The 70,204-nt window shown below is 45.6% G+C and overlaps 5 protein-coding genes, 1 long non-coding RNA gene and 1 pseudogene across 11 annotated transcripts; 3 read left to right on the top strand and 4 right to left on the bottom strand.

The window, feature by feature from the left end:
* Positions 1–481: 481 nt before the first annotated feature.
* LOC120973843 (uncharacterized) lies at positions 482–4,103 on the bottom strand. 5 transcript variants are annotated; one of them, XR_006670803.2, is made up of 10 exons: positions 3,643–4,103; positions 3,426–3,519; positions 3,143–3,310; positions 2,913–3,037; positions 2,757–2,816; positions 2,157–2,250; positions 1,956–2,077; positions 1,828–1,872; positions 1,357–1,417; positions 482–1,025 (listed from the first exon to the last, which is right to left on the bottom strand). It is a non-coding gene; the product is annotated as an uncharacterized lncRNA (long non-coding RNA). The 5 variants fall into 5 exon arrangements; XR_005769369.2 differs by having other exon boundaries at positions 2,655–2,816; positions 2,913–3,310; XR_005769368.2 differs by having other exon boundaries at positions 2,913–3,310.
* Positions 4,104–4,214: 111 nt separating this feature from the next.
* Positions 4,215–6,988, top strand: LOC109771150 (uncharacterized). Its single transcript, XM_020329850.3, has 3 exons — positions 4,215–4,437; positions 6,282–6,353; positions 6,560–6,988. Exons 1-3 carry the CDS (start codon positions 4,288–4,290, stop codon positions 6,731–6,733), a joined length of 396 nt encoding a protein of 131 aa, XP_020185439.1. The 5' UTR covers positions 4,215–4,287; the 3' UTR covers positions 6,734–6,988.
* A 2,360-nt stretch (positions 6,989–9,348) lies between these two features.
* Positions 9,349–12,714, bottom strand: LOC109771158 (receptor-like serine/threonine-protein kinase SD1-8). Of its 2 annotated transcripts, none has more exons than XR_005769365.3 (7): positions 11,225–12,638; positions 10,983–11,090; positions 10,724–10,902; positions 10,427–10,637; positions 10,103–10,333; positions 9,874–10,021; positions 9,349–9,794 (listed from the first exon to the last, which is right to left on the bottom strand). XR_005769365.3 is itself a non-coding variant. In XM_020329861.4 (7 exons), exons 1-7 carry the CDS (start codon positions 12,546–12,548, stop codon positions 9,492–9,494), a joined length of 2,511 nt encoding a protein of 836 aa, XP_020185450.1. In that variant the 5' UTR covers positions 12,549–12,714; the 3' UTR covers positions 9,349–9,491. The 2 variants fall into 2 exon arrangements, 1 of the variants encoding a protein (XP_020185450.1); XM_020329861.4 differs by having other exon boundaries at positions 10,096–10,333; positions 11,225–12,714.
* A 10,857-nt stretch (positions 12,715–23,571) lies between these two features.
* LOC109771163 (uncharacterized) lies at positions 23,572–24,552 on the top strand. Its single transcript, XM_020329864.4, has 2 exons — positions 23,572–24,154; positions 24,231–24,552. The coding sequence occupies exons 1-2, from the start codon at positions 23,681–23,683 to the stop codon at positions 24,369–24,371; spliced, it is 615 nt and encodes a 204-aa protein (XP_020185453.1). The 5' UTR covers positions 23,572–23,680; the 3' UTR covers positions 24,372–24,552.
* Positions 24,553–44,521: 19,969 nt separating this feature from the next.
* LOC109771164 (uncharacterized) lies at positions 44,522–45,772 on the top strand. Its single transcript, XM_020329865.4, has 2 exons — positions 44,522–45,103; positions 45,194–45,772. Exons 1-2 carry the CDS (start codon positions 44,636–44,638, stop codon positions 45,314–45,316), a joined length of 591 nt encoding a protein of 196 aa, XP_020185454.1. The 5' UTR covers positions 44,522–44,635; the 3' UTR covers positions 45,317–45,772.
* A 9,581-nt stretch (positions 45,773–55,353) lies between these two features.
* LOC109771159 (receptor-like serine/threonine-protein kinase SD1-8) lies at positions 55,354–56,642 on the bottom strand (annotated as a pseudogene).
* Positions 56,643–60,166: 3,524 nt separating this feature from the next.
* On the bottom strand, positions 60,167–66,274 carry LOC109771151 (receptor-like serine/threonine-protein kinase SD1-8). Its single transcript, XM_020329851.4, has 7 exons — positions 63,162–66,274; positions 62,394–62,522; positions 62,193–62,290; positions 61,847–62,060; positions 61,517–61,742; positions 61,243–61,375; positions 60,167–61,054 (listed from the first exon to the last, which is right to left on the bottom strand). Exons 1-7 carry the CDS (start codon positions 64,471–64,473, stop codon positions 60,788–60,790), a joined length of 2,379 nt encoding a protein of 792 aa, XP_020185440.1. The 5' UTR covers positions 64,474–66,274; the 3' UTR covers positions 60,167–60,787.
* Between the last annotated feature and the right edge of the window lie 3,930 nt (positions 66,275–70,204).

Genomic DNA, 70,204 nt, shown 5'->3' with positions numbered 1-70,204 from the left:
TACTATGACTTTGCTATGCTTAATGCTTGTTACTAGGGATCGAGTGCCATGATTTCATATCTGAACCTATTATGTTTTCATGAATATATGTGAGTTCTTGATCCTATCTTGCAAGTCATTAGTCACCTATTATGTGTTATGATCCGTTAACCCCGAAGTGACAATAATGAGGATACTTACTGGTGATGACCGTAGTTTTAGGAGTTCATGTATTCACTAAGTGTTAATGCTTTGGTCCGGTACTCTATTAAAAGGAGGCCTTAATATCCCTTGGTTTCCAATAGGACCCCGCTGCCACGGGAGGGTAGGACAAAAGATGTGATGCAAGTTCTTTTCCATAAGCACGTATGACTATATTCGGAATACATGCCTACGTTACATTGATGAACTGGAGCTCGTTCTGTGTCACCCTATGTTATAACTGTTGCATGAGGAATCGCATCCGACATAATTCTCCATCACCGATCCAATGCCTACGAGCTTTTCACATATTGATCTTTGCTTAGTTACTTTACCGTTGCCACTGTTACAATTACTACAAAACTGCTACTGTTACTTTTGTCACCGTTACCGTTACTTCCATACTACTTTTCTACTAAATACTTTGCTGCAGATATTAAGTTATCCAGGTGTGGTTGAATTTACAACTCAACTGCTAATACTTGAGAATATTCTTTGGCTCCCCTTGTGTCGAATCAATAAATTTGGGTTGAATACTCTACCCTCGAAAACTGTTGTGATCCCCTATACTTGTGGGTTATCACGCTCGCCTTCATCATCGCCTCCTTGAGAAGCTGTTCGTTGGCGCCATCATTGGCTCACCATCGTAGTACTCCTCGATGTAGACCACGTCCCTCTTGCAGGTGTCAAGAATGTTCTTCTGATGCTTGTTACGCAATGTCAAATAGAAAGATCAAGTATGGAGATAAGTCACCATCCACTAGCCCGGTCTTGTAAATTTTGTTGCCGCTGATGATTATTGATGTTTGAATGCATCAGAAACCAATTTTTTGCTCCAACAAAATCTAGAAAAGAAACAAAGACAATTGTGTAATAAAAAATTGCAAAACATATGTTTTAAGTGAAAAGAGGAGCATGAACTAATCATTACCATGCAGCAACATTACATAATATTCCCTTTGTGAACTAATATAAGATATTTTAGATCACTAAGACCTTATATTAGTTTACAAAGGGAGTACCATGCAGTGCAAGCCAAAATAAATAAAGTCTCATCTTGTCCAAACCGATGGTTTATTTCTATTATTTTCAAAATTAAATCACGGATCACAACCCTGATTCACTGTGTACAACGGAAAAAATTTATGGAGATGGGAGAGGCAGGGGGAAAATCACCATTTCAGGGCACCATTCTGAGCTCGGTAACGGCGTTGATTCCACATGCTTCTCATATGAACTGTCAACCAAATTAATTAAATGCTACATGTCACTGCACATAATCAAATTTAAGTGCCGAAGGACAATTGAAACCAGTTTAGAAACTATATATAAAAGGGAACTAATCAATTTAAACATGGAGTTTTGGGGTAGACGGGTTTTTGTGCCGTGCAAACAGGCTGCAGCTAACAACAAACAACTGTTTTAGTAAAAGTCAAAGAATTGCAGACCACATGCCAGTAGACCGGAATGTTTCTATTAGACTAACTAGCTACCATCCAGTGGTCATGGCATTGACGACACAAGACTAACACTACAGTCCATGATGTTTAAATACATTGTGTAGGAATTCATCAAGTGAACCAACATTTTTAAATGAGTAAATCAGTAAAGAAACCCATTCAACTTGTCACATAAGAATTTGCATACCTCTATACCATGAAGTAAGGCCTCACTAGAAAGAAAGCCTGGCATCTGGAAATATCAAATTGCAAATGGGTCAGGACAGATGGAAAGTCAAAATTGCAGAATGGAAGAAAGAAAAAGATAGTTCAGACCTCTTTCTCAATCATCATTATGATTGTTCTAAAGCTTCAGATATGTAAGGAAGGAGGGAATAACTCATGGAGTTTGGATGGACGGACTCCCAATCTATAGCTTGATGGTGGGAGAGTTGTAACTGAAATAGGCAACAAAGTAACTAAAAGGAAATGTGCATCATTACTCTAACTGACAAGACTTCAGTATACAATTAGTACCTCACAATTTTTGGCTGATAAAATCAGTGACACACTCTGCAGGGATAACAAAATTCCCTCCCCCCATCATAGTTGCTCTTCTTTTATATTTTCTCTGTTTTCAAAGTGTACTGATAATCCATAAGCTAACAGAAGGGGGAAACTGTCACCAAACTATAGTACGGATGCAAAAACTTTTGCTAAGCTCAAACTCTCCTTTCTATCAATGCATCAAGATGCAAGGCTTTTGTAGTTTCTCAAAAAATAGAAGTGCGGCAAACCAGCTAATATTGGAAAAGTAAAGGAATCAAACATTCTAGAAAGCAATTATGTCCAAGTGGATTGTTTTTTTCCAGTCAAGTGGTTGTCTTCTAGACAATATTGTACTGCTGACACCTTTGTCATAAAGTCATTTTAAGGCACACAATCCAGAGGGTCAATGTAGCCAATTGTTCATGATGATGGCAAAGCAATTACTTATTAAGCATTTCAGTTATCTAAGGGGCTTGTAACAAGTACCTAAAACTCTATGGCCGCAAGAGAACCATGGGATTGAAATGGTACAAATCATGAGATGATACAGTGACCACAAGAGCTGAGTTTGCCCACTTAGATGCTCACCCTGAGAATGACATACCATTGACACACAATTCCGATGGGTTTTGTGCTATTTAGAACAACCTGCAGGCATGTCATGGTATTTCAAGAACATGATTCCGATACTCAATATGTATTAAGGAAAGAAAGGTGAATTAAACAACAACAAAAATGACTGACCTGCCCTCCAAAACAGATGCAAAACGAATAACAACTGTGATTTTGATCTACTTTCTCTATATCATTCTTTACATCTCCTTCACTAATACAGTTCACTTCCGTACTTCAGCAGCCAATTTAGAATACTACAAAGGATGACAATGACACATATCACAAGATTGTTTGAATACAATGTGATTATGTGAAAACAATGTAAATACAGTATGATGCTACCCATACAAGCACAATACCCATTCATTAATATAGAATTTTTAAAACTGTACTGTAAGATCTTTCCGTCTTTTATGCGAAACCAAAACATCCATATCCGCTCTCATCTTAATATTTTTTGCCAAAATATAAGATGTGTTGTAATGGAAGTGGATGGACTGCTGCCATCAATTGCTTTTTTAGTGTAGCTGTATCAAGCCGGCAAATAAGCAAGTGTTAGGAAGTGAGTGTTACGAGTTACTACAATATCAATAGGTCCATACATAAATGGAAAAGGAAAATTAGGACTACATGGTGACCTACCTATAGAAGATGGACACCTTAAAGCAGTGTGTTGTTGGATTGGAATCACCCTTGCCTCACTGTAAGAAATATAGCCTAGTTCCACCGTGATTATCTAAAGCAAAGAGACATAAACCGGCTTAGATCGAAGGAACCCGTCTTGGGCATGAAGGGAGGGGAGAGGGATAGAGAGAGATGGATCTGGAGTGGAGGGGGAAGAAGGATTGGGAAAGCTGACCTTGGCATCGACCATATCTGGACGACTCCCCCCGACCAGTGCTCCTTTCGTGTCCCTCCCAGGCTTTCTTCGCCAGTGACTAGTGCTCCTACCTGGTCGGTTACTCGTCGGCGTCGCTCCTGTGCTCCAGATCCGGCGAGGAAATCGGCTGGCCCGGCCCCCTTTGACTCCTCTCGTGATGCAGGCGCAAGGCTCCCCGGAGGAAGACGCAGAGGAGAGAGACGAGGAGAGGAGGACGGATGGGAGGAAGGGGTGGGGGCAGGGGAGGTCGTTGGTGTGTCAACCTCCGCCGGGACTTGCCGGAATCGGCCGACATGCGTGGTGGCGGTGGCGGTGGCGGTGGCGGCGAGGAGTCGCGGGAGGAGAGAGAGATTGTAAGAGAGGAGACGAGGGGAGGCTTGCGTGCGAGAGCAAGGATCGAAGGGTCCACACTTTTTTATTTTTCCCCTTTGATACAGTAGGTTTGACTTGGTTATTGGACCTCGCCAATCTTTTGTGCCCACGTGGATGCAGCCAGGGGGCGTCCTTACGGTGACTGTTAATGGGTTTAATTCGTCCGCCTCAGCTTATTTTACTGCCAGACAGACACGTACTAGGGCCCACTTATTTCGCTTTGGACAACACAGTTGTTAGCGGGCCACCGCAATGGCAACGCCGCCGCCGCCGCCGCTGCCAGCGTTCGTGTACCGGATCAGCACGGGGGATGAGTGGGCGGAGCTCCAGCGCACCGGCGGCACCCTCGGCGGCGACCTCGACCGCTCCACCGGCTGCTTCCACCTCAGCGACCTCGCCCAGGTACCTCCACAATCTCTTCGATTCCTTCCGTCTCTTACCCCCCTCCTCTCCCCTCCAGGAGTCCGGATCTCTCAGCTCTGTCAGATGTGTACTCTGCTTCAGATTCTAGCGTAGATATATTGTTCCGTCAGTAGATCTTCCCTGTATTGCTTGATTTGGACTTGGGGATTGACCATGGACTCATGGGTGTATATGCTGCTGGGAGGTGCCATTTCCTGTATGATTTCGTTGCTTTTGTTGATCTGGAATTGCGAACCCTCCTTCTCTTGTTGATTTCCGTCGGCAGAGCTTCGGGTTCTTAGCCTCGTCCAGATCTGGGGCTTATTCCTGTGGTTATGCCAAATACAGTAGTCCATACTGTAGTGGATGTCTTTTCTGACTAAATCTTTCAGTTTGTTTAGGTTGGTTCTGCCAAGTAGTAATTTGCAATGGTCCGTAATACACTAGCAAGCAGTTGAAGAATGATTCATGGAACGAGATGTAGATCAATGCTGTTCAAAAGAACATTAACAATAGAGCATATTGTACCAAAATAACATAAAATTTCTTCTATTGAGAAATTAAATTGAAAATGATGTGTTCTTAGGCTTTTTTTTTTTTTAAAGATCGGGGATAAGAAGGTAGGCCTCATTCTACCTTATATATTCCAAACAGGCCGAAGTCTGGGGTTCAAAACAAGTTACAAAGCAACATAAATAAAACGAGGAAACAGAAAGGGGAAAATGGTAGGGCCGAACACTCTGCAGAAGAAACCAAGAAATCCTTCAGAGAATAGTTCTCAATTCTGTTGCTCCATAGCTTAGTCATGCTTGCAATTTGTTGCCGGGAGACAGCCCGAGGGATGAAAATATGATTAAAAATCTGTTTGTTGTGGACCTCCCGGAGTTGCACCGTGCAGGCTGCGAAGATTATATGCCAATGAGGGTCATCAGGCCTGGCAGTCTGCATAAAAGAAAGAATGGAGACCAAGGATTCAGCCAGAGGTAGGAGACCCAAATCTGCGCAAAGATCATGCGTCAGCTTGCATCACAGGATGATATGGTTAATTGACTCAACAGCGGGACAACAGTCACAGAAACAGTTCTGAATATTCCTCCAACACTTGTCATATTTTCATGCGTATTCAATCTTGCTCTGAAAGCAAGCCAAAGAAACACACGATATTTCTTTGGGATCACAAAGCACCAAATATATTTAGCAGGAGACCAAAAGACGGCACGTGTTGTGAGTAGCCTGTAGAAGAAAGCAGTACAGGGCAGTTTGCAATTTAACCATCCCAATCTCAGATCACTCTCGGAATTGTGGTCCACTACTTGTCACAAATAATTTGGTGCAGGCTATCTAGTTCAGCAGCAGCAGTTGTGGACAGGTTTGGGTGCAGCTTAAATGTCCTGATCCCCAATAAATTGTGAGGTGACCGAACAATGCAATTGATGGCAAAAGAAAAACCGGATGGAAACCACCCAGATGAAGTCCAGATCAGTCCGAAAGGAGATGTGCAGACCGTCTACCAATGAGCATGACCTAGCATCCTGGACCAACTGGATAAAAGGGCCGTCTACCATTCACTTTCTTGAATTGTCACATGTTCTGGTTTTGTAATATCTGTTGAGCACTGACGTATACTGTACCAGCTTCATTCTAATCAGTGTTATGCCTGTTCCAGGAGACTATATCAGTTTTTTTCACATATCATCCCTGTTATTTCAATGGTGTGATTTGATCTGGAGTCCTTTTTTTTCTTTCACAAAATATGAATCATATGCATCCATCCTTTTTGTGTGTGTGCTCGCGCGTTGGTCCTTCTCAAAAGCCAAGTTTATTTAATCCTTGACTTGGTGTAGGTGAAGATGACGCTAAAGAATTATTTCCGTGGGCAAAATGATCTATACCTGCTACAAATTGACACTGCCAAGGTATTAATCTTTAAACATCCATTTTTCTTCTTCTCGTATTAGTTTATTGTAGCTATTGAGGAAATTACCAATTTTTTGTATCTTTAGATCTATATTTACTATGGTTAGTGTACTTATCTATACGGGTGTTAGGACACGTGCATAAATTGCCACCTGTTGATGCAACGGCATTTACATGTACACCTTACTGTCCATGTGTATCTTAGATTGCAGATGGCTTAATTTATGAGGCAGCTGATGGCTGTAACTACTTTCCTCATTTCTATGGCCCTGATCGGAGCTTTGCACCCCTTCAACTAAGTGCTGTTGTCAAGGCAGACAAAATAGAGCTGGCGAACAATGATTTTACTTGCAGTCTACTTGATGGAGCGGCCATCTAATTCTAATGTGTAACTGTAAGGTCTCACCCTTGGCCCTTGTTTACATAATTTTCTTGTAAGTTCCCTGTCAAATTTATCAAAGACAGTCCACATGCTTATGATAGTTATGGAAAGTACACAAATTTAATGTCAACCTGGCCATGAAATGGTGGTTATGTAAGGAAACAGTGCGCATAGGCGGAGCAGAGCCTAGATGCACGACCGAACGCCGGATGCAGACCAAATAAGAAATTAAATGTCTGACCAATGTTTGTACTTTGTGTCTCTGTTGCTATCTACTCCCTCCGTCTCATAACGTAAGACGTTTTTTGATACTAGTGTAGTGTAAAAACATCTTACATTATGAACGGAGGGAGTAATTAGGTGTCTTTTCACTCTCTAGGCTACATGTAGACATGTCCTGTGCTGCTCTTAGACTTGAAGCCCCTTTACCCATCGTGGTGACCACAATGACATCCTGCCGGCCGCCGCCGCCTTCAGCGCCGGAGCGGGCCGGCATGGTCGATTGAACTGAGCGAGGCCGCACCTTTTCCATTCGATGTATTTGAGAGCGCTCAACGGGCCTCCCTTCGGCCGATTTTGGGCTTTTGCTACGTAAGCGCCCACGAGAGACCCCTAGGCAGGCAAACAAACATGGAGTTCTATATGAGCCGGCTCAAGAGTGTAGCCCACTAAGCTTAATTTTTCCAGAAGTTTTGTTAAAAAATATATTATCGAATATTGTTTTAAAATATTTTTAATATTTAAAGTTTTATATATTACGAATAAATTAAAAACTGAATGTAAATCTTCATATGTATATAAAAAATAACATGAGTTGGGCATTTTTAAATGTGAATGTAAATGTTCATCTCTAGTTTAAAAAGGTTTTATGTACAAAAATATTCATGTATTTAAAAAATATTGAGGCACCTACATGTAAGTGTTCATGCATATGGAAAATAAATGATAATCACATATTTGAAAATTTTCGTGTATACAAAAGTTGTTCATCGCACATCTAAACAGCATTCATCCGTACAAAAATTATATTAATATATTATAAAATTTCATCATTTTAATAAAATATACATGTATAAAAGGAGGTTTACATAAGTTTGGATAAAATCAAGGAGCAAAGTAAAAAAATTGTGGAACAATAATTTGGATAAAAAATTTGAATATAAAATGTAAGGGAAATGAAAAAGAAAGATAAAACTTCAAAAACGGAAGAAATCGAAATAAACCGAATGAAAACTGGAAGTCACCAAGCCAGAAAAAATCACAGAAAAACTGGAAGAACTGCATAAAGGAAAAAAAATGAAACAGGGTGACCTATCAGGCCACCCCCACCCCTCTCCCTTGCGTGTTGTCGACTATTTGACACTTTATTTGCCCTCGCCTACCCCCCCTTTCCCTCCACCCCTCAAGCGATGTTGAGCAAAATGTTAGCCCAATATGCAACGGACTAGGGATCCCACTTTCCTTTTTCCCTCTTGTTCCTTTCTTTCTTTCTTTCAAATCAAGAGTACATTGTCAAAACGGGAGTAAACAAAAATTCAACACGCATTAGTTCTTTGACAGTATTTTGCTAAATTCTCACAATTCGGTACCAATTTTGAGCTGAACAATTTCTATAGTAAGCGAACAAACTAATAGTATTCCCTCCATTCCAATGAATAATGTGTGCACACATTTCAAAGTCCAATTTCGAACCTAAATTAGACCATTAATATATATTTTTGACTTAAAAATTATACCATTGAAAACTTCTTTTGAATACGAATTCAGTGGTATAATTTTTGTCACATGAAACCCAAATTTGAGTTGTCTAAATTGTGGTCAAACATTAATATTGGGATATGTGCGTGTCTTATTGCTTGGGATGGAGAGAGTAGCACAAACAAAACAAATGATAGTATAAATAGTTCCATGTGTAGACACGTATGAACATTTTATTGATCAAGGTGAACAATATTTCTAATTTAGCAAACAAAAAATAAGCACCATAACACACACAAAAACTTGAGCTGCCGAAAGATCTCCCATGATGGTCATCCCATCTTTTCCTCAAGGTGGTCGTACCATAAGGCAGCGATGCCCATGATGTGGTATGATGCCAACAAGGCCTTTGTTGGACTCCTGTGTGCATTGGCCGAGGAAGAACATACTGTATCTGGTCAGCAAGGGTTGATGGTTGCTCTCACCGTCGAATGTGGGGAAATCTGTTTTCTAGAGTCGAGGGTTATAGATGGAGAGCGTGAGGTAGTAGTCATGGAGAAACGGAGTGCATAGTCGGTAGTTGCGTCAACCTACTGCCGTTAAAGGGTCGGAGCCAAGTACACGTTGGAGGAAAAGAAACAAATTCCAACTAAATTTGGATATAGCAGGAAAACATCTTCTGGGTCAAATATTTCCATATCCAAACTCTATTTCAAAATTAGTGTTGTACCAAATCTGAAATTCTAGGAGTTACTTTTGTGTCTATCATACCGCTTGCCTTGAGATCCCTGTGAATTATTGTTACTCCAGAACCTTGATGGAGACGAAGAAAGCATGAAGTGCTGGATGTCAAAGATTAACCGTGTGCAAAATTTTCAACTAAAAGCATTTTTCTGCCGGTATTGCAGCAAACGTAACCTTAGTAAGATTGCTTCAACCGAACAACCTCCTTTCTCTTATAATGTAAAATCTTACAGTTAAGTACATGACTGAAATGTTACAGTGAAGTACATGACTGAAAAAAGGGAAATGGTTTACACATTAAATTACGGAGTATCTACCGCCCTTCGAACATCGTGACACTCATGTTATTCATTGAGCTGCTGGTATTTTCCCCTGTTTCTTTTGCTTCAGAGTTCCTGTATGCAAAATACACGGGTTGTCTTGGTGTTGAAAGTTCTGTGGTTTCGTTCTCTAACATGAACACAACCGATGACATGAGTGGCCTATTGTAAGGATTATCTTGCACACATAAGAGCCCTATATGAATACACCGTAGAACTTCAGTTGGTGAACAGTTATCAGCAATGGAAGAGTCCACCATATCCATTGGCTTCCCATCATTCCATAAGTTCCATGCCTGAATCAATTGAATCAAATTCCTATAAATTACTAATTCCATCAGAAGTGTGCACAAATTCGCATTAAATTGTACTTACATAAGCTAAGAGGTTTGGAAATTCTGAGAGGTGAGGTAAGCTAATCTTCAGACCACTTATGATCTCCAAGAGTAGAACACCAAAGCTGTAAGTATCGGACTTGACAGAGAAGGCGCCATCCATCGCATATTCAGGAGACATGTAACCACTGCATCATAATTCAACAATAACTTAAGTAACAGAAAAATTGAACGAAATAAATGTCTTGCATGAATTACTCACTATGTACCAACAACTCGGTTAGTGTTTGCTTCTTGCTGGTCACGACCAAAGATTCTTGCCATACCAAAATCGGATATCTTTGGGCTCATATCCACATCTAACAAGATGTTGCTTGATTTAAGGTCTCTATGAATTATGGTCAGCCTTGAATCTTGGTGGAGATAAAGAAGTCCTCTGGCTACCCCTTTGATTATTTGAAACCTTGTTGGCCAATCAAGGACATACTTACTTGCAGCGTCTAGCAAAAGAGTACGCAACGTTGTTATAAGTATGCAGCTAAGCTCTGTTAAATAATGTGTTAGCTTTTATCAACACGGAAATCTGAACGTACCAAAAATGAAGACATCCAAGCTTTTCTTTGGTAAGTACTCGTAAATCAGCAGCCTCTCATCTTCATGAATACAATAACCAAGAAGCCTGACAAGGTTCCTATGCTGCAACTTGGCAATTAGAACAACTTCATTTCTGAATTCCTCCGCTCCTTGTCCAGAACTCTTACTGAGCCTTTTGATAGCAACTTCTTTGTCGTCTTCCAGTATTCCCTGCAGAACATCTCATCATTCTTAAGCTGGGCAAGATTGCTGTCATGTGCATCTTATACACCTACTTGGTGAGATTATTTTGTTACCTTATAAACCTTCCCAAAGCCTCCTTGTCCGAGCATGTTCTCGTTAGAGAAATCGTTTGTGGCGGCAACAATGTCTTTGAAGCTCACCAATGGAAGCTCGATATTTTCATCACCAATTAGTTGGTTTGATGCGCCCCGTAGAATCGACTTTGCCTGGTTATCCCTGTTTCGACGGTTGCCTAGCAGGAAGAGTTGAAATATTGTTTGTTATTAGTAGTTCGGAGAAGTGCTACAACAATACTGCATTCTGAAATTCTACCTCTGAACTTGCATATCCAAACAAGGAATATGCTGCACATCAGTACAAGCAGACATGCAGTAACTGGTAGCAAAATCTTCAACATACTCCCCCTCTTCTTATTAGCAGCTGAAGATATAAATTTCGCAAAGAATACAAACAGTTATACATGACCAAATAAATTTCACGAAGAGACATCACAGATTAATTGTTGGTTAATTCTGTGGGCAAGATGATCCATCCAAAGTCCAAGCTGCACGTACCTGCTAGTTCAGATTTTGCCAGCCTCACGTAGAGATCCTGGCCTTTGTCGACGTACCGGACGTCGACGATGTCACCGGCCCAGATGACGCAGCCACTGCCTCCGCCGCCTCCTCTGATGTCGGCGGCGGCGAAGGCCACGCAGGAGCAGGTGGCCAGGCACCTCGCCCTGCACGCCTCCAGCGTCGCGCCCACGTCCACCGTCGCGTTGTCGGTGTCAGGGAGCTTCACGCCGGACACCACGGCGAAGCCGTCCGTGGTGGCGCCGCCGTCGCGGCAGTCCAGCGGCGTGCTCCTCCGGCAGCCGGCGGCGGCCTCCCTCATGGACCAGTGCGCGGGGGACACGGGCACGTACCCCTGCACGCACCCGCAGAAGAGCGTGGCCGCCGTGTTGACGTTGCACAGCCCGAAGGCGCTGCACTTGGCGTAGTCGTCGCACACGTCCCGCGGCGCCTGCGCGAACACGTTCCACACCCGGCTGCCGCCGTCCCACGCCAGCCGCTGGATCACGCCGGCCTCGCTCAGCACCAGCCGCGAGAAGGGCGCCGCCGCCGTCGCGTTGAACACGTAGGCCACCTCGTCGGGCCGGACCACCACCTGGTTCGTGAACATGTCCGAGTAGGACGCCATCTCCGGGACGCCACTGAACCACAGCCCGTTCCACGGCCCCGTGCGGTACTTCTTGGCGTCGCCGCGCCACGACACGCAGTCCGGCAGCCCCCTCGTGTTCATGGCGCGCCGGCAGTCCCCCGTCGCCGGGTTGTCCGGGGAGCGCCAAGACCTGAGGGACCACTCGGCGCCCGTCTGCGGGTTCCTGCCCAGCCGCATGCCGGCGATCAGGGTGTTGGACGGGTGGTCAAACGACTGCCACAGCACGGCGCCGTTGCTCTCATCATCGTCGCGCACCACCACTAGGTTACCGGACTCGAGCAGCTGCGCGGCCGCGGAGGAAGGAGTCCCACTCCCGCCTGTCGTCGTGTTCGAGGACCACACGGTCAGGCCGGAGCCGTCGAGCAGGAATAGGCGGCCGGCACCGTCAATCTCCAGCACACCGGCGGTGTCGTTGAGCGGGCTGTCGCGGTTGGCCACCCAGACCACGGCGTCCATGGATGCCGAGAACCATATCCCGACGTACCTCCTGTTCAGCTCGCCCGGCGAGAAGAACCCCAGGGTGAAGGAGCCACCGGCCGAGACAAGCATCTGGCCGTCGGTGATGTTGCGCCGACCATCGTTCAGGGTGTCCAGAGATGCAACTCCCCTGGCCGAGGTGCTTCCGAGAGAAAGAAAGAGCACGGAGACGAGCATGAGACGAAGGTTGAGGAACATGGTTGCAGTTCGCAGCCTCGCCTAACACTACAGCGGAAGAAGCTGCTGCTATATGTTTCTGGGAAAGGAGAGTAGGCTGTTATTGAGAACTTGAGATGAGGATGCATGTGATCACTTTGCCGGCCTAGCTACGTACGTGCACGGGAATAGCTAGCTAGTGCATGCGTACAACTTGCATGGTCGGTCGTCTATGGCCGACTAGATCGACTCCGTTCAACAAGGGCAAGCATGCTTGCATACCACGACGGCGCAAAGAAGTCTGATGAAGTCATGGATTGTACGTGACTGCTGCTAGTTTGTCAAGGGAAGTCACGTGACTCGCATCCACTAGCCATGCCCTTTTTTCCAAGGCTAATGGTGTCCTTGAATTCTTTGACCCCAAGAGCTGGAAATTATACAGTACAGTAGTAGAGGACTGATCATTAGTTCCTTATACTTGTCCAGTTGGTTAGTTAACATGTGGACCATGTATATGCAAGATGAGAAAAGGCACTATACCAATTGCCTCACAAGATTTAGCCTCAGCTTTCAACCTATTGCTTTGGATCCAGTGGCCGAAGACGATAAAATTTGAGGTGAGGCGGACTCTAAAGGATATAAAAGATGTACTATGATGCAATACCAAAGTAGTTCATACCTACGAAGCACCGATACCGCGACATGGATACCGTGATATGGATACGGGGACACGGGGATAAAGCAATTTATAGAAACAACCATACAACAATACAACAACTATACATAAAAAATTAATAAAATGCTATGTAGTAAAGACAAAGAATAATTTTGAGGTGTGAGATGATATCAAAATCGAAGCTGCCCCATTTGTTGTCTCCATGCCTCTTTTCAAGTTCTCATCAATTGTTGAATGGTCATCAATTTCCTTAATCCTCGTGGTACTTGCGAAATAAATCATATTCTAGTATTAGATTTTGAAATAGACACAACACATAAGCATGATAAGGTGATAACATCACTAGCCACTGATAGACTTTCAACATAAATACACAATCGAACCATTGAAAAATTCTACACCACAAATACGAACGAATTCAAGCAAGATTTGGGTAGAATATGGTGTAGTAAACTTTTGAAAAGATTTAGGAGAAAAGGCATCTCTACAATTTCATAGGAAAAAGCCAACTAAGGACTTCATGGTCCGATTGAGACTAGAGTAGCGATTGGGGAATGAATTTACCTTACTCTACTCCAGGCGACGGCGGCAGCGACGGCGCGAGGCGATTCCAGGCTGCGGCGAGCAACTCCAGGCGGTGGCGTGCTCGTCCGCCTGCCCGCCGCCGCCGCTCACTGGCGCTAGCCGCTAGGGTTCTGTGTGCGTCGGTGCGTGACTGCGTGCGTGAGTTCGCTTGAGCGCTTTTTCTTTTTTCTTTTTTGAGAACTACGTTCGCTTGAGTGCTTGACCGAGTCACTTCTTCTTAGCGAACGATGGCCAACAACGAGTGTTCGTGGGCTCATGGCGCAAATAACGCGACTAGCCCTTCTCTCTCTCCTTTCCCTTTTGCTAAAAAAAAGTCTCTCTCCTTTCCCTCGAAAAAATCCGTCTCTCTCCTTTTCTTTTTCCCTGGCGACAATAGACAATTCTTTTCACCCAGCCAGCCAACCATGCGAGCTTGCTCCGCGCACGCATCGGGCGCTCCCTGGTGCACGACCCCGCCTCCTCGCTCCCACTCCCGAGCGCTGCCGCCGCCACGGAGCTCCACTCCACCAACACCGACTGCCGCTGTTGTTCAGCGACCGGAGCGCCGCCACCATGCGCCTTCCCTCCTTTTATCTCTTCTGGCCAAGTAGGGGCGCTAACGCGGACGAGCATCTCTCCACCACCGGAGCATGGTGGCCCACTTTTACTGTTATGGGAGCGTGGTGGCCTGCACCGCTCCTGGCTGCCGCCGACAAGCACCTCTCCACCGGAGCTCCCGTCCTCTGCGTGACCGGTTGAAGCGATGGGGAGGAAGAAGGCAATGGATGGATGACAGGTGGGACCTAGGTCCATCTCAGCAAAATTTCCACATAGGCATTGCCACGTCCGCCTTACATGTGGGTCCAACCAGTCAGTTTGACTGTTTTCGTGAGGTTATCCGACTATCAGTGCTCCGTGTTACATATTAGGCACATTTTCAATGGTTTTTTATGCCCTGCCTTCAATATGTGGTACCAAGTTGTTACCCTAGCCTCAAGTGTGATGGTTTTTAGGGTTAATAGTAATGCACAAAGATCTCAAGGCAAGCGGTATGATGGAAACAAAAGTGACTCCCAAAAATTCAGATTTGGAATAACAGTAATTTTGAATTAGATTTTGTATATAGAAATATTCAACCCAGAGAAGTTTTCCGTGCTATATACAAATTTAGTTAGATTTTGCTTCTTTTCCTCCAACTTTTACTTGGCTCTAGCACTGTCCAAGCATTAGATCGGCCCAGCTACCAACAAGTGTCCTCCATTTATATAGGACTACTACCTCTCACATCCAACCTTCACCCTCCCGACCATCAAGTCCTTAACAACTTGGTATCATCTTCATTGATCTTTGCCGCCTCCGACACCATAAGCACACCGCCAAGATATATCTATAATTATTTTGTATGTTTGTGTTACTTTTATATCATTATATTGCATAGTTTTGACATAATTTTATATTGATTTATTGGTGATTTATTGGTAATTTATTGGACTAATATATTAATCTGTCTCCGTTCTTTGTTGTGAGTCTACTCTTCGCTACAAGTGAAGAACAGAATATCCGCAAAACATACGTAGATTACTTGATGTGAAGAGAACCGAGGAAATAAGTTTGATGCATCACACAGAAAAGAAAAGGACGAGAGTTCCATGGCCTCTACCTAACCCTTGCCACTGCCACGAGTCTCCACATTGCCACATTGATCCTCTTGCCCTCCCCTGTTCGGCTGCCTTGTCGTGGTTAAGAGGAGTAAGGACCCATCCATTTCGTTTTCTTTCCCTTATGTTTTGTCGTGGCGGCGGCCAAGGCGTGTGAGAATAAGGTCTGTCTTGTCTCTACCTACCTTGATTATGTCAGATCCGGCGGCGATGAAGGGCTTGTGAGAGTTTTTGTCACTAAATCTGTTGGTTCTCTTTGAATCTTGTCAGCCGGTGTGTTTATCAACGAGTACGATTGGCTCGCTATTGGTGCGACGAATTCGACATCTTCTTTCATGTTGTTCTGCAACATGTTCTGCGTGGGGTGATGCTCCAACTGATGTTTTCATTTTTGCAATTTCTAGATCTTGTTTCACATGGTTGCAGGTATGACAATTACGTTTGCAGGTATGTCTTTCCTTTATTGTTGGTTTGGTTCAATTTTTAATCTTCAAATCACTAGTGTGATTTTCCGTGTAATTTTTTTGTATCGGTCATTCTGCGCTATTGTCTTCCTTAATAATTACCTATGCAAGAATGTTTTCTTCAAGAAAAAAGACAAGAAGGAAGCACGTCTTCACTGTTCCATATGTGACTGTGCCTGCGCCACAAAATAACAAGAATGCTCCATATGCAATGCAATGCATGGCGACTGATCGAGATGCACGAGGAGGCAAAATTTCGTGTTTTGACCCTTCTCGTATACAAATTCAGGATCTGACCCCGATTGAATTTTTTTTTCGGGATTTGACCATTTTTCTTACCGCCAGGGGTGCTGGCGGTAGGGTTAGACAGCCTACTGAGGAAGAAGCCTACCAGACCGGCATCAGAGACATGCATAGTGGATTTAGGGAGTTTGCACCCCTCATCAACAGAGTGGTAAGTTTGAACCGACGGTTGTATTTAAATTATTTTATTCGTCATCGTGACTGACTTATGCCTCTACGGTCCAGTGAGCTGAACAGATGCATCTTCGAAGCCTCTGGTGCAGTAGGTCATATCCCCGGGAGCATACAATCTGAGAACAAATTGAGGGGGACGATGAGGGTACAATTTCAGCCTCCTCGGAACAGATGCATCTTGTTCACTTGCAATCATAAATCTGATACTTATTATGCCCTTGTTTCATTGTGAGTGCAGAAGTTGGTGAAGCGTTGTCACAAGCTGGTAGGCCTGCTTGGGTGTGCTGGAGCTGGGTCGGTTGAAGCTTATCATCCTGCAGCCACATAGGGTCACATCGCCTTTATCGAGCCATGTTCCCTCGTCGTCTAGGTTGGTTGAGGAGGAGGAGGAGGAGGCCACAAATGAAGAAGAGGAGGAGGATGCCTATCATGAGGAAGAGGAGAATGAGAGCGATGGGGAGGAGGAGTACGATGAAGATTACGCACCTCCACCAACTCAATCATCTCAACCATCTCAGCTGCCGAAGAGGAATATGAAGAAGAAGGATTTGCTGAGTCCGGACCCTTTCCAAAGACCGGTTACTCGACGGCCCAAGAAGAAGACTGAGGAGACTCGTTCAAAGAGGAACGAGGACCGTACCTCCAAGAGGGGAGGCATCAATTAAATTCTGCTCTTCGATACTTGGCTCCTGTAGTTGAAAAGTCTAGTGGTTGTGAAACTATGTGTTTGCTATTTGAACTATGTGTTTGCTATTTGTGAAACTATGTGGAACTAAATAGTTGAACTTCGTTTGCTTATTATGCACAAGTTTATGTGGAACTCCGTTTGACATGTGTATGTGATGCCCAAATTTAATTGTTTGAGATCTGGTATTTTGACTCTATATCATTGCTGTGATATTGTTTTTGAAAAGAAGAAAGGAAATGAAATTGGAAAGAGGCAAGAACCTACCGCCAAGGACCCTGGCGGTAGGGTCAGACAACCTACCGCCAGCCCCTCTAGCGGTAGGTTGACCCTACCGCCAGGCCACTCTGATATTTCGTTACAGAAGGTTTTGGAGGCAAAAACCCTGGCACACCCTACCGCCAGGGGTGCTGGCGGTAGGGTTATACAGCCTACTGCCAGGGCCGTTGGCGGTAGGGTGCTAATCCACGTCAGAACGTGGAGACGGCCGCCGTCCTCCTCCGTCGCACCCTACCGCCACCCTGGCGGTAGGCTTGTATAACCCTACCGCCAGCACCCCTGGCGGTAGCGAAAGGGATAAATCCCGAATTTTTTCCAACTGGGGCAGATTCTGAATTGTTATGTGAAAAGGGTTAAAACACGAAATTTTACCGCACGAGAAGCCGATGCGTAATTGTTAGTAATTGGCAGACATACGGTGAGACGTAGTCACGTACAGTAGGACGAGTAGGCCGAGCAGTGCGCATGTAAAAACGCTGGGTCCATTGCAAGTTCAACACCTGGACGCCGCTGCTCCGGTGGCAGGCACACGTCTCCGGATCAGTGACCACAACAGAAAGCTAACGTGGCCTGCCTGGCTGCCACGTCAACATCACTGCCTGACCCGACACCTGTGCCTGCGCTTGTGCTACTCATTCAGCGACCGCACTGCATGGGTATGTGCAGTGAAGTTAACTGACGAAACATAGGCTAGTGCGTACGCTAGTGTGCATGTGTGTGCCCCGGCACGTACGTACTCCAACGCAACGTCTCGTTGAGATGAGATCACGAGAGCAAGCAAAAGCAAAGAAAAACTACCTACACGCAAGTAAATCTACGGTTCCGTCCAGAGTGCGGATATACATGAATATATGTGAGGTCATGGCGGGTCAGAGTGCGTTGGATCCGATGTGGCGGGCGAGCCCGGTCTCATCCATGTGTTCCATATCCGCCTTACATATGGGCTAAGTATGAGGATTGTCGGTCAGTCCAGACTTTTGGGCTACGTTTGGGGTGGTTGGTTGGGTTTGCGTCGAGGCAGTGATCGGGCGGGGCGCCGTGTTTGGGGTGGATATGGGCGCTTGGTTGTAGATGCTCATAGCAAATCTAGCATCAGAATGTCCGCGGACGCGTCTCCGGATGTGTTTGTTTTGAGCCCCTATTCGTCCATGCATATAGCCATGCTTCTTTGTTTTTTTCTTATATTTTCGATCATTTGCATGTGATTGATGGTGATGAAAAGAAAGAAAGAAAAATAAAGAATAAATAAAAGGAAAATGTGGTCTGCGGTGGCCGCGTTCTACGTGGCCGACTGATTGGGCGCGTCCGGCGCATCTGCGAGCCTTCATATCCTCTTCAGATTTCATGTTAATATAAGGGTTTACGGATAGTCCTGACGTATATGAATGATATAGAGGGTTTGGTTGGATCATTTTTTTGGCCTTCTCTTCAGTCTGGTCATTGACGGGGCACGTCCACAACATTTGAGGAGGATTTAAGGGTACCGATGCTTCGATGACAGCAAATCAGTGGCCAATATTGAAGGATGCATGAACAGTGACCATATATTGTACGTCGTCTGTGATATCTCCCTCCACCAGTCCACCGACTTGTTGATTTCCATTGACCTATACTATACCTGGCCATGGGCCGCACTGGGCCAGGCTTGGGCCGGGCCTAAAAAAGCCCACGACAGAAAACCAAGGCCCAGGCCCTACCATCGGGCCTACATTTCAAGCCCAAGCCCGGCCCATCTGGTAAAAAGTCCTGAAAAGCCCTTAGGGATTAGGGCCGTGGGCCGGGCCTCTTCCTTAAAATGCCAATATGCCAAGCCCAAGCCCATTCAGGCCCTGCTAGTGGGCTCAAAACTCAGGCCCAAGCCTGGCCCACAGGCAAGCCCATCGGGCCTAGGCCCTGGATTTTAGGGTCAGGCCTGGGTGGGCTGACAGGGCCGGGCCAGAGATGGCCAGGACTAACCTATACTAATACTAGAAGAAAAAAACTAGAGTACCTGTAGCACTCTGAAGTGTCGATCTACTGTAAGCTAGTGTGCACCCGATAAATATATATTCACATGTGCATAAATGGAAATACTTCTATGGAGTTTCAGAGCAACCCCAACACGGACCTCTAACCGTTCGCATCCATCTGGATCAAGCTGTCTGGACAAAATTTGCCTTCCAATAAGGTACCCGTCTGTCCGTGGATCAGTCCTGTTGTCCGAATTCCCACAAACCGAATGCAAACTTAGGGGAAGGGAGGGCTTTGTGAGAGTTCATACAGCCGCCATGTAGGACTCCGGCACACTCGGTCCACTCAAATTCCCCTCCCGGTCCACTTTTTTTCCAGGCCGCTCCTGCTACCTTTGCTTTGTATCCGCACCCTCGTCCGCCGCAACCGTTGTACCTCTCAGGCCACCGCCCAGGCACCCTCGGACATCTTCAACACCATCGACGCGCCTGCCCGCCTTGGACTATGCCTCCGTCCACACTTAGGATATGTCCGTAACCAGGTACCCTTTGCCCCTGTTGATGCCGTCCATGGCGGGCGCCACGCTCGATAGGTGTTCGGTCAAATACCATAGAATTTCTTTGTTGAACTTCTCGTTGTTTACTAGAGTAAGCACGATGGGGCGGCGGGAGGGGGTTATTCAGTGATGGAGGATGAGTTGTTGTGCAACGTGTGGAAGGTCGTATCTGCCCACTTTGTAGGCACGAGGCAAGGCGACTCGCTGTTTTGGCAAAACATGCGTGCTTCGTTTCTTGAGAAAAAGCACTTGGCTTCTTATGACGCGCAAGTGATCCATGATCGCAATGTGAAATCGCTAGTCCGTCGGTGGTATGCCATCTCCAACACCAACATGATGTTTTGCGGTGCGGTTGCACAAGTGGAGACAATGTGGTCATCGGACTCATCAACCATGCAGATTACAAGTTTTGCTTCTTGTTGTTCTACATGTTCATCGACTCATGATTCACTCAATCTTTTAACTTGATAATCATCATGTTGTATAGCCCGGACGCGTTGCTGTGCTGTACTACAAGACCGAGGGCAGGCTATTTACATGCATTGTTGGATGAAGTTCAAGGGGCAACAGTGCGTGGGATGACTTGTGCCGATTCTGACTTGAGTATTGTCGGATTTGGAATTGCTGAATTTAAAAACTTGTTGAACGCCGATTATTTTGGATGCAATACTTACATGAACTATTGTTGTACCAGGAATATTTGCATGTTATTTATGACTGAGAATTGTGCTATTTTCTATAATTAATTTGTGTGTTGCGGAATTAAAGAAAAAAATACAGTGACTGACATTTAAGGGATAGAATTAGATGGCAGCTCCCGTATCCGTGTGTGGACGGGTCCAGACCAGTTCACACACAAATACGACGTTAGTTTTAGGGTGAGTGTTAGAGATGCCCTTACCATGTACTCCCTTCGTCCCATAATATAAGAACGTTTTTAACACTAGTGTAGTGTTAAAAACGTTCTTATATGATGGGACGAAGGGAGTACTATCATCACATGCATGCATATGCATATTCGTCAGTTATTATTGGCCCATGCTCCAGCTAGCACTACAAAGCGCAAAATATGATGCTGCTTCTCCATAAATGGTTCATGTCAAAAAAGTGCAGATGCACCTATCCATCATTTGGGACAAACGCTCCGACAATACACTGCCCCCCCCCCCCCCCCCCCCCCCCCCCTCTTTTTAAAGGGACACATTGCTCTATGATTAATGGTACCTCAATATTGCTAATTTTGTGTTCATGGTCAAAATACATGAGGACATGAGGTGCACTCCGACCGGACACCACTGTGTCTCTAGCAATATACTCTCACCGTTTCAAAATATAAGATGCATCGTGAAGTCAAATAATTGTATGTTTGACCAAGTGTTACAGAAGAAAATATCAACATCTCCAATGCTTAATACAGTAGATAAAATATGAAAATGTTTTTCATGGTGGATCAAATGATATTTTTCTAGAAACTTGATCAAACATGCACACATTTGATTTTTGTTTTAAAAAAGAAACTAGCACACATTATATTATGAAATAGAGGGAGTATGCACCATGCACGTACGCACTCCTTCTAGCTCGTAGCATTTTTTTAGCGGCCTAGCTCATAATTTATTTCTATGTCTTGGACATGCCCGAAGTCAAACTTTTTTTTAGCACCAATGTTTATAAAATATTGGAAACTTGAAAATTAATTTTGACAATGTTTTTTCTTGAGACTCTTTTTTTTGAAAATTATTATTTTGTTGGTCATTATACATATACTGCAATATTAACTAGTGAACAAAGTCAAAATTTAGACACCGTGTTAATATCTAAAACATCACTACAATTTATATTTGCAACATTTTGCACAAAACTATGACAACATGTGCTATGTGCATGCAGAATTATTTTGCTTGTCTAAATAACATATTATTTCTATTAAAGCCACACCACATCTTTATTTCTGTAAGAAATATGTACAACTTTGCATGTTGGAAATTTAGGTGGGTGCCGAACAACCTGGACCAAATTCAAATTAATTACAAAGCAAATTTAAAACAGGTTATTTTCTACTTTTCATGGACTGAATTTGAAAGATCTGTTTCAGGCCTATACATGCACATGTGCAACCAGAGCAATTGCATAGGGGCCCAAAATTTTCAAGTACCACTATTATTAATACTAATCCAAAAATTAAAGACTAATGAGCCATTAAATTGTACTGACCAATCCTAAAACCATCCCACTGATTGAGGCCCACGGCCCACCTCATGTCCCTTATTCCCATCGCTTTTTCTCATGTTCAAATCCTCATAGCAGAGCTCTCGAAGAAGTCACACCAAATTCTCCACATTCTCTTCTCTCTCTTTCTCGACTCGCCAACGACAAATCAGATCCCTGCATTAACTCGCAACTCCCACATCCTCATCTACTCCGCCGATGGCTTTTGAAATATCCCAAGAGATCACTTCATCGGATATTGGCCATTAACTGCAAGTTCGTTCGGCTATACCCTATAAATTATGTATTTTACTGGTTACTTCATTTATTGATCCATTGAATCATCCTGTTGGAAAATCAGAACGGGTTTGTGTTGCTTAGTCGTGGTGCAATCACAATAATTAATGAAAAATACATCCAAAAAATGATTAATAAAAAGTATTTCAATTGGTTTTCTCATACATGGGTCCTAAATTATGATTTTACTTCGGTATCCCTACTTGGTGTTTGGTGAATTTGAGATTTTTATGTTACCAGAATTTAAACCTTGTGTATCTAGTGTGATTACATTTCTTGTTTTTCTCATTATAGTATTGTGACTATAGTTCTTGCACCCAATTATTGACACTGATCATATTATAGCATCGTTAACATTCACCTTTTTTTCAAATATCTTGACAACTATATATTAAGGGTGAGCAAAACGTAGACACTGAAGCTTCTAGTTTAAGGGTATGTTTACTTGATGCACCAACCATGGCAGACAACAAGCTAGGCAAATGTAAATCAATTAACACTAGTGGAAAACGATTATTTTCTTGCAGACTATCATTGTGACCTCAAAAGGTCTGGAAAATATCTTTTATTGGCGCAAAGTATGACATGAGTTTAGGTTGTCCAAGATATATGTTGCTCCCTCAAAGAAGGCCTATAAAGTTTGTTTGAAGTTAAACAACGTATAAATTTGATCATGTTTATAGGAAAAACCATCTACAACTACAATACCAAATAGATATTATATATATATATAATAATTATTATTATCATTATGCATCCAATGATATTAATTTAGAATCGTGATTCTTGATTATCTTTTTCCTACGAACTTAATAAAACTTTGCGTCGTTTGATGGACTTCAGACAAAATTGATATGTTTTATTTTAAAGGAGGAGGGAGTAGGTTTGGGTTTAAAATTGTAGCGTTAGTACTCTAGTACATATTGTACTCCTGTAGGATATATAAGAGTCACAGCTGGTCGTGCTGGCTAGCTCGCTGTTGAGGAACAGTGTAGTAGGAGTACCGGTGTGCACGTATGCTGTTTTGGCCATGGGCCCGACTCCGATCCTCCTAGCTGAAATCACACTACTGTTGCAATTACGTATTCCCTTTTTGTTTTGCTTTTGGACAAGAAAATTTAAAAAGAGAGTAAAGTTGCAGGGTACTACGTGTGCACCATGGATGGATGGAGGAGACGGCGTGGCTATAAAGAGGGAGCAACATCATCTATCTATCGACCAAATATCTCTCTGCTTGCATTGCCTGCCTGCCTAGCTACATTTGACTTGCTTCCATTCCATCCACTCAACTCAAGGAAGATCTACTGTACTCCCGCCCTTACTAGCCGAGGTTCGTTGGGTAGGAAGGATAAGATCATCGATGGAGGAGGTGTGGAAGGACATGTCGCTGTGCTCCACCCCGCTCGCGCTACAGTCGTACCACCTCCACTCCCCGGCCGCCGCTCCCTACCGCGGCACCGCTGTCTACCCCCAGGACTACCTGGCCGGCGCGGTTCCGCAACCGCCCCGCACGCCGCCGCCGGCTCACACGGCGCTCACCCTGGAGTTCACCTGCCCCGGGGGGACCAGCGCTGCCAACACGGCCACCAGCTCCGGCGACGACCCAGCCGGCTGCCACTTTGGCTTCTCCGCGTCCGGAGGCGGCAGCAGGAGGGCCGTGGTCCAGCCGGCGGTGGGCGGCGACCGGCGGCAGCGCCGGATGGTCAAGAACAAGGAGTCGGCGGCGCGGTCGCGGGCGCGGAAGCAGGCCCACACCAACGAGATGGAGCTGGAGCTGGAGCAGCTGCGCCGGGAGAACAGGATGCTTATCCAGCGCGAGCAGGACTTCATCAACGTACGTACATATCCACACGGCAATTTCTCTCTTTGCTATGGATGAAAGTGCTGAGTGGTTAAATGTTGGCATGCAGGATCGCTTGGCGAAGGCGGCGCAGGTAGCCGTCCCGGACTGCAGCAGCAGCAGCAGCAGCAGCAGCAGCAGGAGCAGGAGGAACACTAGTAGCAGTACCCTCCAGCAGCCGCAGAGGTGCCGCTCCGCCCCTGCACCATGATCGTCGCGGCGGCCATCGACTGTAGCAGCGGCAGCTTCATTCCACTTACTAGTACAACGGATTGATTGTCCAAGCTAGCTAGATGACTTGATTAGCATTGTACTACGCGTTAACCAAGTACTATGTATGTAATCTAGCAGTAGCCTACTTCCTTGCAAAATTAAGCAAGCATGTAGCTCGACGATGGATGGAAGTTAAGCTAAGCTAGTACTCAACTACTGTACTAGTTGCACTATACTACTTGGCGTCTGTCTCCTTAAAGAGCAATACTGAGGCCGGAGAGAGGAATGGATCAATTGTGCCAGCTGCGCATATTAACGGCTTTTCCATCACAAGCCTACTTGCGTGGGGATCGAGTGGCCGAATGGCCTGAGAGAAAGATACTAGTAGATGAATGACGAATGCATGCATGATAAGATAGGATTTTATTCAGGCCAGACATACCGTGGGCGGGTTGATTCAGTTTTGCTTTGTGGCACGTACCAACATGTGGATGTGGAATCCTATGTTTGTACTATCTATGTAGGAGTATGTCCCCACCACCACACATGTAGCACATATGTGGACATAGACACTAACTTCTTTTTCGCCGTTAATGCCGTCAACGACAGCATCTATATATGCAATATATGTGCGTGGCTGCAATAAGCATACTGACGGGTACATATTTTGGGATGGGACGAGGTGACATATGTCACCATCAACTCCCCGGCAAAAGAAATGTGTGAAATCGACATGGGTCATGTTACGCCAACCCCACCGCCCACGATTAGGCTGTAGCAGCCGTATATAGCCTGTCCTGTCCACAAAGAAAACTAAAACCTGAATCATATCCATCGATTAACTAATTAATCTAGTGAGGATAGACACCTAAGTGCTATAGATGAAAACGACCATCTAACAACGTGCCAGCTGGAGCATATCCATCAATTAACACGTACTATTTTTTTGAATTTATCGTTCACACTCAGGTGTAGGCGAGTGAGTCTAGATGCAGAATAGTCGCTCTCGAGTCTCCCTCCTTGAGTGGGTCAACTGATCCATTTATCTTGAGTAATTGAGTAATATATATTGCGGCCAGAGATGAATGAATCAATTCCTAGTTTGCTTCGTACATTTGCAAATTAACGGCCTACTTGAGTGGGTTATGGCCTGGTCTGGTAGGAGGATCTATCAATTACACTATGCTCTTTAATTTTTAATGCCTAATAATCAATTGATGTCTTCAATTTAGAATTTGATCATCCGATTTTGACCGGGTCAATAATTTTATTAAGGAGTTCTCTTATTAATTTTTTTAATTCACTATGCTTCGTAATTTTAAAGCTGGTCAACAATTTTTCAAAACAATTGGCAGCAACCTGCCTAAAAAATATATCAATCCCGCACACCCTCTCATCACCTAGAAAAAAAGCGTCAACATGTGATACTGAGCAGATAACACAGAATCACACCACGAATGACCCATCAACACACCGCACTATAAATAAAAAGAAAAACACATTCCATCACCTCCCCCCACTTGCCAAATCAAATATTCCCCCAGTTTCATAATAGAATGTGTATTAATTTTTTAAAAAGTCAAATTTCTTTAACTTTAACCAAGTCCAGAGCCAAGAATATCGACATCGGCAATACTAATTAAATAAAATATGAAAATCCTTTCATAATGAATCTAATGAAAGGTGGAGTCCATGGTTAGTGTAACAGAATAAGCCGATGTCTTATTCCGGTGTCATATTCCTGGAGACCACACGTACGAGTACCAAGCAGCTAGCTCCCTACTGGATGGATTTTTAAGCTAGCTTGCACACAGCACACGCACGTATAAAACAACACGGCCGCCAGCTTGCTTGATGGACGGCTCGACTCCACGAAACACGCACACGGCACACGCGAACAATACGAGGACACGCCGAAATTTTGTTCCACATCCACTAACTAAAGTTAGAAAAGGCTTCATGTTGTTTATACAAGGATCAATAATGAGGACATATAATTATTTAAAACAAATAAAAAAAATGGTGATAAGGCTAGGGTTCCACCCAAAAACCACTTGATAAAAACCAGTAGAATATTCCTGACCTTAAGTGACTGTTTGGTTATCAACCATGCATCCTGCACCGCCAACTTCATACAAACACGGAAAGGTCGGGCCAAAGCAACAATCACAAACATTCCGAATAAGACACCTTGATAAATTTCATCCTCGTAAGAAGAATATCCACCCCACCCCCCCCCCCCCCTCCCCCCCAAAAAAAATTTCGTAGACGTCGCCACAAAACCCAACTTTCTTCGCGTGGTTCACCATCCACCTCGTTTTCACCATCTTTTGTCCCTTTTTAGCATTGATGAGTATTCCAAAGCTTTTGGGTTGACCGACATCCACATGCTTACCACCACCAGACGACGCACCATATGCTATTTCCTTCTATTCGGATGTTGTGGCTGGCGTTCGACTTCTGAAGATGCCCAAAATCCTCGATATTTTGATTTGGTTGCTATAATTTCAATGGTTGGTTGTTATTCAATGGGGCATGCTTTCATCTCTCATTTCTCCTTGGGTCTTGTTGTGGGGGTCTACCTTGGCTTAACCTTGGCAATGGCGTGCTAGGCTACTCCAAAAGCCTTTGGTTGGCATTGAACTGATACATGTTTTCTTTTTTCAAATTGAGGGCCGTACCCCCGATTTCACTTCATTGATGAAAAGAAACCGATTTATTTTAAACATACGTCTTCAGTACCCCAGGCGCCCTACCATGGCACCCAGGGAAAAGAAAGGATAGGCATCTAAAAAACAATAGGTACAATGCAACAGTAGGTAACCACGCATGGTTCCATCTTGTGCACAAAGTTTTGCACGTATGTCTCACTGCCTAATCCAAACTCATTGTTACACCACAAGTATGAAACAATTGCTTGGCTTGTCATCGGGATTGTGCATGATGAAATACTTTGTGTGATGAAGATGGAGCATAGCCAGACTATATGATTTTATAGGGATAACTTTCTTTGGCCATGTTATTTTGAAAAGACATGATTGCTTTATTAATATGCTTGAAGTATTATTATTTTTATGTCAATATTAAACTTTTGTATTGAATCTTATGGATCTGAATATTCATGCCACAATAAAGAAGATTACATCGATAAATATGTTAGGTAGCATTCAACATCAAAAATTATGTTTTTATCATTTACCTACTTGAGGACGAGCATGAACTAAGCTTGGGGACGCTTGATACGTCTCCAACGTATCTATAATTTTTAATTTTTTCATGCTATTATATTATCTGTTTTGGATGTTTTATATGCATTAATATGCTAATTTTATATTAATTTTGGGACTAACCTATTAACCTAAAGCCCAGTGCCAGTTTTAGTTTTTTTCCCTAGTTTTTGAGTTTTATAGAAAATGAATATCGAACGGAGTCCAAAGGGAATAAAACTTTCGCGATGATTTTTCTTGGACCAGAAGACCTCCAGAGGACTTGGAGAGGGGGCAAGTAGGTTCCCTAGGAGGGCACAAGCCTGTCAGGCTCGCCCTGGGGGGGGGGGGGCTTGAGGGCTTGTGGGTCCCTCGGAGGTCTCCCAACCCTAATCTTTGCACTATAAATTCCCAAATATTTCCAAACCATTAGAGGCATCCACGAAAATACTTTTTCGCCGCCGCAAGCCTCTGTTCCCGTGAGATCCCATCTTGGGGCCTTTTCAGGCGATCTGCCGGAGGGGGATTCGATCACAGAGGGCCTCTACATCAGCCTTGCTGCCCTTCCAATGATGCGTGAGTAGTTTACCACAGACCTACGGGTCCATAGCTAGTACTTAGATGGCTTCTTCTCTCTCTTTGATCTTCAATATAATGTCTCCTCGATGTTCTTGGAGATCTATTTGATGTAATACTTTTTTGCGGTGTGTTTGTTGAGATTCGATGAATTATGGATTTATGATCAGATTATCTATGACTATTATCTGAGTCTTCTCTGAACTCTTTTATGCATGATTAAGATATCTTTGTATTTTTCTTCGAACTATCGGTTTGGTTTGGCCAACTAGATTGGTTTTTCTTGTAATGGAAGATGTGCTTAGTTTTGGGTTCAATCTTGTGGTGTCCTCACCTAGTGCAGAAGGGGTAGTGAGGCACATATTGTATTGTTGCCATCAAGGATAAAAGGATGCGGTTTATATCATATTGCTTGAGTTTATCCCTCTAGATCATGTCATCTTACTTAAGGCGTTACTCCGTTCTTATGAACTTAATACTCTAGATGCATGCTGGATAGCGGTCGATGTGTGGAGTAATAGTAGTAGATGCAGAATCGTTTCAGCCTACTTGACACAGACGTGATGCCTATATTCATAATCATTGCCTTATATATCGTCATAACTTTGCGCTTTTCTATCAATTGCTCAACAGTAATTTATTTATCCACCGTATGCTATCTTCAAGAGAGAAGCCCTAGTGAAACCTATGGCCCCCGGGTCTATTTTCCATCATACATTTTCAGATCTATAAACCAAAAACCCAAAAAAAATACCTTGCTGCAATTTCTTTATATTTACTTTAGTTTGCCTTTTTATTTATCTTTTATACCTATCTCTATTAGATCTCACTTTTGTTCGAGACCGTGAAGGGATTGGCAACCCCTTTTTCGCGTTGAGTGCAAGTGTTTGTTAGTTTGTGCATGTGCATAGATTGGAGATTTGCTTGTGCCTCCTACTGGATTGATACCTTGGTTCTTAACTAAGGGAAATACTTATCTCTACTTTGCTGTATCACCCTTTTCTCTTCAAGAGAAAAATCAAATAAAGCTCCCCGCGCGCCGCCGCCTCACACGGCGCTCACCCTGGAGTTCACCTGCCCCGGGGACCGACGCTGCCAACTCGGCCACCAGCTCCGACGACGACCCAGCCGGCTGTCACTTTGGCTTCTCCGCGTCCGGAGGCGCCAGCAAGAGAGCCGTTGTGTAGCCAGTGGCGGCGGCGACCAGCGGCAGCGCCGGATGATCAAGAACCGGGAGTCGGCGGCGCGGTCGCGAGCGCGGAAACAATACGAGGACACGTGTCATTTAACACCATTATGTCAAAAAATGGACAGAAGTGTTATATTGGGAACAAAATTTAAAGTTGGTGTTATATAGGGAAGAAATATTTCTTCGATGTTAAATAGGGAAACGAAATTTTAAATAGTGTCAAATAGGGAATTTTTTCATTAGTGGATGTGGAGTCCGATGGTGTCCCTATGTATAATAGTATGTCCCCACTGCACTGCACCACCACACATGTAGATACTCACCTTTGTTTCACCATTAATGTCGTCAACAACAGTATCTATGCATATGTGCCTGGCTTGCATTTTTATCGCCAAACATGCGTGCTATCAGCAGGAGTTATCTACTAGCTACATGAGACGGAGTGAGTATTTAACAAAACATTACCACATTAGAGGTTTGTGTGGACAAAGATATGGGATCGTGGTAACCCCCCCCCCCCCCCCCCCCCCCCCCCCCCCCAAGGTTGCAGCAGGCATATATAGCATAGGCATGTCCTATCCACCGAGAAGACCAAAACATGAGTCATATCCATGGATTAAGCAGGTGATGATGGACACCAAACTGCTATAGATGAAAACGACTATCTAACAACGTACCATATCTAGATCATATCCATGGATTAACTAACTGATCTACTCTGCTAGGTGTTCCTAATTTGATAGGAGTACTAGTTGAGATGAGAACGACCACCTGACAGATGGAAATGTAGCGAGGGGGCCATCGGATGTGATGCCCAAAACCAAAAGGACCAAAATGGAGCATAAACCGCCTTGTTTTTCATTGCTGTAACTAGTGAGGGCCGTCCCAGTTGCACTCATGGTCGACACGCAACGCCTGGCTTTCCTTGTTCCCCCCTTCACACCCATCACCCTATCTATCCAGCTTTCCTTTCCTTTTTCTTTTCCTACTTGTGCGTGGAGAATATATTCTCCTTTCTCAACGATTCATCCGTTGATATCCCCTTTCATATCTTGCTTGTATCATATCCATTGAATTTTTTAATTTTTTTTTACAAATCTCAAAACTGTATGATCGATTTCTGAAATTTCATTTATATTACTCCGTCGTCCCGGATGCATACTAGATGAATGGGCCTCGTCCCCTGCCCCCGCGTCGCCTAACCTAGGCGACACGGGGGGCGATTTGCCGCCGCCGGCCCAAAGGCCTCCTCCCTCGTCCTCTCTCCCCTACCGCCGCCGGAGGCTACACCCATAGCCTGGCCGGTGATGGCGGCGGCGGGGCTTTCCCCCTCGCGTGGTGGCTGCGTCTTCCCCTGGCGGCGGCGGCGCACGGAACTGCGGGGCACCGGCGGCGTGGAGCATCGCGTTCCCGGCGGCGAGTGTGACAGCGGCGTCAGCGCAGGCGCGATACCGCAGCAGAGGAGCCCCTGTGGCGGCGGCCAAGATCGCAGATCTTGCCGTAGCCAGATGGGCTTCGGCGGGCCGGCGAATCTGGTGAGCGTCTACAGGCGGGCATGGTGGGCCTGACGACGCCGGCCTGGGCACCATGGTGGTGCCATGGCCGGTCAGGCGGCGGCGGCCTGGATTCTCCGTCCAGTCCCCGGCAGCGATGGCGGCGGTTCGTGCACAAGTTTCTTGATGGAGGTCCTCTGTTCAGATCCGGGTGAAAACCTGGCCAAGGCCGGCGGTGAAGGCGCTGGTATGCGGCGTTTCCTTCTTGAAGGCATCGCCAAGGAGATGTCAAGACAACTATCTGCTACCTCCGGGGGAAACTCTAGATCAGTAGATCGGATGACGGCGGCGCGTTGGTGTCGTTTCCTCCTTGGGGGCGTCATTCTTGGAGGCGTACACGGGATCGAGGGACCAGTGGGCGGCTTTCTTGGTTGGGCGGTGCTTCATCCTACACATTGATGACGGCGGATCTCGGCGGCGTGGCGCAGTGGAGACTCGCGCCCGATGTACGTGTTGGAAATATGCCCTAGAGGCAATAATAAAATGGTTATTATTGTATTTCTTTCTTCATGATAATTGTCTATTGTTCGTGCTATAATTGTATTGACTGAAAACCGTAATACATGTGTGAATACATAGACCAAAACATGTCCCTAGTAAGCCTCTAGTTGACTAGCTCGTTGATCAATAGATGGTCATGGTTTCCTGGCCATGGACATTGGATGTCGTTGATAACGGGATCACATCATTGGGAGAATGATGTGATGGACAAGACCCAATCCTAAGCATAGCACAAGATCGTGTAGTTCGTTTGCTAAGAGCTTTTCTAATGTCAAGTATCATTTCCTTAGACCATGAGATTGTGCAACTCCCGGATACCGTAGGAATGCTTTGGGTGTACCAAACGTCACAACATAACTGGGTGGCTATAAAGGTGCACTACAGGTATCTCCGAAAGTGTCTGTTGGGTTGGCACGAATCGAGACTGGGATTTGTCACTCTGTATGACGGATAGGTATCTCTGGGCCCACTCGGTAATGCATCATCATAATGAGCTCAATGTGACTAATGGGTTAGCCACGGGATCATGCATTACGGAACGAAAAAAGAGACTTGCCGGTAACGAGATTGAACGAGGTATTGGGATACCGACGATCGAATCTCGGGCAAGTAACATACCGATAGACAAAGGGAATTGTATACGGGATTGATTGAATCCCCGACATCGTGGTTCATCCGATGAGATCATCGTGGAACATGTGGGAGCCAATATGGGTATCCAGATCCCGCTATTGGTTATTGGCCGGAGAGGTGTCTCGGTCATGTCTGCATGGTTCCCGAACCCGTAGGGTCTACACACATAAGGTTCGGTGACGCTAGAGTTGTTATGGGAAATAGTATGTGGTTACCGAAGGTTGTTCGGAGTCCCGGATGACATCCCGGACGTGACGAGGAACTCCGGAGTGGTCCGGAGGTTAAGACCGATATATTGGACGAAGGGTATTGGAGTCCGGAATTGTTCTGGGAGTACCGGGTGACGACCAGCGTGACCGAAAGGTGTTTCGGAGGCCCCGGAAAGCGTTGGGGGGCCTTATGGGCCAAGGGGAGGTGGCACACCAGCCCACTAAGGGGTTGTGCGCCCTTCCCAACCCCTCTCACGTAACATGGAGAGGTGGGGGCGCCTCCCCTAGGGCAGCCACCCCTCCCGGCTTGGGGGGCAAGTTTCCCAGGGGTGGGGGCGCCCAAACCCATCTAGGGTTTCCCCTGTGGCCGCCGCCCCTCCCCTAGGGAACCCTAGGGCGCCTCCTCCACCCCCTTCCCCCTATATATAGTGAGGGAGAGAGAGGGCAGCCGCACCCCTGGCTTTGGCGCAGCCCCTCCCTCCTCATACATCTCCTCCTCCTCCGTAGTGCTTGGCGAAGCCCTGCCGGAGAACCACGAGCTCCATTGCCACCATGCCGTCGTGCTGCTGGAGTTCTCCCTCAACTTCTCCTCTCCCCTTGCTGGATCAAGAAGGAGGAGACGTCCCCGGGCTGTATGTGTGTTGAACGCGGAGGCGCCGTCCGTTCGGCGCTAGATCGGATCTTCCGCGATTTGAATCGCCGCGAGTACGACTCCATCAACCGTGTTCTTGTAACGCTTCCGCATCACGATCTTCAAGGGTATGAAGATGCACCCCCCTCTCTCTCGTTGCTAGTTAATCCATAGATTGATCTTGGTGATGCGTAGAAAATTTTGAATTTCTGCTACGTTCCCCAACAGTGGCATCATGAGCCAGGTTTATGCGTAGATTCTATGCACGAGTAGAACACAAAGTAGTTGTGGGCGATGATTTGTTCAATTTGCTTGCCGTTACTAGTCTTATCTTTATTCGGCGGCATTGTGGGATAAAGCGGCCCGGACCGACCTTACACGTACTCTTACGTGAGACAGGTTCCACCAACTGACATGCACTTGATGCATAATGTGGCTAGCGGGTGTCTGTCTCTCCCACTTTAGTCGGATCGGATTCGATGAAGAGGGTCCTTATGAAGGGTAAATAGCAATTGGCATATCACCGTTATGGCTTTTGCGTAGGTAAGAAACGTTCTTGCTAGAAACCCATAGCAGCCACGTAAAACATGCAACAATAATTAGAGGACGTCTAACTTGTTTTTGCAGGGTATGCTATGTGATGTGATATGGCCAAAAGGATGTGATGAATTATATATGTGATGTATGAGATTGATCATGTTCTTGTAATAGGAATCACGACTTGCATGTCGATGAGTATGACAACCGGCAGGAGCCATAGGAGTTGTCTTAATTTATTGTATGACCTGCGTGTCAATGAAAACGCCATGTAATTACTTTACTTTATTGCTAACCGTTAGCCATAGTAGTAGAAGTAATAGTTGGCGAGACAACTTCATGAATACACGATGATGGAGATCATGGTGTCATGCCGGTGACGAAGGTGATCATGCCGCGCCTTGAAGATGGAGATCAAAGGCGCAAGATGATATTGGCCATATCATGTCACTTTATGATTTGCATGTGATGTTTGTCATGTTTACATCTTATTTGCTTAGAACGACGGTAGAATAAATAAGATGATCCCTCACTAAAATTTCAAGAGACGTGTTCCCCCTAACTGTGCACCGTTGCGAAGGTTCGTTGTTTCGAAGCACCACGTGATGATCGGGTGTGATAGATTCTAACGTTCGCATACAACGGGTGTAAGCCAGATTTACACATGCGAAACACTTAGGTTGACTTGACGAGCCTAGCATGTACAGACATGGCCTCGGAACACAAGAGACCGAAAGGTCGAACATGAGTCGTATAGAAGATACGATCAACATGAAGATGTTCACCGATGATGACTAATCCGTCTCACGTGATGATCGAACACGGCCTAGTTGACTCGGATCATGTATCACTTAGATGACTAGAGGGATGTCTATCTGAGTGGGAGTTCATTAAAAATTTGATTAGATGAACTTAATTATCATGAACATAGTCAAAAGGTCTTTGCAAATTATGTCGTAGCTTACGCCTTAGTTCTACTAAGATATGTTCCTAGAGAAAATTTAGTTGAAAGTTGATAGTACCAATTATGCGGACTGGGTCCGTAAACTGAGGATTGTCCTCATTGCTGCATAGAAGGCTTATGTCCTTAATGCACCGCTCGGTGTGCTGAACCTCGAGCGTCGTTTGTGGATGTTGCGAACATCTGACATACACGTTTTGATGACTACGTGATAGTTCAGTGCGTAATGTTAAAACGGTATAGAATTGAGGCACCGAAGACGTTTTTGAAACGTCGCAGAACATGTGAGATGTTCCAAAGACTGAAATTGGGATTTCAGACTAGTGCCCATGTCAAGAGGTATGAGACCTCTGACAAGTTTCTTAAGCCTTCAAACTAAGGGAGAAAAGCTCAATCATTGAGCATGTGCTCAGATTGTCTAAGTACTACAATTGCTTGAATCGAGTGGGAGTTAATCTTCCAGATGAGATAGTGATGGTTCTCCATAGTCACTGCCACCAAGCTATTAGAGCTTCGTGATGAACTATAACATATCAGGGATAGACATGATGATCCTTGAGCAACTCGCGATGTTTAACACCGCGAAAGTAGAAATCAAGTAGGAGCATCAATTGTTGATGGTTAGTAAAACCACTAGTTTCAAGAAGGGCAAGGGAAAGAAGGGATACTTCATGAAACGTCAAATCAGTTGCTGCTCTAGAGAAGAAACCCAAGGTTGAACCCAAACCCGAGACTAAATGCTTCTGTAATGAGGGGAACGGTCACTGAAGCAGAACTACCCTAGATACTTGGTAGATGAGAAGGTAGGCAAGGTCGAGAGAAGTATATTGGATATACATTATATTAATGTGTACTTTACTAGTACTCCTAGTAGCACCAGGGTATTAGATACCGGTTCGGTTGCTAAGTGTTGGTAACTCGAAATAAAAGGCTACGGAATAAACGGAGACTAGCTAAAGATGAGATGACGATATGTGTTGGAAGTGTTTCCAAGGTTGATGTGATCAAGCATCGCATGCTCCCTCTACCATCGAGATTGGTGTTAAACCTAAATAATTGTTATTTGGTGTTTGCGTTGAGCATAGACATGATTGGATTATGTTTATCGCAATATGGTTGTTCATTTAAGGAGAATAATGGTTACTCTGTTTATTTGAATAATACCTTCAATGGTCTTGCACATAAAATGAATGATTTATTGAATCTCGATCGTAGTGATACACATGTTCATGCCAAAAGATATAAAATAGTAATGATAGTACCACATACTTGTGGCACTGCCATTTGAGTCATATTGGTATAAAACGCATGAAGAAGCTCCATGTTGATGGATCTTTGGACTCACTCGTTTTGAAAAGATTGAGACATGCGAACCATGTCTATTGGTAGATATGCATGAAGAAACTCCATACAGATGGATCGTTTGGACTCACTTGATTTTGAATCACTTGAGACATGCAAATCATAACACATGGGCAAGATGACTGAAAGGCCTCGTTTATAGTAAGATGGAACAAGAAAGCAACTTGTTGGAAGTAATACATTTTGATGTGTGCAGTCCAATGAGTGCTGAGGCATGCAGTGGATATCGTTATGTTCTTACTTCACGGATGATTTGAGTAGATGCTGAGTATATTTACTTGATGAAACACAAGTCTGAATTATTGAAAGGTTCAAGTAATTTCAGAGTGAAGTTGAAGATCGTCGTGACAAGAGGATAAAATGTCTGTGATATGATCATAGAGATGAATATCTGAGTTACGAGTTTGGCACACAATTAAGACATTGTAGAAATTGTTTCACAACTAATACTGTCTGGAACACCATAGTGTGATGGTGTGTCCAAACATCATAACTGCACCCTATTGGATATGGTGCATACCATGATGTCTCTTGTCGAATTACCACTATCGTTTATGGGTTAGGCATTAGAGACAACCGCATTCACTTTAAATAGGGCACCACGCAATTCCGTTGAGACGACACCGTATGAACTATGGTTTAGAGAAACCTAAGCTATCGTTTCTTAAAAGTTTGGGGCTGCGACGCTTATGTGAAAAAGTTTCAGGCTGATAAGCTCGAACCCAAAGCGGATAAATGCATCTTCATAGAATACCCAAAACAGTTGGGTATACCTCCTATTTCAGATCTGGAAGCAAAGTGATTGTTTCTAAGAACATGTCCTTTCTCGAGGAAAAGTTTCTCTCGAAAGAATTGAGTGGGAGGATGGTGGAGACTTGATGAGGTTATTGAACCGTCACTTCAACTAGTGTGTAGCAGGGCACAAGAAGTTGTTCGTGTGGCACCTACACCAATTGAAGTGGAAGCCTATGATAGTGATCATGAAACTTCGGATCAAGTCACTACCAAACCTCGTAGGGCGACAAGGATGCGTACTACTTCAGAGTGGTACGTAATCCTGTCTTGGAAGTCATGTTGCTAGACAACAATGAACCTACGAGCTATGGAGAAGCGATGGTGGGCCCAGATTCCGACGAATGGCTCGAGGCCATAAAACAAAGTATAGACTTTGGAAGAACTACTTGATGGTTGTAAGGCTGTTGGGTACAGATGGATTTTAAAGGGAAAACGGACAATGATGGTAAGTATCACCATTAAAAAAGCTCGACTTGTCGTTAAGATGTTTTCTGACAAGTTCAAGGAGTTGACTACGATGAGACTTTCTCACTCGTAGCGATGCTAAGAGTCTATTGGAATTATATTAGCAGTTACTGCATTATTTATGAAATCTTGCAGATAGGATGTCAAAACATTGTTTCCTCAACGATTTTCTTGAGGAAAGGTTGTATGTGATACAACCAGAAGGTTTTGTCAATTTTGAAAGATGCTAACAAGTATGCAAAGCTCCAGCAATCCTTCTAAGGACTGGGGTAAGCATCTCGGAGATGGAATATACGCTTTGATGAGATGATCAAGATTTTGGGTTTATACAAAGTTTATGAGAAACTTGTATTTCCAAAGAAGTGACTGGGAGCAATATAGAATTTCTGATGAGTATATGTTGTTAACATATTGTTGATCAGAAATGATGTAGAATTTCTGGAAAGCATACAGGGTTATTTGAAAAGTGTTTTTCAATGGAAAACCTCGATTAAGCTACTTGAACATTGAGCATCAAGATCTATAAGGATAGATCAAAAACGCTTAATAGTACTTTCAAATGAATACATACCGTGACAAGATTTTGAAGGAGTTCAAAATAGATCAGCAAAGAAGGAGTTCTTGGCTGTGTTACAAGGTGTGAGTATTGAGTAAGACTCAAGACCTGACCACGGCAGAAGAGAGAGCAAGGACGAAGGTCGTCCCCTATGCTTTAGACGTAGGCTCTACAGTATGCTATGCTGTGTACCGCACCTGAAGTGTGCCTTGCCATGAATTAGTCAAGGGGTACAAGAGTGATCCAGGAATGGATCACATGACAGCGGTCGAACTTATCCTTAGTAATTAGTGGACTAAGGAATTTTCTCGATTATGGAGGTGGAAAAGGAGTTCGTCGTAAAGGGTTACGTCGATGCAAACTTTGACACTAATCCGGATGACTCTGAGTAGTAAACCGGATTCGTATAGTAGAGCAGTTATTTGGAATAGCTCCAAGTAGCGCGTGGTAGCTGCATCTACAAGATGACATAGAGATTTGTAAAGCACACACAGATCTGGAAGGTTCAGACCCGTTGACTAAAACCCTCTCTCACAAGCGAGATATGAACAAACCCCATGGGTGTTGGATTCATTACAATCACATAGTGATGTGAACTAGATTATTGACTCTAGTGCAAGTGGGAGACTGTTGGAAATATGCCCTAGAGGCAATAATAAAATGGTTATTATTGTATTTCCTTGCTCATGATAATTGTCTATTGTTCGTGCTATAATTGTATTGACTGAAAACCGTAATACATGTGTGAATACATAGACCAAAACATGTCCCTAGTAAGCCTCTAGTTGACTAGCTCGTTGATCAATAGATGGTCATGGTTTCCTGGCCATGGACATTGGATGTCGTTGATAACGTGATCACATCATTGGGAGAATGATGTGATGGACAAGACCCAATCCTAAGCATAGCACAAGATCGTGTAGTTCGTTTGCTAAGAGCTTTTCTAATGTCAAGTATCATTTCCTTAGACCATGAGATTGTGCAACTCCCGGATACCGTAGGAATGCTTTGGGTGTACCAAACGTCACAACGTAACTGGGTGGCTATAAAGGTGCACTACAGGTATCTCCGAAAGTGTCTGTTGGGTTGGCACGAATCGAGACTGGGATTTGTCACTCTGTATGACGGAGAGGTATCTCTGGGCCCACTCGGTAATGCATCATCATAATGAGCTCAATGTGACTAATGAGTTAGCCACGGGATCATGCGTTACGGAACGAAAAAAGAGACTTGCCGGTAACGAGATTGAACGAGGTATTGGGATACCGACGATCGAATCTCGGGCAAGTAACATACCGATAGATAAAGGGAATTGTATACGGGATTGATTGAATCCCCGACATCGTGGTTCATCTGATGATATCATCGTGGAACATGTGGGAGCCAATATGGGTATCCAGATCCCGCTATTGGTTATTGGCCGGAGAGGTGTCTCGGTCATGTCTGCATGGTTCCCGAACCCGTAGGGTCTACACACATAAGGTTCGGTGACGCTAGAGTTGTTATGGGAAATAGTATGTGGTTACCGAAGGTTGTTCGGAGTCCCGGATGACATCCCGGACGTGACGAGGAACTCCGGAGTGGTCCGGAGGTTAAGACCGATATATTGGACGAAGGGTATTGGAGTCCGGAATTGTTCTGGAAGTACCGGGTGACGACCAGCGTGACCGAAAGGTGTTTCGGAGGCCCCGGAAAGCGTTGGGGGGCCTTATGGGCCAAGGGGAGGTGGCACACCAGCCCACTAAGGGGCTGTGCGCCCTTCCCAACCCCTCTCACGTAACATGGAGAGGTGGGGGCGCCTCCCCTAGGGCAGCCACCCCTCCCGGCTTGGGGGGCAAGTTTCCCAGGGGTGGGGGCGCCCAAACCCATCTAGGGTTTCCCCTGTGGCCGCCGCCCCTCCCCTAGGGAACCCTAGGGCGCCTCCTCCACCCCCTTCCCCCTATATATAGTGAGGGAGAGAGAGGGCAGCCGCACCCCTGGCCTTGGCGCAGCCCCTCCCTCCTCATACATCTCCTCCTCCTCCGTAGTGCTTGGCGAAGCCCTGCCGGAGAACCACGAGCTCCATTGCCACCATGCCGTCGTGCTGCTGGAGTTCTCCCTCAACTTCTCCTCTCCCCTTGCTGGATCAAGAAGGAGGAGACGTCCCCGGGCTGTATGTGTGTTGAACGCGGAGGCGCCGTCCGTTCGGCGCTAGATCGGATCTTCCGCGATTTGAATCGAATCGCCGCGAGTACGACTCCATCAACCGTGTTCTTGTAACGCTTCCGCATCGCGATCTTCAAGGGTATGAAGATGCACTCCCCTCTCTCTCGTTGCTAGTTAATCCATAGATTGATCTTGGTGATGCGTAGAAAAATTTGAATTTCTGCTACGTTCCCCAACAGTGGCATCATGAGCCAGGTTTATGCGTAGATTCTATGCACGAGTAGAACACAAAGTAGTTGTGGGCGATGATTTGTTCAATTTGCTTGCCGTTACTAGTCTTATCTTTATTCGGCGGCATTGTGGGATGAAGCGGCCCGGACCGACCTTACACGTACTCTTACGTGAGACAGGTTCCACCAACTGACATGCACTTGATGCATAATGTGGCTAGCGGGTGTCTGTCTCTCCCACTTTAGTCGGATCGGATTCGATGAAGAGGGTCCTTATGAAGGGTAAATAGCAATTGGCATATCACCGTTGTGGCTTTTGCGTAGGTAAGAAACGTTCTTGCTAGAAACCCATAGCAGCCACGTAAAACATGCAACAATAATTAGAGGACGTCTAACTTGTTTTTGCAGGGTATGCTATGTGATGTGATATGGCCAAAAGGATGTGATGAATTATATATGTGATGTATGAGATTGATCATGTTCTTGTAATAGGAATCACGACTTGCATGTCGATGAGTATGACAACCGGCAGGAGCCATAGGAGTTGTCTTAATTTATTGTATGACCTGCGTGTCAATGAAAACGCCATGTAATTACTTTACTTTATTGCTAACCGTTAGCCATAGTAGTAGAAGTAATAGTTGGCGAGACAACTTCATGAAGACACGATGATGGAGATCATGGTGTCATGCCGGTGACGAAGGTGATCATGCCGCGCCTCGAAGATGGAGATCAAAGGCGCAAGATGATATTGGCCATATCATGTCACTTTATGATTTGCATGTGATGTTTGTCATGTTTACATCTTATTTGCTTAGAACGACGGTAGCATAAATAAGATGATCCCTCACTAAAATTTCAAGAGACGTGTTGACCTCAGGTCTTAGATGTTAGGTTTGGCTACGAGGTCTGTTTGGTATTAGGCCCAGACTATCAGCATCCCTACATCAACTGTATAGGAGTAGCGGCAGATGTTGCCTAGACGGTGGCTTTAGTCTTACTGTTGTATGACTTTGTAAGGTCTTATGTGAATAATTAATATAAAGTGGCTGCATGCATCGTCCAGATGTAGAGGCCAGGGGTCCTCCTCCATTTCTAAAAAAGATGCATACTATAGTACAATAATGCAAAATAAATACAACAATAGCATCTGAATACTCTTCAATCACTCACAACTGACCAGGCAGACTCCATAAATCTTGGTATCCTCGTATCAGTCAGAAATAGCTCCAACACACGCATGTCTTCATGTTGTTTGTACAAGGATTAATAATGAGGACACCTAGTTATTTAAAACAAATAAATAATAGAAACAAAATGACGATAAGGCCAGGGTTCCACCCAGGCCCCATCAACCACTTGATAAAAACCAGTAGAGTATTCCTGACCTCAAGTGACTGTTTGGTTATCAACCATGCATCCTGCACCACCAACTTCATACAAACACGGAAAGGCCTAGCCGAAGCAACAATCACAAATATTCCAGATAAGACACCATGATAAATTTCATCCTCGTAAGCAGAATATCCACCCCCCTCCCATTTCGTAGACGTCGGCACAAAACCCAACTTTCTTCGCTGGCCTTCACCATCTTTTGTCCCTTTTTAGCATTGATGAATATTCCAAAGCTTTTGGTTGACCGACATCCACATGCTTACCACCACCAGACGACGCATCATATGCTATTTCCTTCGATTCGGATGTTGTGGCTGCCGTTCGACTTCTAAAGATGCCCAAAATCCTCGATATTTTGATTCGGTTGCTATAACTGTGATGGTTGGTTGTTATTCAATGGGGCATGCTTTCATCTCTCATTTCTCCTTGGGTCTTGTACTCTTGTTGTGGGGGTCTACCTTGGCTTAACCTTGGCGATGGCATGCTATGCTATTCCAAAAGCCTTTGATTGGCATTGAACTGATACATGTTTTATTTTCTCAAATTGAGGGGCGTACCCCCGATTTCATTTCATTGATGGAAAGAAACCAATTTTTTTAAACATACGTCTTCAGTTCCCCAAGCGCCCTACCATGGCACCCAGGGAAAAGAAAGGGTAGGCATCTAAAAAACAATAGGTAAAATGCAACAGTAGATAACCACGCAGGGTTCCGTCCCGTGCACAAAGTTTTGCACGTATGTCTCACTGCCTAATCTGAACTCATCGTTACAGAAATCGAGCCCTAGAGAAATCAAGCCCTACAACATCATCCTATTCCCGGTCTTTTTGTCATCGGTGCCCAACCTCTTTTTTTGTTGAAGAAACCGTTGGCATGCAACATAAACAAGCAGTGCTGCCACGGCTCGTCGCATCAGTTATCCTTCTTTTTTTAGTCCAGCCCAATAAGACATCCGCCATCCAGTAAGAAACTTGAAAGAATATCACACTAGGGTCATGCGGGTAAACATGACAAAAAGTAGCAACATTTCTAGCTTTCAACAAAGACTAGAAAACTGTCGCGACCCCTACTGCCACAATCTGTCTAACTGATTTTGGGAAAACTCTCAACCCAATTGCTAAAATCCTCAATCTTGCAGGGTATATCGTGTATTCCCATGGCTCTCCTAATAAACCCCCAAATGAATTTAGTAACCACACAGGCAGAAAATAAATGATCCATTGTTTCAGGTTGATCACACAAGCTATAGCTCTTGTCTTTACCTTTCCAGTTTCTTTTTGCCAAGTTATCTCTAGTCAGCCCGCTATTTCTAAATACCATCGACATAAAAGCTTTCACTTTCAAAGGTATCTTGGCATACCATAATTTCCTATGTTTCCATACCACTTGATCAGTTTTTAACACTAAATATAAAGACCTTAAAGAGAACTTTACAGACTTGGTCAGTAACCAGGCTACATCCATCCTCCCGATCATTTAACATTACTCTACTGCAAATATCTTTAAGCACATATATACCACATGTATGCAGTTTCCCCTCAGATAACTCTCCTAAATGTAAGTAGGCTCATGTTATCAGACAAAGCTTTAGCTATAGTAAAGTTAGTGCTAAAAGTAAGAAGATATAGTCTAGGGAATTGTACACTGAGGGGTTTGTCACCCAGCCACACATCACTCTAGAACAAAGTTCTCTCGTCATTCCCTACTATCTTTCTGCTAAATTGCAGATAAATGGGTTTAACCTTCATTAAACCCTACCAAAAAAGAGATGGACCATTCCTTTTCTTACGGTCTCTCAGAGTACATTTATCTAAGTATTTTCTTCTCACTAAATCCTGCCACACCCCTTTCTTATTTTCTAACTTCCAAATCCATTTTCAAAGAAGAAAAACGTTCATGGTGTCAAGATCTTCCCGTTTCTTTAGGTCTACAACTACAAACACCTTCCCATTTCACCAAATGATAATTTTTTAAGATTATCGTCTTCTTGCAAAAGCATCCTTCTCATATAAAAAATCATTCTCTTACTGGGCCCCTTATGTAATTCCAATAAAGATATCATATAAAGAGGAACATTATTTAAACTCAAGTAATCTCAATTAATCTACCTCTGTAGGATCTATTTCTACCTTTCCACACACTTAATCTTCTTCCCATTCTTTTCCAGGCCAGTTCCAATCACTATCGCATAATCTAACAACATTGATAGGACAGCTAAGTATCTAAAAGGTACTTAGTTATACATGTATTCGGATACCCAAGTATTTGAAATGGTAAATGTATTTGTTCTGTTTCTTCTGGTGTCCAAAGGCCTTTGATAGCGGCCTTCATTCAGGCGTGGGGTATCTGCTTCCGAGCTAAAATGTTCTTTGATGACAGAAAAATTAAAAATAGTAAAAAAAATCTAAATTAATGCTCCAAAAATGCTATTTTAAAAGCATTTTGGAGTGCTGATGTGTTTTTTTCCATGACTTGCACGAATGTCTTTTCATAATGAAAAGTTTCAAACTTACAAAACATTTGTCTAAGTTTGCAAAAAAACAGTTTTTTTAATTGTTTTGATATTTTGAATTTACTATTCATCCCGAGAGCTCATTTGAGCTCGGGAGCAGAAAGGGCTTTCGCCATCATTTTCACTTCTTCTCGGGTCTCGCGGAGGTCTACCTTTGTTGTCGCCTCCAGTCTGTTGCCCGGATGCCATACTTTGATTAGCTTTCTCTCGCTTTTGCATGTGATAATTTTTACTCCTAGAACCAAATCCAGGTTGACCAAATCCATGTTGGGATGATTGTGGTCCCCCTGACCATCATTAATCTTGTTGCCTCCAACACTCATGTGTTCCATGTCACCGCCATTGTTTGCCTCTAAAGCCTTTATCTCGCCCCTCGTTTTGCACCAAAGATTCAGGGGAGAGATAGGCGAGCGTTTTGTCGAAATCATCAAATATGAGTGAAACTTAGTCGGTAGATAATAACATGTAAATGTATGTTGTTGATAGAGAAAACACTATAGATGATGTCAGCGATCCCACACAGCAATAAAAACATGCATGGTAGAAAATCCTCTCTCCAACTTGCAAACCATGTTTACTTGTCTTGTCCACCTTTCTTTGTCGCAAACTTCACGTGCATGCCAATAATATAGCTAGTAGCGTGGCTATAAAGAGAGAGCACCATCTATGTGTGGACCAAATAACTCTCTGCTTGCATTGCCTGCCTAGCTACATTTGACTTGCTTCCATTCATTCCATCCACTCCACTCAAGCAAGATCTTCTGTACTCGATCCCTCCCATACCAGGTAGCTTGGATAAGATCATCGATGGAGGATGTGTGGAAGGACATGTCGCTGTGCTCCACCCCGCTCGCGCTACAGTCCTACCACCTCCACTCCCCAGCCGCCGCTCCCTACCGCGGCGCCGCCCACCCCCAGGACTACCTCGCCGGCGCCGTTCCGCAGCCTCCCCGCACGCCGCCGCCTCACACGGCGCTCACCCTGGAGTTCACCTGCCCCGGGGGGACCGGCGCTGCCAACTCGGCCACCAGCTCCGGCGACGACCCAGCCGGCTGTCACTTTGGCTTCTCCGCGTCCGGAGGCGCCAGCAAGAGAGCCGCTGTGCAGCCAGCGGCGGGCGACGACCGGCGGCAGCGCCGGATGATCAAGAACCGGGAGTCGGCGGCGCGGTCGCGAGCGCGGAAACAGGCCTGCACCAACGAGATGGAGCTGGAGCTGGTGCAGCTGCGCCGGGAGAACAGGATGCTCATCCAGCGCGAGCAGGACTTCATCAACGTACACACGGCTACTTCTCTCTTTGCCGTTTACTCCGTAATTATTAGCTACCTGAAAATGTTACTACTCCGTTTGTATGTTGGCATGCAGGACCGTTTGGCGAAGGCGGCGCAGGCACCCGTCCCAGACTGCAGCAGCGGGACCACTAGTAGTACCCTCCAGCAGAAGCAGCAGCGGCAGAAGCAGAGGTGCCGCTCCGCCCCTGCGCCATGAATCCATGATCGCCGGCCGTCGACGGTCGACTGTAGCAGCAGCTTCATTCCACTTACAATGGATTGATTGTCCAAGCTATCTAGCTAGCTAGCTACTGTAGATGACTTATTCAGCACTGGACTACTCGTTAACAAAGTACTACTACTACTATGTACTCTATGTATGTATCGAATCATAGCCTACTTGCTTGCAAAAGTACGTAAGCAAGGATGTAGCTCGACGATGGATGGAAGGGAAGCTAGTTAACTAGAGTAGTATAGTATAATACAGTAGATTAATAGATGAGTCTCTCTCCTTAATATATATTGAGGCCAGAGATGAATGGATCAATTGAGCTACGTACGTGCGCAAATTAACGGCTTTTCCATCACAAGCCTACTTGAGTGGGCAGTGGCCTGGTCTGGCAAGAAGATATATTAGATGAATGACAAATACATGCATGAATCTATGATAAAATGGATTCTCTTCAGGCCAGACATACCGTGGGCGCCTTCATTCGGTTTTGTTTCGTGCCACGTACTACCAAGATGGGGAACCAAGATGGCCTACTTGCTCTATGTTGTCCTAGCAGCAAGATGTGGATGTGGAATCCGATGGTGTAGTAGTATGTCCCCACTGCACTGCGCCACCACACATGCAGCACACTGCACACATGTTCTCGATACTCACCCTTTTTCACTGTTAATGTCGTCAACGAGAGTCTCTATGCAACATATATGTGCCTGGCTTGCATTTTTATGGACAAACATGCGTGCTATCAAGTATCAACTGGAGTTATCTATCTAGCTACATGAGGCGGAGTACACAATATATTTTGGGACGGGTCGATGGTGATATGGATCGTGGTACCCAACCCCGCCCCCACCCCCACCTCAGGGCTGCAGCAGTCATACATATACTCGATGAATCTTGGTATCCTCATACCATTCAAAAATAGTACCTCCATTCCGAAATATAAGATGTTTTGGTAGGCTAGTTTGGCCTGCCAAAATGTCATATATTTTAGAATGGATGTAGTAGTTGTGACACACGCATGGCTTCTTGTTGTTTATAATAGGATCAATAATGAGGAAATTCGATTATCTAAACCAAATAAATTATAACAAGAAAATGGTGTAAATAATGACAAGAAAATGGTCCACGGTTCCACCCAACAACTGCTTGATAAAAAAACCAATATAGTATTCCTGACCTCAAGTGACAATTTGGTTATCAACCATGCATCCTGCACCGCCAACTTCATCCTGAAGCAACAACCACAAGCATTCTGAATAAGACGTCACGATAAATTTCATCCTCGCAAGCAGAATATTTCCACTCCTGTACCGCAAACTTCGCCACAAAACCCATCTTTCTTTACAAGGTTCGTGATCCGCCTCGTTTTCATGAGCATTTATTCCTTCTTTTTTTTGGATTACTGAATATTCCAAAGCTTTCGGCCGACAGACATGGGCGGGCTTATTGTTACCAAACGACGAACCATCTGTTGTGTTCTTCAGCTTGGATGATGTGGCTGGCGTTTGGCTACTAAAGGGCCAAACTCCTGGTTGACAAACCAGGGTTCCCTACATCGCGGCATGTTGGTTTAGTGTTCGTATTCGATTACCAGATCTACAACCACCAGTTGTTATTCAACGGGATATGACTTCCTCCTTCGTTTCTCCTCGGATCTTGCTATGGGGATCTACCTTGGCCGAACCTTGGCAACGTCGGGCTAGGTTCTTCCAAAAGCCTTTGATTGCCATTCAAGCGATACATGTATTTATTCTCATTTCTTCTGGTGTCCTAAGGCCTTTGGTAGTGACTGTCATTTTCACTTCTTCTTGGGCCTTGCGGAGTTGGTTGTCGCCTCCGGTCTACTGCCTACGGCTAGTGTAGATGTTGGTTTGCTCAGGTGCCATGCCTTGATTAACTTTCTCTCACTTTACCATGTGATAAGTTTCACTCTTGGAACCAAGTTCATTTTGCGATGATTGTGCCCCCCTAATCAGCGTTAATCTTGTTACCTCCAGCACTCATGTTGTTTACCACAGTTGTTGCCTCTAAAGCCTCTATCTCGCCCTTCTTTTTGCACCGAAGATTCACATGAGAGATAGGCAGATGTTTTGTCAAAATCCTCAACTTCCAAACCACGTTCACTTGTCTCGTCCCCGCTATCAATAATAGTGGTTGGGGATTCTGAGGTAGTGGTGTGGGGGTACCTTTGGTCGCGTCTTCAATAGCACCTTGCTAGCATTCTTTCCACCTTTCTTGGTCGCAAACTTGCGTGCCTGATAATAACATATGCATTATTGGAGTCCAAATGTGGCCCACTTTACACAATACAAACATCTTGTATTTGTTATAATTGGTGAAACTGTAGAAAGAGATGAATTACATGGGCAACAATTCTTGAAATGAATAGAATGACAAAAAATGTCTCAGTCAAACCAGATTAACAAAAGTATCGACTTCTAGATTATCTAGTAGAGTATACTTATTTAGTCTCATCTACCGCATAATTTATTTCCTTTGGTTGACACTTTTCTTCACATTTTTTATATTCAGCATTACCCATTGGCTTGGTTTTTGCAGCCCTCACATCAAGGCCGAATGTACTTAGTGAAACTGTAAACCATACTGAAAAATATATTAAAAAGGTATAATTTATAAAGTTATATATATCTAACCTATCTCCAATAACCCTAACTTATTTTTACATTGTAAGATACCAAAAAATGACAAAATTTGTAGCCCCTCAGAACTCATCAACCAATCTTTCAACAACCTAGCTTGGGAAAAGATATATGAATATTTTATCTACAAAATACTTTTGTGTATTTTTCATATGAAATATAATGTTCACGTGTTAAGAGAATTTAATTGTAAATTTTATCTAGTAGAATGAAAAAATGAAATGAATTAAAAAGTAGAATTTACAAAAAGGGAAGAAACTATAAGTTACTCGTTTTTTTGAAAAAAAATTACACATTACTTGATGGGACAGCCACACCTCTCCTCGCGTGCATGACTTAGCCCATGTGCACGCTATAGGCTAGGACACCTAGAAGTGTATGGTGTTTGTGTTTGAACTGCTGAGGCGTGTTGCGCAAAAGAAAAATAAATAAATAACTCTTTTTTTGCAAGAAAAAATAAAGAACTCCCGAGACGTGTAGAGCCCGATTGGAGCCGCGGTCATGTCAAAGTAGTGTCTCTTTCCTTTTTAAACACAAAGAAAGGCCCCGAAGGACCCAAAATTATATTAGATAAACATGTAGGTACATTTTATGGAAGAACCCATAAAGAAGTGGAAATTGCACCCCGTTCCAAGCACTTTATAAAAAGGACATAGAAAACAAAGTTGAAAAGCAATCTAGTCCTTGTTGTAGGCTTCCGGAGTACATCATCGCCTGGGACAAGACAACTTGAGGCAGAGGAGTGGCTACAACACTGCCATTGAGACGCCAGAGGTAGAATTTAAGACATCAAGTTGAAGCAAGTAAACTGCCTCCCTCTTTGCACGACGGTCGAGAGAAAAGAAAGGAGCCAACAGTGGAGAGCGTAAAAAATATCATCTTATAAAAATAATTATAGCTGCTAACTCATCTCTAATACCCTCTAACTTTAAATTTCCATTTGGGAGATCCCAAGAAGTTGAGACAAACTCTAACATCCCAAAAACCATCACTCAAGCCCGCTATTTTGAGCAGGGAGGATTTTCAGAAATGTTCACATATGAAAAATGTGCATCTACTTCTAAATATGTTCGTATATTTTGGTGTCAATATTTTATAAATTATTATTATATATAAAAAATGTACATATATCTATGAGAAATATGTTAATATTCTGAAATATAATGCTCACATACTAAGAAACTATATTAGTGTATTTCACCCAATAGAGTAGAATAAAAATCCCCCGAAAGGAATAGAGAACAAAGAAAAAGAATGAAAAATTGAAAATGCAAAAAGGAAATAGTTTTTTATAGGATAATAAAAGCAGGAAAAGGTTAAACTACGCGTTTTGCTGGCTAGGATGTCGTCGCACTGCTCGGCCTGGCCCATGTATGGAAACGATGTAGGCCCGCTGCAGAGGAGAGGCTAGGCCAGCCGACAGAGAATAGTGTTGCGGCGCAACTCCGGAGGCGTGTAGCGCCGGGCTTGAGCCGCGGTGACCCGGAGGTCGTGCTGTCTTCATTATTAGTACCATACCGCTTAGCTAGACTAACTTCGGCTAATTTATAAACCGCACGGCAGGGACTCTTAGCAACCACACGGCAGGTGTGGTCAGCTATTAGAAATTGAATTGGTTAAATGATCCGTTGGAGATTATCACATGCACGGCTTCACATTGCCTGCATGGTTGCTGCTAGCTTTCCACACGCCGACATGGCGTGCGTGCTTTTTTATTTCTTCTCCTTTTTCTTTCACAATTCAGTCTTTTTTTTTCTTGGGGCGAATCTATGGAAATTATACACCAATGACAATGCTGCAATGCTAATGGTTACTTGCCCACACAAGATTCACTTTCCTGACTATGCTAATGGTTATGCACCAGTTCAGAGTGCAAAGCTGTTCTCATCCTTTGAACTGGACTCAGTTCTGAATGCTGTGCCCGGCCTAGTGGCCTGCATAAAAATTCACTTTACAGTGTTCAGTCCGCTCTTCACATAAGAAAGTTCCAAAAATTATGTCGTAGTTTGAACAAGTACATATTCAGACAGGAAACACAATGGGGATATCCTATTTTAAAAGTACACAAATTAAAACATCAACTTCAAAACGCAAGTTCCGGCCTGGTAGTAAATTTTAGGCTTATTTTGCTTGCACTGTCACAATGAAGCCGTAAGGAATGATGAGGCATTCAAACTGGAAGGATCCAGCCCCAAATGATCACGAATCATACGCTGCATTTGCCGCAGGATGTGCCAAGCGAGAGATGGTGCTCGGCCCGGGGGTGTCATCTAAGATTAGCTGTACGCTCGGGCCAGATCCCCTGTTGGCTGTGGGTTTACTTGGCGTACGGAGCTGTGAGTCCGTGCTGGTTAGCATTTTCACAACTTCAGACATGTCAGGCCTGTCTTCCTCAGGCGATTGCTGCATGCAGAGAAGGCCAATCTGGATGCACCTCGCTAGTGCTGACAAGAGCTCACCAGGTTCGCCCACTTCTTGATCAAGAAGCTCCTCAATATCACGTCGATTCCACAATTCCCAGGACTGCAAACATATGCTCAGTTATATGGAGTACCGCTCTTTTTTTCTTTTTCTTTTTTGATATGGCTACATTTGGGAACATGCGTTGGGGTTGTCTGGCAAGCAGAACAAAGATTACTCGTTTATTGCTAGTTGCACCCATTTCAGAGGGAAGAAATTGGAGGACGCATCAGGGACTAGTATGGTTTATCATGGGCAGACTTACATGTACAAGGAGATTTGGCATGCTTGTTCTCTTTGTGCCAGTGACTATCTCCAGCAGGACGACTCCGACGCTATATACATCACACTTGTACGTCAGGGCCCCTTCTGATGAATACTCTGGAGCCACATATCCCCTTCATTTAACACAAAATACGGGAGTTAATTGAGTTCATCTTCTCGGGCTCCACTGTGAGCGAGCGAGAGAGAGGCACAGGCGCACAGGCGCACAACCGCATCTCGCTCGGCCGCCGCCGCCGCTCCCCGCCTCCGCCCAGTCGCTCCCCGCTCGCGCTCGGCCACCGCCGCTGGGCTCTCGCGCGTGGCGGCCGCCGCTGGAGCTCCTTCGGTTGCGGCCATCGACCGTCGCGCCTCCCTTGCCGAGGCGCCGTCGAGCCGATCCGGACCAGACGGCCGCCGCCGCTCCGGTCTCCGGAGGATCTGCTCCCGCCTCCCGACGCTCTCCTTTCCTCCGGTCCTTCCCGCTCCACCGCTCCCCGCCCCGGTCGTGGCCTCGTGGGTGAGTTTTTGATGGCGGCCTCCCCTACAGCTCTGAACATATGCTTAATTTTTGTCTGAACAGCAAGCATAGTGCGCTCATGTTTGTCTGAACAACAAGCATAGTGCGCTCGGCGGCCTCCCCTACAGTTCTCTCAAATTGAATCTTGCATATATAGCAAACTGATGCTTGATTGCTTCTGCTCTGAACATATGCTTGCTGAAAATCTTATATAGCAAACTGATGCTTGCTTCTGCTCTGAACATATGCTTGCTGAAAATCATATGTTTGCAAACTGATGTATTTCGGATGCTGCTTTGAAACATATGCTTGTTATTGCTCTGAATCGTATGCTTACAAACTGATGTAGCAAACCGATGCTTTTCTGAAACAAATGTATGTTTGAAAACTGGGACGTGTGCCATTTTTTGTTCTGTTGTCTTGCTGTCTTGCATGTCGGCTTTGAATCCAATCAACTCATTTGCTTCTTATGATGCACTCAAGGTAATGAGACTTGCTGAATTCTATCCCATGGACATATCAAGCACAGATTTGATAAGGCTAGAATTTCAACTTACTACTTTCATTGATGATATGAGACAAGATGATAGGTTTAGAAATGCAAGTAATATTGGTGAGCTCTCTATTATGCTTGTTGCAACAAAGAAGCATGTTCTTTATGATTTGGTCTACTTACTCATCAAATTGATATTGATTTTACCGGTGGCGACGGCGAGTGTTGAAAGAGTATTTTCAGCTATGAATCTAGTGAAAAGTAAGTTGAGGACTACTATGAGTGATGATCGCTTGAATGATTGCTTGGTGACCTTTATTGAACGAGATGTGTTTATGAAAGTAAGTGAAGATGACATAGTTGATGCTTTCATGGCAATGCAAAAACGTAGAGTTACCTAGTGATGTAATTTTCTACTTGTGCTTCTTTTGTGTAAGACTATTCGTATTGTAATTTCGCATATTTGAGATATATTTTGTGAACTAAATTGTTGTGAAATTTGAATTGAGCTATTCATGTTATTATTTTACCATATTTTGTCTGACACTTGGATTAGTAGAATTTTTTTTAGAGTGTGCACACCCTTCATTTCATTGCTGGGTACGCCACTGTGGAGAAGCAGTATCCGTGCGACGCGTCCAGAAAAATCAAAGATGTACGCCGCACCGGAAGTCCACGAAGAAACAACAGACAAAAGTGCAACTGTTGTAACTTGTGTCGAAAGTAATGACACTGGGGATACGTCTTCTAGCACGAGCGTGAGGATGGACGTGGGTATATCGAGTGGATCCCTGTTGATGAGCTCTAGCGCAAGCATGAAGAAGCATGGAGCAGAGATCATGTCGTGGCTCGAAGGCGATGGGCGCGGTAGCGTTCATGCAACCCAGGAACGGGCGCACCAGGCGAGCGCATAACAGGCTCGTCGCCTCGTTACTCAGCCATCAATGTTCGACGCAGTGGTCCAACTGATGGAACACACGTGGGAACCGAGCCAGAAACCGGAGAAGACCCGGCTGGACGTGGTTCAAGTGACCAGCAGCAGGGACGCATCCCACTTGGGCGTGGTCCAAGAAAATGCTGTAGCATTAAGGAAGGACAGGGCTCACGTGGGGATGTGCCTCATGGTTCATACATGGTGGCACCTGAAAGTTTTCCAAGGGGAAAAGATGCAGCAGTAGTATCACTTGGTGGCCAACCAGCAAGCAAGTCTGCTACTCTACATGTCAGCCCAGAAGCAAGCGTCAGTGATGGCTCGCGGTTGCTAGCAGAGTTGTACGTGGAAGAAGATGCCACTTCGGCACCTACATTGCCTCCGAAAGCACTGGAGGAAAGGGCACCATCACCTGCACCAATACATCTACAGCCAGTGTTACACCCATATCCGGAGAATACTCTTCGGACGCTTGACCCGGTAAAGGTGAAAAGGAGTGGGCGACGGTGTCTAGTAAGCCCCGAGGAACCGATGGAATTTGCGGACGCAAATACAAAGAAGTGTTGGCGTCATGCTATGGAAGAAGAGTTGGGGTCGATCCATGACAATAATACATGGGAGCTTGTGGATCTTCCCAACAATGAAAAAGCTATAGAGCTCAAGTGGGAATTCAAGATCAAGAAAGATGTTGAAAGGTGCATGAAGCACAAAGCGAGGTTTGTGGCCAAAGGGTATGTGCAAGAGGAAAGTATGGACTTCGAAGAAGTGTTCGTTCTCATTGTAAAGATGGAGTCGGTGAGATTACTCATCGTTTTCACGGCTCAGAAATCATGGAAAGTACATCACATGGATGTAAAATCCGTGTTTTTGAATGGTGAGATAGAAGGAGATGTGTATGTGAATCAACCACCGAGTTTCATCAAAGAAGGAGAAGAGCACAAGGTACTGAAGTTACACAAAATCTTGTATGGGCTATGGCAAGGACCTCGGGAGTGGAACATCAAACTTGATCGGACATTGATTTCTCTTGGATTTGAGAAAGCTCCACTAAAGCATGCAATGTACAAGAGAGGTGAAGGAAAGGATCGTCTACTAGTTGGCATCTACATCGACGACCTATTAATTACCGGAGCAGATGAAGAGGTGATTGCAAAGTTCAAGCTACAGATGAAAGAGCTATTCAAGATGGATGATCTCGGTCTTTTGAGCTACTACCCCGGGATAGAGGTACATCAAAAGCCGGAGGAGGTCACACTATGCCAGGAGGCATACGTAAGGAAGGTACTTGAAAGGCGTGGCATGAAATATTGCAATCCAATTGACGCTCCAGTGAAACCTCGTCTTGAGCTGAGCAAGAAGTGTAAAACACCCGCGGTTGATGCAATAGAGTGTATTGCAGCTGCCACTTCGGTGTGTCAAGGTGTGTGGCTAGGGAGGCTACACAGTGATCTCATGGATCGAGATCAGAAACAAGTTGTGCTCAATGTTGATAGCAAGTCTGAAAGTTTTCTACGCGAAGATCCAGTGCGGCATGAAAGGAGCAAGCACATTGATACGATGTATCACTACATAAAGGACTGCGTGGAAGAAGGTAGGATGAAGGTCAACTACGTTCGCACCGATGATCAACTGGCGGATATGCTAACCAAGACTTTGGACCGAGAGAAGTTCTTGAAGATGCGAAGAAGGATCGGCGTCGGAGCTGTGACGTGACGACGTCGTGTTTAGGGGGGTGATTGTTGGAGTTAAACACGTCTCCGTCTCCTAGCCGGCTCGGACTAAGACTCAGTCACCTGATAGGTTTACGTATAGGCTAGCTATACTAGTATATATATGTAACCACCCCTTGTAATCTTTGTACCGTGAGTTGAAATAAAACACAAGGCTCGATACGAGCCTTTGGCAAGACTTGGCCAGCCTCCTCGTGTGCGTACGTGTGTGTAGTGCAGGCCGGCCAGATCAATCAGCCGATTGCTGTTTACGTGCGTGTTCGGCGTAGGAGTTCGTGTACAAGTGCAACTCACCGGGCTACGTAGCTAGCTGTGCTAGTTTCGATCGATCCGGACGGATCGAGCCAGCTTGGGGCAGGAACCAAGACTGTGGGCAAGTTCTTCGTCGTCGTTCGTTGTCGGTCGTTTGCGTGTCGTCGGAAAGTACTCAACGTGCTCGGTCTAGGCCAACAACGGATACACCGATAACACTACCAGTTGGTAACATGGACACAGATGGCCCATCTATTATGAACAATAAAATTTTGAAACTTAAAATTACCTTAAATGTTAAACTTTCCTTTGGTATTTGAGCAAAGGCATAAATCTTCTAAAAAAACTAGAAACACCGTATTAGATGTTGGTGGCAAACATATTTTCTAGCTGGCTGCATGGCCTTGGTTCTAAGCTTAGGACACAAATCCTGGTAGGTGTTGTGATGCTACATTGGTCGGTACAGTATGCTCTTTGAACTAGCCACCTTTGCCATCACATGCCTTAATTAATTGAATGTTGACATATCTACGAACTGCAGTTGTATACCTTTGTTTGGTTGAAATCCTAAACTCTAAACTTTCCTATTGGGAATCTAGAATAGTAGATGTTGGAAATGGGTAAGGAGGGGCGTCCATGAGGTGTGCATCTCAGGAACAACAGTAAATTAGCATCACCAGAAATCTTAAAATGCAAACTATACATTGCTAATGATCTAGAAAGCGAAACAATATAACATACCTAATTCTGACTTGGTGGATCTGAGATACAGGATTTGCCCTCCATCTACATACCGGAGATCCATGAGGTCCTCTGTCCAGATGATGCAGCCAGTTCCAGCGCCTCCTCCTTTGAGATCCAACGGCGCATACGCCAGACAAGAACAGTTGGCCGGGCACCTCGCCCTGCACTCCTCCAACGTGATGCTAGCATTCACCGATACATTGTGCGTGTCGGGAAGCTTCACTCCGTCTATCACCACGAAACCGTCCGTGGTACTGGACATTCCATTGCCACAGTCCAGTACCATGTCTCGGCGGCAACCGTTGGAGGTGTCCCTCATCTTCCACTGCACCGGAGATGTCGGGCTGAACCCCCGGACACAGCTGCAGAACGACGTCGATGGAGCATTGGCGTTGCACAGACCGAATGCCCCACACCTGCCATAGTGGTCGCAGATGTCCCTCGGCGCTTGGAAGAAGATCTTCCACGACCGGCTAGTAGACGCGAGAAGGAGGCTTCAGCGGAAACATAGCTGTAGGTTACCTCACTTGGGCTGCTTGTCAACTGGTAAGCAAACTTGTCAGAATACGAGGCCATCTCCGTGACACCGCTGAACCGTAGGCCATTCCATGGTCCCGACCGGTAGATCATTTTGTCACCATCCAAGAGTATGTTTTGTGGCACACCTTCTCCGTCAGTAATGTAGCGAAACTTCCCTGTGGCAGGGTCATTGGCCGAAGCCCACGACGTAAGGTACCACTCTTCCCTGGTCCATAGGTTCTTGCCAATCTTCATGCTGGGAAGCAAGGTGTTTGATGGGTGGTCAAACGACTGCCACATGGTAGCACCATTGGCACTCCCGTCGCTCAGGACTAGGTTGCCTGAATTGAACAGTTGCAGCGTCGTGGAGGCAGCGCCTGTCGTGTTTGAAGACCACACGACCTGGCCGAAGCTATCGAGCAAGAAAAGGCTTCCCGTGTCACTAATCACCAGCGCCCCGCGGGCGTCGGTGAGAGGACGGTCTCTGTTGGCTACCCAACAGATGGCATCCTCAGACACGAAGAACCATATACCGAGGTATCTCTTGGCAAGCACCCCGGGAGGGAAGAACCCCAGGGTGAATGACCCATCAGCCGAAACAAGGGTGTCGCCGTCTGTGATGTTGCGGCCCTTGTCGAGAATGTCAGTCCCACGGTTCGCAGTAGACGCTGTGGAAACAAGGAGGAGGAGAACAAGGATGCCCAGGAGGCTGTGAAGGTGTGGCTGGTTTTTCAACCACATGATGGCTTGATGTTTCTTTTTCTGGGGTTTGAGCTACTTGAACAAGGTACTGTTAGCTACATGAGTTCCGCATATATGTGGCTGCAACTAGTTTCTTCTTTTTTTTTACGAAAAGGCAGGGCCACTGCTTTTCATTGCGAGTAGGAGAAATAAACAGTTACAAAAGCAAGATTAGAGAAGGGGGGAATGAGTTTAGAGATACAACAGAAATACATCAGTCTGGCTCTAGGGGTCGCTCTACAAGAGCCATTGCACGCTTTCGTCCAGCATCTACCCAGTCCTTCGCTTCTAGCTGAATCTTCTGGAACACTTGTGTGGGGCGGCAAGAACTATTTCTAAAGGTTCTATCATTTCTTTCTTTCCAGAGGTTCCACCATACCAGTGCCAAAATTGATCTCCAAGATTTCGCTTTTTCCTTTCCCATGGAAGAATTTGTACGATGCCACCAGCTTACAAGGGAATCATCATCGGTTGCTGCCCAATTAGAGCTCATATTCAGCTTGCAGAGAGTCAGGTGCCATACTTCCTTCGCATAAGGACAAGAAGCAAGTAGGTGGGCAACAGTTTCAGGTTCTTGTAGGCAAAGCACACACTGCGGGTTATGGGGCCATCCTCGCTTAGCAAGGTTGTCCGCCGTTAGACATCGATCTTGCGCAGCTAGCCAAATGAAAACTGCAACTAGTTTCTGAAGGTAGTTGTATTAACTGATTGGCGGTTAAAGGTCAAATATCTGACTTGCTGTAGTCTATTAGATATAGACAAGAGGGAATCCACAGCTACAATTGGGTACCTTTGAGTTTTGGCTACTGCCAAAATAAGCTTCTTACGTAGTATAAGTATATCGAATAACAAGCAGATCTTTCTCTTCAACACGCAAAGTTCTACACCCCTAAACATCTTTCTTATTTTGGATGCCACTGACGGTTGGCCTAATTTGGTGCTTGGATCATCCAAAAGGGCAGCGGCACAATTATACGCTTGTCTTGAGAAGTCAAATATTCACTGGTGCTAGAACATGTCTTTGGTTGGGTGCATGTGGAGTACTGAGGACGGTGCCTCGCAATTTTGTATTCTTAACATCATCCGCTTCTACATTGAGTAGCATTCTTCATAAAGTTAGCATATAGCACCTTCCACAATAAGCAAGGGTGGCAGGAACTTCCAGGTACTAGCTCTTTCACTAATTCATTGGTTTAGCCTATGGTCTGATTAAGAAATAATAATTTTACAGTCAACTTCACAGAGAAAACCTTTCAGCAAAGCTAGCATTGACAGGTTCTTCAGTACACTAAAACACATGATGCTCTTTGAACAGTTCAAACCAATAATTCTTACTAGTTACATACTTACATATGTGTTGCTGTGACCATGTTTGTCTAATAGCTCAAGCATCATGGAAACATCGCTTTAGTGGACCGTACTTTCGATGCAATTCATCTCCAATGACCAATGATTTGCACACGACAATGCCGTCTGACTTTACAGTTTGTTCACACAACACTGGAGATAAAATATAGCATACCGTGCTTGCCAGTGATGGATCAGTGCGTCTGGAATGTGCGGTGGAATCAACGCGGATTCAGTTAACATCTGAACCTGAAGATGCATCCGGAGGTTGGGCTTCTGCACAACGCCGCCGGCAAGTCGGCACGGATGGAGAGTGTGATGGAGGCGCGTTGCGCCGTTGTTCGGCCGCGCGTGCAAGTCGTGGAGACCGGAGAGTAGGAGAGCAACTAGTTGACAAGCGCTCCCAACGATCATTTGGGGGTGGGCTGAGAGTGCGCCACTTGATGCGCTTTCAGCCGCCGCCACGTGTCGCGGTCTGGGCGCTTCCTTTGAACTTTGTTTTTTATTTATTTTTTCACACGCATTCTCGGCTTTCTAAACGGTATTTTTTTTTGGTTTTTTACAGGTCTTCCTTAGCTTTTGGGCAAAAAAAAACATTTTACGTGAAAAAACACGTTTTTTCTTTTTTTTCGCGAGAGTCACGGTTTTGCTTTCGTGAGAGGCACAGCCATGCCTCTCGGAAACGAAAAAAAAAACGTGTTTTCTATTTTTTTCCTTCCGTGAGAGGCACGGTTTTAGTTTCGCGAGAGACACGGTCATGCTTTCGTGAGAGGCACAACTGTGCCTTTTGAAAACGAAAAAAAGTGTTTTCTGTTTTGTTTTTTCCACTAGAGACACGGTTTTGCTTCTACAAGAGGCATGGTTGTGCTTTCGCGAGAGGCACGGCGGTGCATCCCGGAAACAAAAAAAGAAAAACGCGTTTTCTGTTTTTTTTTTCCTTTCGTAAGAGGTATGGTTTTGCTTCCGCGAGAGGCATGGCCGTGCCTCTTTCAGAAAGAAAAAAAAAATGCTTCCAGTTCGGTTTTTTTGTCGGGTATTTTTTGTGAGAAAAATTCTGTCAAAACCTATCAAATGAGATCTAGTTTGGAAGGCCTCGACACGAGAAATCCAATGGTGGAAACGGTTCGAGATTTAGATGCACGGTTTAAGAGATAAATGTTTTGAATAAATGGATGTACAAAAAAGGGAAGACTTTCAGGTGCGCCACTTGTCGCAACCTGAGGAGGTGGGAGTGATCTTTGAAAGGAATACCCCTTAATTAATGATTTCGTGAATTGTGTCGTCGGGTCGATTCTTTAATTGGCCGGCTCTCTCTGTTTGTAAACCGCAGTACCCCAACCTTGATTGAGCCATCTAAGAAAAACCTTGATTGAAGTTTAAAAGAAAAACCTTGATTGAAAGTCCTCCAAAAAGAAGAAAAACCTTGATTGGTGGGGACTTTAACCTTTTCAGGTTTAGTTCAGAAAAAAGCAATGGTAATGTCAACCTCAAGTGGTGTGATATTTTTAATGCCTGGATTGAAATCTAGAGCTAGCAATAGGAGTTTCACTTGGGCTAGCCTTCTAGAGATCAAGATGGGCAATAGGAGTTTCACTTGGGCTAACAACCAATCTGATTTGGTGATGACCACTATTGATAGTCTTTTGCACAACAGATCTAGATAGACTCTTTCCATTAGCATCCCACCAAGCCACGCGAAGACTTCGTAGTGACCACACCCCTATTTTCTGGGATTTTGGCCTTGGAGTTGTTCCTTGTTACTTAGGGAAGATTTTAGAGAGGTGGTAGTCAAAGCTTGGTCTATAAAAGTTTCTCGGAAGAATTCAGCTCATATATGGCAAAAAAAGATGATAAATCTTTGGAAAAACAACAAAGGAAGGATTTGATAACAGATATGAAAGTGACATACTACTTGGTTTGTGTGCCAGTTATTATTCTCGTACCAGAAGTTTCAACAATCTTGTCCTAGTTTGAACAAGAACAAATCCAGACAGGAAAACAAAAGGCGATATCCAGTGTTCTAAGCACAAAAATAAAACATCAACCATAGACTGCAAGTCCCACATTATGGCCTCGTTTGGTTCATAGGATAGGAATGTTATAGGAATAGGAAAATCATAGGAAGTGAAATGACATGCATCAAACGAGGCCGTAATTTTTTTCCAAAATATGAAGGATTGATTCCTATCCTACATAGGAATAGGAATCCATTCCTACAAACCAAAGGGCTTCAAACGAAATTTTCCTTTGCAAATCCTATCCTACAGAATTCCTATGAAATTTCTACAAACCAAAGGAGGCTTACAACTGGTGTGCAAATTATCATTCTTGGAACCAAGTTCCAACAATCATGCCGTAATTCGAAGAACAAAATCCAGAAAGGAAAATAAAGGTGATATCCAGTTTTAAAGTACAACAAAATAAAACATTGATTCCAAAAAACGAAGGCAACATTTGATAAGAGGTATGAAAGTGACATACAAAATACACTCCCCACATAATTATTCTTATTAGAAAATTCAAACAATCCTACCGTAGTTTGAACACTGGAATTGAACACAAAGGCGACGTCCAGTGTTAAAAGTACAAAAGATAAAACACTAATTTCGGATCGCAAGTCTAGGACCGCTAGTAAGTTTTAGGCGTGTTTCTCTCGCACTGACACTGCCTCGTCCTGATAGGCTTAAACACGATGAAGCCGTGACGAAGGATGTGGAACTCAAATTGAAAGGATCCAGTCCCAAATAATCACAAACCATACGCTGTGATTGCTGCAGGAGATGCTGAGCAAGAGATGGTCAGGGGGTGTCATCGATAATTAGTTGTGCAATAGGTCCTGCTCCCCCGTTGGCTGTGGGTTCCATTGGCATATCAAGCTGTGAGTTGGTGCTGGTTAGCATTGCCACAACTTCAGACATTGCAGGCCTCTCCTCAGGCAAATGCTGCACGCAGAGAAGGCCAATCTGGACGCATCTGGCTAGCCTTGTCAAGAGCTCACCTTCAGGTTCAGCCACTTCTGGATCAAGGAGTAGTTCCCTGGGATCACGACTCCACGCTTCCCAGGACTGCAAAATTTTGTTCAGTTATATGGAGTAATACTCATTATTATTCGATATGCCTATGTTTGGAATGTGTGTAACGTGTGTTGTGCATTGTGTGGAAAGTTGAACAAAGATTACTGGTACATAGTTAGTGGCACACTTTTCAGTTGGAAGAAATTAGAGGACGTATGTTTTGTCATGATCAGACTTACATCAGGAAGGAACGTTGCCATGCTTGTTCTCCTTCTCCCTCTGATTATCTCCAGCAAGACGACTCCGAAGCTATATACATCACACTTGTACGTCAGGGCCCTTTCGGACGAATACTCTGGAGCCACATACCCCCTTCATTTAATAAAAAAAACATGGAGTCAATTCATGTCTACTGGACAAAGAGAAACTGGAAAAGGAACAATCATATATGGTCCATGTCCTAGCAGTCTAATTGAATATGAAACATTAGAGACTTGGAAATATCATTCATACGGTGTCAGTACTACTGTCGGATCTGTCTCCTCTTCGATGAACAGCTTCGCAGTGGTAAAGTCTGCTATCTTAGACTTCCACGTGTCGCTGAGAAGTATGTTGCCAGGTTTTAGATCCCTGTGAACGAATCTCATGCCGTGAAGATATTCAACACCAACGGCGACCCCACAAATTATTTCCAGTCTCTGCGCCCAATTCAATGAGGAGCGGGGCCTGTTTTGTTCCCCTGCATTTCCAAATAGGTGTGAGGCCAAAAGCGTGTACCAATAGCTGTGGATTCCATTTCTACATATAATGATAGATTAGCATGGCATGCATTGCAATGAGTACCAAAAATGTAGCGATCCAAACTTTTGTTCTCCATGTACTCATAGACTAGTATCCACTCATTTCCTTCCCGACAATGGTAGAGGAGCTTAGCAAGATTGACATGCGCGAGCGTTGACATCATTTTCACTTCCCTTTTGAAATCTTCCTTGCCTTTATCAGTAAGACGATCCTTTCTCAGCTTCTTCACAGCAAACTCTCTACCGAATAGCCGCCCCTGGTGATTATACAGTGACATGCTACGATGTAGATTCAGCAGATAATGAAGTATATCCCGCAAAAAAGAAAGATATACGAAGTATACAATCTACGACAAAAGCCACTTCATATGTACAATAACAGTTCATACCATGTAGACGTCGCTAAATCCGCCCTTGCCGATGACATTTTCTCCAGAGAAATTTCCTGTGGCCTTTCTTATAATACAAAGGCAAACTGCATGTCCTTCTGGAAATTAATTATACTTGTGAGATCATTTCCTTCCTTCTTCGGAATAGTAAAAGAAAGGAATACGAAAGAGAATAATGTGTTTATACAGTTGAGCTTTTACCTAATAACCATAATATGAGTTGTCCTATGCTGGTGGAAAACCAGAAAGCAAGGAGAACCAGAATGATGATCAAGGCTACAGATACACCTATAATAATCCAAGTAGGAAACAGGGATACAGATGGCCCACCTATTATAAAAAATCAAACATGGAAACTTAAAATTCTGAACCGATAAACTTATCTTATCAAAAGAAACTGGAAAGATGGTAAAATATGTTGCTTCTATCAAAATGGTGAATTCCATTGATGAAGCATTTTTTTACTGTCATCTCTTCTCAGGCCTCATATTCAATTCAATTTCGAGGGTGGTATTTCTGAGCTCAGGGCTCATATACACCCACATGAACAGTAAAATCAAGAAATATTAAATTAAAATAATAAAAACGGCAGCCAGGTGCACGTAGCTTCTGCTTGCGCAGGGTCTAGGGAAGCGTCCGACCGCTTTTTTACTACATTTCTTTAAAATGTTTCAGCAAAAAAAAAATCTCAAAATTTTATACTACAAGCGTGTTGGTGTGTCTTCTAACTGCATGCATCTTTTTGTGAAAAAGGACGTATGGGGTGATCTCGGCAAAAAAACAAAAATTATAATGCTTAAACATGTTCTTTCTTAAAGCATTTCTATTTTCTTTAAATATGTCACTATTTCCCTTGATTTTACTGTTCATGCGGGTGTATAGCTTAGAATTGAATTTCCGGTCAATTTCCTTCCAAGACAAAAAAAACCATGGATGGCAAGAATGCGTAGATGGATAATCTGTACATACCAAATTCTGATTTGGATAACCTCAGATAGAGATCCTGCTTGCTGTCAATGAGACGAAGATCAACGATGGCATCCGTCCACAAGATGCAGCCGCTACGATTGCCGCCGCCTCTGATATCAGCGGCGGCGTAGGCCAAGCACGAGCAGTTGGCATAGCACCTTGCCTTGCACTCCTCCAGCGAAGCGACATCAATGTCTACCGTCGCATTCTGCGTGTCAGGAAGCTTCACTCCAGGCACCACCTTGAAGCGGTCCGTCGTCTTCCCGGCACGACATTCCAGAACCGCATCTCGCTGGCACCCGCCCACATATTGCTTCATCTGCCACGCCGACGTCGATATGGGCCTGAACCCCGGCACACAGCCACAGAACCCCGACAATGCCGCCTCCGGGTCGCAGAGGCCGAACGCCCCGCACTTGCCATAGGCATCGCAGGTGATGTCCCTCGCCCCCCTGCTGAAAAAGGAGATCCACGCCCCTGTGTCGGTGTTCCACACCAGTCGCTCCGCCACGCCGGTGTGGTTCACAACGACGCGAGTCAGCGGTGCGCCAGGCTCGGCGGTGTACCCATATGTTATCTCCGTCGGCCTGGCCGTCAGGCCCGTCACGTGCAGCGGGTACATGTTCATGTACGTCGATGCCTCTGGGACGCCGTTGAAGTAAAGCCCGTTATATGGCCCCGAGCGGTGCGTCTTGACGTTGCCACGCCACAGGATGAGCTCCGGTAACCCCTTGGTTTCCAGCGTGCGGCGGTATTCCCCCGGAGACGGGTCGTCGGCCGATCGCCACGATGTGAGTTGCCACTCTGTTCCGGTCCAGAAGTTCTTGCCCAGCTTCATGCCGGGCAACAAGGTGTCTGACGGGTAGTCGAAGGACTGCCACGGGTAGGCGACACTGCTGCCGTTGCGCAAGACCAGGTTGCCAGAATCGAGAAGCTGAGCCACCGAGGCAGAAGAGCCGCCAGTGAAGTCTGAAGACCAGACTGTGCGGCGGGCACCGTCGAGCAGGACAAGGGTGGCCGCGTCGTTGAACACCAGCATGCCGGACTTGTCGACCAGAGGCTGGTCGCGGTTGGCCACCCAGTACACGGTGTCATTGGACACCGAGAACCATATGCCGAGGTACCTTTTAGTGGACACCCCGGGAGAGAAGAACCCCAGGGTGAAGGAGCCACCGGCCGAGAGGAGCGTGTCGCCATTGGAGTCGGTGAGGTTTTGGCCTTTCTGGAGCTTGTCAGCAGCGGGGGCCTGGATGGGAAGGAGCGAGATGCATGCCAAGAAGAGCAGCAGGAGGAGCTGGCTGGTTGGTCTCATGACAGATGTCCCCTTACACCAGAGAGATGTTGGTCATGGACTGCAGTTGTTTTGTAGCCTGAACTGGCAACACGATACTTTTTTCCTTCCAAAAGCACAAGATAAATTATTGTGGTTCAACATCCAGCTAACGTGGCCGGTACTTGAATTAAGTTTCGAAGAACTTTAATTCAAAAAGAAAAGGAAATTTCGAAGAACTTGCAATGCACTAGATCGAGATCTCAATTATCAGTGTGATGGAATTGGAAGGAGGACAGGGTGATCATACACTTAAGAAATATAATCTCAAGCAAGTGGTGCTAGCTAGACTCATTAGAGTACTAGATCAGCTATTTGATTGTTGCCAACTTGCCATGATGCCATCTACAAGCCGGTGACGCCCGAATTGTCAACGCAATACTTAACATAGAAAACTTTCTGATCAAATATTGCGAGTCGATGTGCCATCTTGTAATGCCGCATCAGTTCTAGTGGATTTGGAAAGGTTCTTTGTCAATCTAAGCATAAGCACAATAATTAATCAGTTCTTGCCAAAATTATGCCTGTGCTGTATATGGACAGCTGTTTTTTCCATTTTCCTTTTTGAGAATCATATGTTAGTGCTATGGCCTATGGATATGCAATTTTGCAAACCTTTGCTGGACCGGGCTTGCTCGTGCCCATGTCCTCCCTCTCAACACAATAAAAGACTACAAGTATAGCAAATAACAAACAGATCTTGAGCACATTCTACACCCCTAAACATTTTTCTTATTTTGGATGCCGCTGACGGTTGGCCTAATTTGGTGCTTGGATCAGCCAAAAGGGCAGCGGCACAATTAATAAATTGTATTGAAGAAGTCAAATATTCACTGGTAACATGCCTTCGGTTGGGTGCATGTGGAGTGAGGACTGTGCCTCGCAGTTTTGAATTCTTAACCTCACCCGCTTCTTACACACAAACACATAATATTGTTTGAACAGTTCAAACCAATAATGTGTATTAGTTCCATATGTTTAACTGTGAAGTTTGTTTAATATAGCTCAAGCATCTAACAACTCGGGTCATGGAACAGCACTTAGTGAACCGTGTTCTTGATGTAATTCATCTTCAATGATTTGCAAGCGACAATGTCATCTGACTTTACAGTTTTTTCGCGACATCGGGGATAAAATATGAACATACCGTGTTCGCCAGTGGTGGGTCGCCGTGTCTGGAATGTGCGGCGGAATCAAGGCGGATTCAGTTCACGTCTGAACCTGAAGATGCATCCGGAGATTGGGCTTGGTGCGGTGAGGTGCTGGCACTACCTGCCACCACCAGCGAGGCCAGGCGTACCCCGTTGGCACAGCGGGATGCCATCGGAAAGCGATTTCCCGGGAATGGCCCGCCAGTTGGTCGCCGCGGGGGATTGGGGGCAGCAGAGGAGGCCCGCGTGAGGCCGCCGCGCTGCCCCTCAGATCCCGTCGACGACGACGCGCGGTCGCTGGAGGGACAGGGAACTCGTGCGCTTCGACGAGTATGGCGACGGTGGGGACGTCCGCGCGCAGGTGGCCGATGGCCCATCGCCGCCACCGCTGGTCGACCATGGCAAATCCTCCCTTCCTGCTCCCTCCCTCGCGAAGCGAAGTCACGCGAGAACCAGGGGAGAAGCACATATAGCTGTCTGATGGTGGGCACTGGGCAGTGGGCGGTGGCCGTTGCTCATATTGCTGACCGCCGCCGGCGAGTGGGTACTGATAGAGTGTGTCGTTCCTGTGGGTTGTGCCGTGCGTACGAGCGGAGAGAACGGAGTCGGGGAAGAAGCGGGCTGCGGGCTGCGGGCGGAGCGCGGCAGAATGGGCTTTCGGTGGACCGAGTCCAGCACATGTCCTTTCTTTTAATAGAATGCCCATGTCCTAATGAACGTGTTACCTGAGAAAAACAAATAGTGTCAAGATGTACGCGCCAATTTTTTGTTTGCAATGTTTTGACATTTTGAAATGTTATGTACCGGTTGCAGGGGCATATGCTCCCATGTGCCAAAGTGAATTTCCGCAAAATATATTGCTTAGAGCATCTCCAGCCGTTCAGCCCCCCAAGACGTCGAAAAAGAGCGGCCTGAGGGCGAACCGGCGCTAGATTGGCCCCTGGGGGCGACTTACCTCCCAGCCACGCCCCTAGGCGCCCCCCCCCCCCCCCCCCCCAGCCGCGGCAAATTCAAACGTAGTCTCATTCCCGCTCACAAAATAGAAGCCACAAATCCGGCGATCAAGTGACCACAAGTTCGGCGATCGAATGAAAAGTTCGGCGATCGAATGAAAAGTTCGGCGTACAAAAAGCAGAAAGGACGCGCATGCGCATCAGACAGCGAGGTCGGCCTCCGGCGTCGGCGGAGTCGGCGTGCGCGGGCTTGGCGGGGTCTCCGTGCTGGGCGGCGTCGGCGTGGCTTCTGTGCTGCGGGGTGTCTCGGCGGCATCATTGCTCGGGCTTGGCGGCGGCGTCGGCGTGCGCGTCGGCACGGGCGGCATCGTTGAGGGAAGCTGGTTCAGGATGAGGCCACGTTCCACCAAGTACCACGCCTTGATCGCCTCGTCGTTGCTCTGGAGCATGTCCGCCCCGCCCAGCAGGAAAGCCAGGTCAGTGTTTCTCTTCTTCGCGGCGACGTTGGTCCGGAGTAGGTCGAGCTTGACGGCGCTGCTCGACATCAACGCCGACCACCGCGCCTCGGTCTTCTCTTCACGAAGGACGGCTCGGGCCTGTGCGTCGACGAGGCAGTGCTTGATGGACTCCTGCACTCGAGCGGTGGCCGCGTCGGCGTGTTTTCCCTTCTTGGCACCTTTGTTGCCGTCCGGCCGCCCTTCTGACGCGCCCGGAGTCGGCGCGTCCGGCTTGTAGGTCTCCTTGGCCTTGTCGAGGGTGCGCCGGACCTCCGCCCACTTCTCGCACATGTCAATGCGCTTGTAAACGTGGAGGTACTTGAATTCAGCGTCGTTGTTGCCCTGCCGATACAAGGCGAACATGCGCAGCAGCTGCGCGGAGGAACAAACAGTTGGCGGGCGCACACGGCGAAGAGAGGCGGGAGACCGGCGTGCCATACCTGATCCTCAACGCTGGCGCCGCTCTCCGGGCGAGCCGCGACCTCCTCGACGATCCCATGCCATTTGTTGCACGCCCCCTGGATACGCCCCCAATGGTTCGCCATCGCCTTCGCCCCGCGCTGCATGTAGACGCCTTTAAAGTAGGGGTCGACGAGCTTGCGCTCGTCGAACTCGGCCTTGATGTGCTCCCAGTACGTCTCGATGCTCTGATTCGTGCCGGTGGTCGGGTCGAGGCAGACGACTTCCCATGCTTCGGCGAGGCATTCCTCCTCCTTGGACGCTCACTTGATGCGCGGCTCGCCGGACCTGGCCGCCCGCTTCTTCTTCTTGTGCCTCCTCGCCGGAGCAGTCGCCGACTCCTCCTCCTCCTGCTCCTCCTCGCCGTAGACGTAGCCGAGCTCGCCGTCCATGCCGCCGCTGAGATCCACCGTGTCGTCCGGGGTGACGAACTCGGGAGACGCGGCGGCCGCGGTCGAGCCTGTCGCGATGATGTTGTCCATGTCAGCCTCGGTCTCGTCGGTGCCGCCGAGGTGCGAGAAGGGCAGCGCGCCACGGCGGAATGGGGGCGTCGGGGAGGACGCGTAGGCGGGCGGCGAGTAGTTGTATGGAGGGTACTGCACGCCGGCGAAGGCGGGCGAGGGCGTGCGCTGGGCCGGGTGTCCATGCGGGAAGGTGACGTTGGGGTTGAACCCACCGTGCGCGTCCCCGTCGGCGTAGCCCGGCGAGGGCGTGCATCCCCATGGCTGCGGCGACGGAGAGCCGATGCCTTGCTGGCCCCAGGGCGCGTGCTGGGCGTGGCTGCCGGGTGGATTCATCATCCCCGCGCGAGTCGCCTCGGCCTCGGCTTGGTCCGCCGAAGCCGCAGCCGCACACGCCGCGTTGTCACGGGCCTTCTTGGCGATCGCCCTGTTCCGCCGGTCGGCGGTGACAGCCTCCCGCCGTTGAACTTCCGCCCTCCACTCGGCGTTTGTCATGCCCGGTGGATTGGACGGCGGCGCCCTCGGCTTCCTCTGCTTCGGCTGGGCGACAGAGGCGGTCGCGGTTGCCGCGGCCCGGGGGACGACGTACTTCTTTGGTGGCATGGCAGCCGGCCGGCTGGGAGGCGAGCGGGAGGGAGATTGGCGGGAGGAATGGAGAGAATGGGAGGGAAGTGGGGGAAAAGCGGGAAGAAACGGCGCGAAGAGGCGCTCGACTCGCCGACAGGGCGGACCCACGCGCCCTTTTCGCTTGTGCCGGCGCCCCAGGCGCCCCCAGGGCACCGGGTTCGGCCTGGGTCCGCCGGCACCAGTTTCGGCCCGAGCCGGCGAAAAACGGGCTTCTGGGTGCGTGACTGGGCCGTTTTTTCGGCGCCGACGTGGCAAAAACGCCTGGGGAGGGCCTGTTGGGGGCGCGGCTGGAGATGCTCCTAGCTTCTGGTTGTAGTTGGTGTTTGTGCAGTTCCAGGTGGTCGGGGAAGAAAATCTTTCAGGAACAGAGTCTCATGTCATCAATATAAATCACCAAAGAAAACTATATGTAAAGAACATTGTCAAGAAAAATAGAAACCGCAGTATGAACATAATTATTTGTAGACAGCTGAGGAAAAACCTTTCAAATACCCACGAAAAACAAACCTTCAAACTAGTTTGCTTAGCTTATGGGGTGTAGCTATTCTCTGCGTCAATTGGCTCAACTGGTCATCTATTAAAAGTAAGTCGCCAGAGAAAGCTATGGGCAATGATGGTCATCAAGATAGGTGAAACGCATTATGAATGTAATCATTCGTATACATTTGAGGAGAAAATGCTTCAAATAGTTTGCTAAACTTCTGGCCCCGGTTTTGTGTTGCCCGGCGTTGGACCGCTGCGGCTGGCTGGATGGCATGTTTTGCCTCTCTTATGGCCTTTTACCCCTGCTATCTAGCCGAATGACGTGTATGCTTCAAGTGCTCATTTATTCCCGGGTTGGGCTCTCGATTTGAATGTTTCAAGTCATTTTTTGTGGCTCCATCAGGAACAGAGTCTGATGTAATCAAAAGTAAATCATCAAGGGAAATAAGAACGTTTTATGAGCAATCATTTGCAGGCAATTGATAAAAAATCCCATTAAATAGTTCGCTTAACTTCTGGCCCATAGTTGATCTCTACGCCAATTGGCGCAATGGGTAATCTAGCTATCATTAAGAATGACCCCGTCAGTTTGATAAATCTGAAGTTCCAATTAATGTGTTTTGAATCGATGTTCGGCATGAAGATAAACTTTCATAAGAGCAAGCCATATGTCATGGGAGTCTGGAGGACTGTTTGAGGGCAGCCCACATTATGATCTGCAGGTTGGGATCCCTCCCAATCAAATATCTTGGTATGCCGCTCACCCCCAAGCATTTGACCATTGAAGACTTCCTCTTTATCATTGATCGAGTTGCCGGTAGAATTGAACCATGCGTTGGCAGGTACCAATCGACTGGCGGCAAGACGTGGTTCATGCAAAGTTTGATATTGCCAGATCCAGATTCTTTTGGGGTAAATAACTTGAGAAACAAAAATATCACATGGTGCATTGGCATATCATCTGTGCTCCAAAGGAGGTTGGGGGCCTCGGTAATATCATCACCAAACATATGAATTGCTGCTAGATGGCCAAGTGGGCCTTGAAAATTCTGACGGGCGTTGGAGGACTGTGCTTAGACATC

Source organism: Aegilops tauschii, chromosome 2 (genome assembly GCF_002575655.3).
Source record: "Aegilops tauschii subsp. strangulata cultivar AL8/78 chromosome 2, Aet v6.0, whole genome shotgun sequence".
Lineage (NCBI taxonomy): Eukaryota > Viridiplantae > Streptophyta > Magnoliopsida > Poales > Poaceae > Aegilops > Aegilops tauschii.
The sequence above is the reverse complement of the archived record's forward strand: the minus strand, read 5'-3'. Positions and strand labels throughout refer to the sequence as shown.

What these genes read in the sequence shown, in the direction of transcription:
- LOC109771150 (XM_020329850.3), top strand. Translation starts at nt 4,288, where the DNA reads ATGGCAACGCCGCCGCCGCCGCCGCTGCCAGCGTTCGTGTACCGGATC. An exon ending in ACCTCAGCGACCTCGCCCAG is followed by an intron (nt 4,438 to 6,281) that starts GTACCTCCACAA and finishes GACTTGGTGTAG; the next exon opens with GTGAAGATGACGCTAAAGAA. An exon ending in TACAAATTGACACTGCCAAG is followed by an intron (nt 6,354 to 6,559) that starts GTATTAATCTTT and finishes TGTGTATCTTAG; the next exon opens with ATTGCAGATGGCTTAATTTA.
- LOC109771158 (XM_020329861.4), bottom strand. Translation starts at nt 12,548, where the DNA reads ATGTTCCTCAACCTTCGTCTCATGCTCGTCTCCGTGCTCTTTCTTTCT. An exon ending in GCTTTGGGAAGGTTTATAAG is followed by an intron (nt 10,638 to 10,723) that starts GTAACAAAATAA and finishes GATGTTCTGCAG; the next exon opens with GGAATACTGGAAGACGACAA. An exon ending in AACCGAGTTGTTGGTACATA is followed by an intron (nt 10,022 to 10,095) that starts GTGAGTAATTCA and finishes ATTATGATGCAG; the next exon opens with TGGTTACATGTCTCCTGAAT.
- LOC109771163 (XM_020329864.4), top strand. Translation starts at nt 23,681, where the DNA reads ATGGAGGAGGTGTGGAAGGACATGTCGCTGTGCTCCACCCCGCTCGCG. An exon ending in GCGAGCAGGACTTCATCAAC is followed by an intron (nt 24,155 to 24,230) that starts GTACGTACATAT and finishes GTTGGCATGCAG; the next exon opens with GATCGCTTGGCGAAGGCGGC.
- LOC109771164 (XM_020329865.4), top strand. Translation starts at nt 44,636, where the DNA reads ATGGAGGATGTGTGGAAGGACATGTCGCTGTGCTCCACCCCGCTCGCG. An exon ending in GCGAGCAGGACTTCATCAAC is followed by an intron (nt 45,104 to 45,193) that starts GTACACACGGCT and finishes GTTGGCATGCAG; the next exon opens with GACCGTTTGGCGAAGGCGGC.
- LOC109771151 (XM_020329851.4), bottom strand. Translation starts at nt 64,473, where the DNA reads ATGAGACCAACCAGCCAGCTCCTCCTGCTGCTCTTCTTGGCATGCATC. An exon ending in GTTATCCAAATCAGAATTTG is followed by an intron (nt 62,523 to 63,161) that starts GTATGTACAGAT and finishes TTTTTATAATAG; the next exon opens with GTGGGCCATCTGTATCCCTG. An exon ending in TTTGGATCGCTACATTTTTG is followed by an intron (nt 61,743 to 61,846) that starts GTACTCATTGCA and finishes TTGGAAATGCAG; the next exon opens with GGGAACAAAACAGGCCCCGC.